The sequence below is a fragment of the Mobula hypostoma genome, chromosome 22, assembly GCF_963921235.1.
Source record: "Mobula hypostoma chromosome 22, sMobHyp1.1, whole genome shotgun sequence".
Lineage (NCBI taxonomy): Eukaryota > Metazoa > Chordata > Chondrichthyes > Myliobatiformes > Myliobatidae > Mobula > Mobula hypostoma.
This window is the reverse complement of record NC_086118.1, coordinates 38847106-38901998: the sequence shown is the minus strand read 5'-3', so window position 1 is coordinate 38901998 and position 54893 is coordinate 38847106. Positions and strand designations below refer to the sequence as shown.

At 42.1% G+C, this 54893-nt stretch overlaps 1 protein-coding gene across 3 annotated transcripts; it reads left to right on the top strand.

The window, feature by feature from the left end:
• The first annotated feature begins 18189 nt into the window (after positions 1 to 18189).
• On the top strand, positions 18190 to 48460 carry faap100 (FA core complex associated protein 100). Of its 3 annotated transcripts, none has more exons than XM_063030795.1 (9): positions 18190 to 18397; positions 19364 to 19479; positions 30114 to 31081; positions 32481 to 32637; positions 33785 to 34593; positions 39877 to 40019; positions 42395 to 42511; positions 44763 to 44849; positions 47433 to 48460. In XM_063030795.1, the coding sequence occupies exons 1-9, from the start codon at positions 18221 to 18223 to the stop codon at positions 47475 to 47477; spliced, it is 2619 nt and encodes an 872-aa protein (XP_062886865.1). In that variant the 5' UTR covers positions 18190 to 18220; the 3' UTR covers positions 47478 to 48460. The 3 variants fall into 3 exon arrangements, 2 of the variants coding, with proteins under 2 accessions (XP_062886865.1, XP_062886864.1); XM_063030794.1 differs by having other exon boundaries at positions 46776 to 48460; XR_010015814.1 differs by lacking the exons at positions 44763 to 44849; positions 47433 to 48460 and adding an exon at positions 41172 to 41452 and having other exon boundaries at positions 42395 to 42502.
• Positions 48461 to 54893: the final 6433 nt, after the last annotated feature.

Genomic DNA, 54893 nt, shown 5'->3' with positions numbered 1-54893 from the left:
ATGGCTGAAGAACTGGTAGGTATGATGTTGTGGGTATCACTGAGTCGTGGCTGAAAGAAGAACGTTGTTGAGAATTTAACATCAAAGGATACACATTGTACTGAAAGGATAGGCAGGAAGGCAGAGAGGGTGGGGTAGCTCTGTTGGTAGAAAGTGAAATCAAATCCTTAGAAAGTGGTGACAGAAGATTGGAAGATATAAAATCCTTCTGGGTAGAGTTAAGAAACTGAAAGGGTAAGAAGACCCTTATGGTAGTTATATGTAGGCCTCCGAACAGCAGCCTGGATCACAATGGGAGTTCAAATGGCATGTAAAAATGGCAATGTTGCAATAGTCATAGAGGATTTCAATATGCAAGTAGATTGGAAAAATTAAGTTAGTGCTGGATCCCAAGAGAGGGAATTCATACAATACCTACAAGATGTTTTTTCAGAGCTGCTTGTAGTTGAGCCCAATAGGGGGTTGGCAATTCTGGATTGTGTATTCTGGATGACCTAGATTTGAAGAGGGAGGTGAGGGTAAAGGAAACCTAAGAAGGCAGTGATTATAATATGATAGAATTCACCCTGCAGTTTGAGGAGAGTATCAGTATTACAGTGGAGTAAAGGGAATTATAGAGGCACGAGAGAGGGGCTGGCCAAAGTTGATTGGAAGGGACAGTATAGGGATGACAGCAGAGCAGTGATGGCTTGAGTTTTTGTGGGCAATTTAGAAGGCAAAGGAGAACTACATCATGACGATGAAGTATTCTGAAGGGAGCTTGAGATAACTGTGGCTGACAAGGGAAGTGAAAGACAATATAAAAGCAAAAGAAAGGGCATACAATTTAGCAAAAATAAGTGTGAAATTAGAGGATTGAGAAGCTTTTGTAAACCAACAGAAGGCATCTAATAAGCCACAAAGAAAGTAAAGATGAAATATAAAGGTAAGCTAGCCATAGTATAAAAGAGGATACAAAACTTTTTTTTCAGATATATTTCAGCAAATGAGAGATGAGAATGGATATTGGAGTACTGAAAATGATGCTGGAGAGATAGTAATGGGGGACAAAAGAAATGGTTGTTGAACTTAATAAGTATTTTGCGTCACTGTGGCAGAATGCCAGAATGTGAGAGTGTCGGGGGGAGAAGTGAGTGTCATTGCTATTGCCAAGGAGAAGATGCTTGGGAAGCTGAATGGGGAGAAAATTCAAAAATCAGAGTTGCAAATGGACCTGGGAGTCCTTGTGCAGGATTCTCTGAAAGTTAATGTGCAGGTTGAGTTGGTGGTAAGGAAAACGAATAGAATGTTCGCATTTATTTTGAGATAACTAGAATGCAAGAGCAGGGATGTAATACTGAGGCTTTATAAGGCATTGGTCAGACTGCACTTGGAGTATTGCGAGCAGTTTTGGGCCCCTTAGCTAAGAAAAGATGTGCTGACTTTGAAGAGGGTCCGAGAAGGTTCACAAGAATGATCCCAGGAATGAAAGGGTTAGCGTACAGTATGAAGAGTGTTTGGTGGCTCTGGGCCTGTGCTCACTGGGGTTTAAAAGAAGGTGCTATCTCATTGAAGCCAATGGAATATTGAAAGGCCTAGATAGCGCTGGAGAATGGGGTTGAGATGGTTAATAAATCAGCCATTATGGAATGGTGGAGCAAAGTGGGTAAAAAGGCCTAACTCTTCCCCATGTCTTATCATTTTATGGTCTTACAGGAGGAGAGTGTAGCGAAGGGAAAGAGATTGGGTGATTGGGGGCCTGTTGGATCAGGAGGAGAGCAAAATTATAAAAGCAAGAAAGGAAAAAAGAGACAGAGGGATCTGAAGATTGAGAATTCATTGTTCATAAAACCATAAGACAAAGGAGCAGAAGTCAGCCATTCGGCTCATTGAGTCTGCTCCGCCATTTTATCATGAGCTGATCCATTCTCCCATTTAGTCCCACTCCCCCACCTTTGATGCCCTGGCTACTCAGATACCTATCAATCTCTGCCTTAAATACACCAATGACTTGGCCTCCGCTGCCACCCGTGGCAACAAATTCCATAGATTCACTACCCTCTGGCTAAAAAAATCTCTTCGCATCTCTGTTCTGAATGGGCGCCCTTCAATCCTTATGTCATGCCCTCTCGTACTAGACTCCCCCACCGTGGGAAACAACTTTGCCACATCCACTCTGTCCATGCCTTTCAACATTCGTAATGTTTCTATGAGGTCCCCCCTCATTCTTCTAAACTCCAAGGAATACAGTCCAAGAGTGGACAAACGTTCCTCATATGTTAACCCTCTCATTCCCGGAATCATTCTAGTGAATCGTCTCTGAACCCTCTCCAACGTCAGCACATCCTTTCTTAAATAAGGACCCCAAAACTGCCCACAGTACTCCAAGTGAGGTCTCACCAGTGCCTTATAGAGCCTCAACATCACATCCCTGCTCCTGTAATGCTGCCAGGCTGGAGCCTGTGCCGTGGAATATGAGGCGTTGTTCCTCGATAAATAAAAGATGGGTGAGAACAGATGAACAGCACATGTTTGTGTCTTCCTTACTAGCAATAATCTTTCAAATCTACCTTCTGGTGAAAGTGTGACTGCACATGAAAAGGGGTCTTACTTCAGTGAACAGAAGAGCTGAAAGAAAGAGCAATGCATTTGTTAAATAACAATGAAAATTGATATAACATTCTGTATCCCACCATTAATGTATCAATAATATATCTAAGTTACAACATAATATACTAATGTGTGTTTAAGTAAGATACATTTTTATTATCATATTTTAAAGAATGTATATTCTAAAAGCGTTCTGAAGTTTATGTAATTTATTTTAGTGAAATTTGGGTCACATTTTACACTGTGTGATCTGTCAAGTGTTTGTCAATTTAACGACAAGTAGTATAGTATTATTTTTAAAAATTTCTGATGAAAGGTCATAGAGTAATCCAGCACAGAAATCTGCTCTTCGCCCAACTTGTCCATGCCAACCAAAGTGCCAACCTAAGATAGCGTTATCTATCTAGCTATCCAAATGTTATACCTGCATTGGGCTCATATTGGTCTAAGCCCTTCCTACAGGAAATGCTTAAAGGGATATTGGCCCAATATCTTTTAAATGTTGCTATTGTAACTGCCTCAACAACTTTCTTGGACATCACATTCCATTGTCAAGATGTTGCCCTCAGAAACATTTTAAATCTTTTCCCTTTCACTGTAAATCTAAATCCCCTAGTTTTAAATTCCTTTTCCCCGGAGAAAGATTGTGCATTAACCCTAAAGCTGCAGATGCTGGAAAACCAAGCTACACGCAAAAAAAATGCTGGAGGAAATCCAGCATTTTGTGTGTGCTGTGTGTATTAACCCAACGTATGGCTCTTATTATCTTATACACCTCTATAAGATCATCTCTCAGTTTCCTGTGCTCCAAGAAATAAAGTCCTAGCCTGTCTAAGCAGTCCCTAGAACTCGGGTACTTAATTCCATAAGACCATAAGACATAGGAACAGAGTTAGGTCATTTGACCCATTGAGTCTGGTCTGCCATTCGATCTTGAGTAATTCATTTTCCTTTTCACCCTCATTTTCCTGCCTTTCATGCCCTTACTAATTAAGTACTATCAACCTCTTCTTCTAATACATACAATGATTTAGCCTTCACAGCCAACTTTGAGATTTTTTTTACCGTGCCCATGGTCTGTTCTTCATGAAATCACGGTATTGCTTTGCATTGTTGTAACTATATGTTATAATTATGTGGTTTTTGTCAGTTTTTCAGTTGGTTTGTCTTGTGTTTCTGTGATATCATTCTGGAGGAACGTTGTATCATTTCTTAATGCATGCATTACTAAATGACAATAAAAGAGGACTGTGTGTCCTCATAATCTAAAAAAAAACGATGGCAATGAATACCATAGATTCATCACCCTCTTGCTAAAGAAATTCCTCCTCATATCTGTTTTAAAGGGACGTCCTTCTGTGCCCTCTGATCCTAGACCCTTCCATTATTGAAACATTTTCTTCATATCCACTCTGCCTAGGCCTTTCAATATTTGGTAGGTTTTAATGAGATCTCCCTCCCCACCACAGCAGTCTTCTAAACTCCAGTGAGGACGAGCCCAGAGCTATCAAATGTTTCTTATACATTCATTCCCAGGATCAGTCTCATAAGCTTCCTCAGAACCCTTTCCAATGCCCACAATAAAATCCAGACACTGGAAATCAGAAATGAAAGCAGAAAATTCTGGAGATACTCAGCAAAGTCAGATGGCGTTTTAGATCAGGGGTCCAAAGCAGCTCGTAATGCTCCGAATGTGCTCAGACAAATGCTTTATAAAACCTCAGCAATACATCCTTCATAGCTCATCATTTCTCTCCCTACTGCTTTTTTCATTTGCCTTCTGATGGGTTTTAAAAGCTTCCAATTAGTTTTTGCTATACTTAAGTGCAAAGATACTCTTTTGCATTTTAGCCCTCTTTGACTTCTGTTGTCAGCCACAGTTACCTATTTCTCCCTTTAAAATGCTTCTTCTTCCAGTTCTTCCAAATTAGTCCCAGAAATTACAGCCATTTCTGCTCTATCCCTGCTAGTGCCCCTTTCCAACCCACTTTGGACAGATGCTCTCTCATGCCTCTATTGTTATCTTTCCTCAACTTTAAAACCTATACATCCAGTTTTTAACTTCTCCCTCTCTGTCATGAATTCTGTCACATTATGGTCACTGTCTTCTAATAGTTCTTTCACCTTAAGCTCCCCAATCAAATCTGTTTTATTACACGACACCCAATCCAAAATTGTCTTTTTCCTAGTGGGCTGAACCACAATTGCTCTAACAAGTCCTCGTAATCTTCTTGCAAATCTTCTTTGCACTCTTTACTACCCAATTATTCTTATCAATCTGAATGGTTAGCCTGGCTTCTCTCTCCACAGATGTCACCTGACCTGTTGAGTGTCTCTAGCACTTTCTGCTTTTATTTCTGACTTGTAGCATCTGTACTTTATTACCTTCCCATATTTTTACAAGTATGTTGTGTAGCCAGGAGGCACAGCTCTTTTCAGCTCCACACATCGCTAGACTACAAGCCCAAGAATTCAGTATAAAACAGATGAATTATAGTCTCTAGAGCTATGAGAGGTCAAGTAAGTTTAATGAAGACTGAGGCTCTGTTCCGGGTGGATCGACTGCAACAGTGCGTGCTCTGCCCACGGACTTTCAGGCTTAACAACAGGCCCACGTGAATTCCTGTCATACAGTCTCAGTTTCTTGACGTCTGCCTTATCTGGCCTCCTTGATCCACATCAGGCAACTTGCTTACATAAAGCACTTTGCCCCAACACAAACCTATTGCTGATGAAACCTTCATTTATATTCTTGTCATTACAACTTCTGTCACAGAAAAAGCAGTATCCGTCATCAAGGACCCCCACAGGCCATGCTCTCTTGTCGCTGGCCCCTCACCACCAGGTTCAGAAACACGGTTATTACCCTGCAGCCATCAATCAGGCTCCTGAACCAGCATGGATACGTCACTCAACTCAACTGAACTGATTCCACAAACTATGGACTTACTTTCAAAGACTCTATACTGATGTTCTTGGCATTTATCTAGTTATTTATTTGGTACCTGCAGAGTTTGTCTTCTTTTTCACATTGGTTGTTTGTCGGTCTTTGAGGGTAGTTTTCCATTAATTATATTGTGAATGCCTGTAAGAAAATAAATCTCAAGGAGGAAGGCACGAGAGCCTCAGGACCTACACTACCAGATTCAGGAATAGTTACTACTCCTCAACCATCAGGCTCTTGAACAAAAGGGGATAACTTCATCATTGAAATGTTCCCACAACCAATAGACTCACTCTCAAGAACTCTTCATCTCATATTCTCGATATTTATTGCTATTTATTTATATTTTCATTTCCACTGTTACGAACCCACAGGTTTTGTTTACTGTTGACTGTCACTTTAAGAACGCTTAGATGAGGTGGGACTATGATGTTCACTGACTTACTTGCAGCTTGTTTAATTTTAAAACAAGGACACAGACAGAGACGGTCAGAAGTCAGTCGAGAGACAGAGAGAGAGAGAGAGAGAGAGAGAGAGAAAGGAGACTAGCTGCTGAAACTTTAGCTGGTCACCGTGATAGTTTGAAACTCTTTTAAGCCCAAAAGATTGGGTTAAATATCAGCACAACGAATGTGGGACTGTCACTTCGTATAATCCAAAGAAGTGGATTTTTCGGGATATCCTGTGGAGACCACTTATGTGTTAACCCTTGCCCGGGTATGTTGTGTGGTAATCACTTGAAGATGATATCCCTGTGACAGGTTACTTTCAGTGATAACTTGTATGTAGACTTTGAACAATACGACGGGCAAGATCTTCGACGACGATACTTTCGTTTACCTGTGGAATTCAATGTAACCACCTTTTCTCTACGTTTCACTCTGGATTACAAATATCTCTCTCCTATCATTCATTCGTGGATGAACTGAACTTTCCTACTTTATCATCTCAAGACTCTAAGCTTTGTTTCTCCAAGCTCAACATAGTTTGGGAGCTATATTTACACATATATACACATAACACTGTTAACATTTGTTTATCTTGGTTAAGTTACAATATTATAAGTAGATACTAATAAAGATAGTGGGTTCATCATTAAAACCCGACTCAGTGTGAAATCTCTTGCTGCTGGTTTATTTCTAAAACGTTACAGTTCATAACACTGCAGTTTGTTGTCTTCTGCACTCTGATTGAGCGTCCTAGTTGGGTGGTCTTTCATTGATTCTGTCATCGTTGCTTTTCTATAGATTTGTTGAATATGCCCACAGGAAAATGAATCTCGGGGTTGTACATGGTGACATATTTGTACTTTCATAATAAATCTACTTTGAACTTTTATATGATGATGTACAGTATATGTACTTTGGTGATAAGTTTACTTGGAAGTTTGAACTATATTCCAGCTAATAGTCTTGAAGATTCCAGCTATTTTGCATTCGTTGTTACCCTTCCTTCTGCACATAACCTTGATTCTCTTCCTGCTCTCTTCTCTTAAAAGGATAAAGCCAGTCCTTCATTCAACTCTTCCATTATTCTACGGAGATACCTCCTTCAATTGCTTCATTCTTTGCCTGTAAAAGGTTCCAACAAGCCAACTTCCCTTCTGTCCCTATTCCTCTGGACACTTCAACTGCATGGTGCACACTTTAAAAATTTTCCAAGGCAGAGTCTTTTTCACATGGGATATGCAAATGCAAATAAGTTGTAAAAAAAATTAGAAGTTTTAATAGGCACCGTGACATTCAGCAGCCTTTCCGCACCTTGTGAAAGGAATCACGTTAATGGATTTGACCATAAAACCATAAGACACAGGGGCAGAATCAGGCTATTCGATCCATCAAGTCTGCTCCGCCATTTCATCAGAATCAGAATCAGATTTAATATCACCGGCATATGTTGTGAAATATGTTAACTTTATGGCAGCAGTGCAATGAAATTGGTGGTAAATAAATATAGCGAAAAAGCTGAGTAACATTCAGTACATGTCTATTAAATAGTTAAAATAAGCAGTGCAAAATAACAGAAATAAAAAAGTAATGAGGTAGTGCTCATGGGTCCAATGTCCATTTAGAAATCGGATGACAGAGGGGAAGAAACTGTTCCTGAATTGCTGAGTGTGTGCTTTCAGGCTCCTGTACCTCCTTCCTGATGGTAATAGTGTGGAGAGGGCATGTCCTGGGTGGTGGGGAATTCTTAATGATAGACGTTGCCTTCCTAAGGCACCACTCCTTGAAGATGTCTTGGATACTATGGTGCAGGTACCCATGACTAATGATACAAGTTTTTGCAACTTACTTTGATCTTGTGCAGTAGCCTCTCTCCCATACCAGACAGTAATGCAGCCAGTCAGAATGCTCTCCACGGTACATTAGCAGAAGTTTTTGAGTGTTTTAGTTGACAAAGCTAATCTCCTCAGACTCCTAATGAAATATAGTTGCTGTCTTGCCTTCCTTATAGCTGCATCAATATGTTGCGTCCAGGTTAGTCTGATCTATTTTCCCCTCAACCCCAGTCTCCTGCCTTCTTCCCATATCCCTTCATGCCCTGTCTAATCAAAATCTATCAACCTCTGCCTTAACTATATTCAATGACTTGCCCTCCACGGCTGCCTGTGGCACTACCATCTGGCTAAAGAAATTCCTCCTCATCTCTGCTCAAAATAGACGTCTCTCTATTCTGAGGCTGTGTCCTCTGGTCTTAGACTCTCCCACCATAAGAAACATACTTTCCACATCCACTCTATCAAGGCTCTTCAAAATGTAATAGATTTCAATGAAATTCCCCCCCCCCCACCCTATACTTCTAAATTCCGGTGAGTACAAGTCTAGAGCCATCAAATGCTCCTCATACGATAAGCCTTTCAATTCTGGAATAACTTTTGTGAACCTCCTTTGAATCCTCTCCAACGCCAGCGCATCCTTTCTTAGTTAAGGGAACCAGAGCTGCTCATGATATTCCAAGTGTGGTCTGACTAATGCCTTATAAAGCCTCTGCATTACATCCTTGCTTTTATATTCTAGTCCTCTTGAAATGAATGCTAACATTGCACTTGCCTTCTTCACCACTGACTCTACCTGCAAGTTAACCTTTAGGGAATCCTTTACAAAGACTCCCAAGTCCCATTGCACCTTGGATTTTTGAATTTTCTACTCATTTAGTAAATAGCTTACGTTTTTATTTCTTTTACCAAACTACATGATATACACTTCCTGAAACTGTATTCCCTCTGGCACTTCTTTGTTCATTTTCCTAATCTGTCTAACTCCTTCTGCAGCTTCCCTTCTTCCTCAACACTACCTGCCCCTCCATCTATCTTCATATCGTCCGCAAACTTGGAGACAAAGCCATCAATTTCATGATCCAAATCATTGATGTAGAACATAAAAAGAAGCAGTCCTGAAACAGACCCCTGTAGAACACCACTTGTCACCAACAGCCAATCAGAACAGGGTCCCTATATTCCCATTCTTTGCCTCCAGTCAATCAGCCAATGCTCTATCTATGCCGGTATCTTCCCTGTAACACCATGGGCTCTTATCTAGCTAAGCAGCCTCATGTGCAACAGCTTGTCAAATGCCTTCTGAAAATCTAAGTACACAAACATCCACCAATTTCCCTTTGTCTGTCCTGCTTGTTATTTCCTCAAGTAATGCCAACCGATTAGTCAGGCATTATTTTCCCTTCAGGAAGCCAGAATGGCTTTGGCCTATTTTATCATGTGCCTCCAAGTTCCCTGTAACTTCATCCTTGCAATAAACTCCAACATCTTCCCAACCACTGAGGTCAAGCTAACTGGTCTAAAATTTCCTTTCTTCTGCCTGCCTTCATTCTACAAGAGTGGAGTCACATTTGCAATTTTCCAGTCCTCCAAAACCATGCCAGAATCAACTGGTTCTTGAAAGATCATTACTAATGCCTCCACAAGCTCTTCAGCTACCACTCGCAGAATCCTGGAGTTATATTCCATCTGGCCCATGTGACTTATCTACTTACAACTTCCCAAGCACCTTCTCCCTAGTAATAGCAACTGCACTCGCTCTGTCCCCTGACACTCTGGAACTTCCGGAATACTGCTGGTGTCTTCCACGGTGAAGACTGATGCAAAATACTCATTCAGTTTGTCCGTCATTTCCTTATCTCCCGTTATTACCTCTCCAGCATCATTTTCCAGCAGTCTGATAACTACTTTTGCCTCACTTTTACTCTTAATATAGCAGAAAAAAACTTTTGGTATCCTCTTTGGTATTATTGGCTAGCTTACCTTCATATTTCAACTTTTCCCTCCTTCTGACTTCTTTAGTTGCCTTCTGTTGGTTTTTAAAAGCTTCCCAATCCTTTAACTTCCCACTAATTTTTCTTCTATTATCTGCCCCCGCTTTTGCTTTTCATGTTGGCTTTGACTTCACTTGTCAGCCATGGTTGCGTCATCTTGCCTTTAGAATTAGGGCTGTTTCTTAAAGTACATATTCATCGTGATTAAGTTTTACAGCCTTTCTTTTGTTTTAGTGTAATATTAGTTGGATGAAGAAAAGGAATAGGAGGCCAATAGGACTGGAGTTAATTGGGGAATGTACAATTATTCCTACTGCAAAATTGACCTATTAATCATTGTGTGATAGGGTTGTTTTGGCACGGCACTGTTCCCACATTGCCATGCTGCTGTTTTCCTCCCACTCAATCCCTACTATTTGTTTGCTAAGCTCATCAAAACTTTATTATGAACTTTTGTTAAACATGTTGTTCTTTACCTTATTTTCCTTCTCACCCCTCCTCCACTTCCCCGTATCCCCATTACTGAAACCAGATCCCCTGTTTGCTTTGGACCGTCTTGATGATTCCATCATTGAGCAAAGTCCAAGGTACAAAGTTCAAAGTTAACTTATTATCAAGGTACACAGAGTATACGTCACCCTGAGATTCACTTTCTTGTGGACATACACAGTAAATCCAATAAACGTACTAGAATCAATGAAAGACCACACCCAACAGAGTGGACACACTACCAATGTGCAAAGGACAACAGGCTATGCAAATACAAAATAGAGAGAGAAAAAAATAAGCAATAAATATCGAGAATATGAGTTGAAGAGTCCTTGAAATTGTCCATCGGTTATGGGAACAGTTCAGAGTTGGGGTGAGAGAAGTTGAGTGCAGTTATCCCCTCTGTTTCAAGCGCCTGATGGTTGAGGGGTAATAACTGTTCCTGAACCTAGTGGGGTGGGTCCTGAGGCTCTGATACCTTCGTCCTGAAGGGAGCATGGCCTAGCTGGTGGTGGTCCTTGACGATGACTGCTTCTTTCCTCCGATAGTGCTCCATGTAGATGTGCTCAGTCTTGGGGAGGGCTTTACCCGTGATGGACTTGGCCTATCCATTTCTTTTTGGAGGATTTTCTGTTCACGGGCATCAGTATTCCCATACCAGTCCGTGATGCAGCCAGTCAATAAACGCTCAACCACACATCTATTGAAATTAGTCAAAGTTTTAGATGTCATGCCAAATCTTTGCAAACTTCTAAGGAAGCAGATGAAGTAGAGATGTTGTTGTGCTTTCTTTTGTAATTGCACTTGCAGTATAGGATAGATTGTTTGAAGAGATAACGCCAAGAAATTTAAAGTTGCTGATCTTCTCCACCTCTGATTCCCCAATGAGGACTGGCTCATTGACCTTCGGTTTCCTCCTCCTGAAGTCAATAATCAGCTCCTCGGTTCTGCTGACATTGACTGAGAGGTTGTTGTGGCACCACGCAGCTAGATTTCTATTTCCCTCCTATATACTGATTCATCACCACCTTTGAATCGGCCCGCGACAGCGGTGTCTTCAGCAAACTTGGATATGGACCGAACAGAACCTGTGTGATGTCCCCAGTCTAGTTGATCTAATCTCCACCCTTGGCATGAGCAGTAAAAACTAGTCCCGGATCAATTTGCTTTATTACGTCTGACCACGTTTTGCTTGTCCTTGATGATCCAGCCACTGAGCTCACTAATTCAATCAGTAAGTGGGCCCGTAAAGACTAATTTAGTAATATTGGGTGTGGACTTTAAAGATTTTTATGAACAGCAATGTCCAAAAGGAATTTCTTTAGCCAGAGAGTGGTGAATCTGTGGAATTCATTGCGACAGATAGTTGTGGAGGCCAAGTCACTGGGTGTATTTAAATCAGAGGTTGATAGGTTCTTGATTAGTCAGGGAATTAAAAGTTATGAGACGAAGTCAAGGGAATTGGGGGTGAGTGGGATAATAAATCAGCCATGCTAGAATGGAGGAGAAGACTCCAAATGGCCTGATTCTGTTCTTGTGGTCTTAAATGTACTCATCAAAGAAGTGTGGGGTGGATACCAATATTACAAATGCCTCTACTTGGCATTGTATACAATTGCTTCATCTGTATCAAACACATATTCCTATTACAGGGTTGTATTTTTTTACTTTATGAGCAGAAGAAGGTCACTTTTTCCATGTTCTGTTGATAAAGAATGCAACGTCTGAGAATCGTGACCTGTCCTTCTCTATAATAAATGGAACTATAATTTAGCACATACGATTTCTCAGATGTGTGGCAGCTTAGCGGTAAAGTGTTATGCACTCAATTAAAACAGTCATTTTTTATCTCGGGCTTTGTTGTCACTCAGATTGATAAATAAAAATGCAAGTGTTGAAAAGCTGAACTAAAGGAAAAGAATGCTGGAATGGTGCAGTGGGCCAGATTTATTCTTGACAGGCAAAATTACCTAATCTAAAACATTAAATTCTTTTCCCAGATGGTCCAGTTGTATTGTTATTGTTACCAGTTACTTATATTCAAACCTGCCAGCTCTGCTTTCAAATCTATACTGCATTTTCCTTCTGCAGAGGGGAAATATGGGATCATGGTAGAACCCCCTAATGAAAACCATTTATTTTACTCCCCCATTTTTAACTGACTCAAAGAAAATGTTGAGATTCTGCAGATCCTGATATGCCTCGTCCTCCTAATTTGCCATTATCTGAAAAATTCTAATTTACTTCGAGTTTTGGGAACATAATCATTGGTATAGATTAGAACCAGCACTAACCCAAACCTCGAGGTCTTTTTCATGATAAAACATTATTGTTTTTTAAATTTTTAATTAATTTCCTATCGACATTCAAGTTTATCCTGAATTCATTTTCTGGCATGGTTATATGATCTGTTATAGCATTAAGTTAACCCTTGGGGCCGGTTGCTATTGAAAAGCCTACCCAACAACTTGACTCCAGATGGCTCTGTACTTAAACTTTGTTCACCAGGAATCAAGTCAGGGATAACAAATATTTGTCCAGTCTGTATAAAGCAAAATGAACTCAATGTGTGTACAACAGACTAATTAGAAAGAAGCCTAAAATACACTCAGAGACCATTTTATTAAGTTCCTTCTCTCCCTAATAAAGTATTATGCTTGTGGTCTTTTGCTGTTGTAGCCACTTCAAGGCTCGGTATGTTGTGTGTTCATAGATGCCTTTCTGCCCACGACTATTGAAAAGTGTGGTTATCTGAGTTACTGTCACCTTCCTGTTAGCTTGAACCAGTCTGGCCACTCTCCTCTGACCTTTCTCATTAACAAGGTGCTCTCGTCCACAGAACCACTGCTCCCTGGATGTTTTTTTGTTTCCCCTGTAAACTTTAAAGACTGTGTGAAAAATCTCAGGTATCAGTAGTTTTCGATATACTCAAACCACCCCATCTGGCACCAACAATCGTTCCACGGTTACAGTCACTTAGATCACATTCGTCCTCATTCTGATGTTTGGTCTGAACAACAACTGAACCTCTTGACCATGTCTGCATGCTTTTATACATTGAGCTGCTGCCATTTGATTGGCTGATTAGATATTTGCATTAACGAGCAGATGTACAGGTGTACCTAATAAAGTGGCCACTGAGTGTATGTCTCAACAGCACAAACATCCTTCAACGTCATCACCCTGGCCAAAGCAGTTTGCTTTTAATCTGCATTGACCACTTAACTGTGTCATGAATACTGCTGCTATAGGAGCAAGACTCTATACAGATAGCCTCATTTGTATATCAAGGCTCAGCTTCTGCCCTTTTCTCTCCCCTCCTTGTCTCCTTGGGGCGACATGGTAGCATAGTGCAGCACTTTACTGTGCCAGCTGTAAGATCAGGGTTCAATTAGTGCAAGGGGTTTTGATGTTCTCCCTGTGACCACGTGGATTTCCTCCGGGTGCTCCCGTTTCCTCCGGCGTTCCAAAGGTCTATGGTTAGGATTAGGAAGTTGTGGGCACGCTGTGTTGGCGTTGGAAGCATGGCGACACTTTCAGGCCGCCCTGCACAAACCTCGCTGATTTGATTTGATGCCAGTGGCATAATTCACAGCATGTTTTGATGTACGTGTGACAAATATAACTAATCTCCTTAAATTCTTCAATCTGTTACTCAGTTACTTGACATCCACACCACTCCTTCAAATCCCTATCACTTAGTTTTTTCCTCGCCTTGACTTACTCTATCTGCCTATCAATCACCTGGGTTCCCTTGCCCCGTAATTCCCATCTACCCACCTCCCTTACTTGGTTCCATGCACCACCTTCCTTTCGTATCAAATTCCATCATCTGCAGCCCTTTGTGCCCCCACCTATCACCTCCCAGCATCCGTCACTATTTCCACTTCTCTGTCCTAATCTGCCAATCACCCTCTTCACCTGGATCTCTCTACCACTTGTCACTTCTTGCTCAGCTTTTTAGACTGGCTATCTTCTCCATTCTTTCTGTCCAGGTGTAGGGACTCAATCCAAAATGTTATTTGTCCACTTCCCTCCACAGTTGCTGCCTGACCCAGTGAGTTCCTCCAGCAGTTTATTTTTCGCTCTAGATCCAGCATCTGCAATCTTTTGTATCATCGACATTCTTGGCTTTTTGAGCTTTTTTCTTTGTTTTTATGATGGAATAGCTTATTTTCATAATGGGAACAGGAATCTGCTTTAAGTTTGCAGTGAAGATTTTGAGTCCAGTCAAAAACTTTAATCGGAATGTGAATATTAAATACTGCGATTAGCTTTCTGTGACACTGCTGGATTGAAATGATTTTCCTGTACTTTGCTCCAAACCAGACTGTAGCCACACAGATCTGCACATTTCTGGCATTTGTGTTCTGTTCAGACAAGATTTACGGAGAAACATAATTCATGCTAATGAGTTGTTTCCCATATCATTTCACCATGGCAGAACGTTAATGTTTCATAGGAATATGATTTGGCAAATCATCCCCATTAACTGACATCCAGAAATCAAGACAATTATACAGTTCAGAAAACCCTGCTTGTCTTTCAATAGTTTCATTGCCTTTCCTGACAGCAGCAAACATCCTTCATCTCTGGAAACTTTACATTAGAGTTAACAATTTCATTACTTCCAATCATTTTCCCATTGAACTATAGAGATCCTGCAATTAATTTTGCACAATTAATTGAAGTTATTTTACAATTTCCAAAATGTGGTAAAGTGTCAGAAACAGACAAGTAAAACCCTAATATTCAACCATAAGTGCCTCTTTTAATACAAGGTTTGAGATAGATACAAGGCTGTGATACTCAAGATCCTGGATAAACTTCTGAGAACTTCGACAAATTTGCTTTTTGTTTCTCCTTTAATGAAGAACATTCACTAACTATTAGGTGTTGAATTTTAGTCATTGAAAATCAACCTATTTCTGCAATGATATTTACCATTGATGCATGGGTTTGAGTCACATTAAGATCTGTAAATAAAACTACGATGGAAGATGTTTGTGGGTGACTGTGAGAAGTTTTAAATTCCAAATAGGCAACAGCTATACAATCTAACAGTGATGGTGTCATTAAATTACTGAATTAACATCCAGAAGCTGAGATTATTGATCTGGAAAGAAGAACTTAAATCCCATAACTGTGCCTTTTAAATAAACTGGGGTCAAAAGCTTGTCTCTCTAAAGGTGGCCAAGGAATTCCCAGGTTTTTAAAAATCCCCAGCAATTCTCTATTGTCCTATATGGAAGGAGAATCCTAATTCTTGTCCTTTCTGGTTAAACTTTAACTCCGTTCTTTCTCCACAGCTGCTGAATATTTTAGCATATTCTACTTTTATTTCAGATTTTCAGCATCTGCATCAGTGAAGTGGATTGAACTTGAGTTATTAAATATTTTTAGCTCTGACTGATTTATATATAACCATAAAGATCTCCATCGGGAACTGCTGGAGAAACACCTTTACCCCACTCCCCCCACAATACAATTCTGCCCCCAGCTGATAGGTGTACATGGATAGTTTTGATAACTTCCATAGAAAGGACAATTTAATGGCCCACATGAAATCACAATCTATCAGACTGTGGGAAAGGTCCCAGAATTTACTCCTCTAGGAGGCAGTTACCTGTACTACTATTTGACTCCCTAGCAGTGAGATGAACATATTTTAGATCTGACTCTTTTTAGAATACTTTAAACAAACACACATTATGGTGATGAAATGCTTCGAGAGGTTGGTCATGGCTAGAATCAATGCCTGTCACAGGAAGGACCAGGACCCACTGCCATTTGCCTATCGCCACAATAGATCTACAGCAGATGTGATCTCAATGCATCTCCATGCAGCCTTGGATCACCTGGACAATGCAAATACCTGTCAGGATGTTATTTCTTGAGTATGGCTCAGTAGTTAACACCATCATTCTTACAATCCTGATCGAAAAGCTACAGAATCTAGGCCTCTGTACCTCCCTCCGCAACCGGATCCTAGACTTTCCAACCAAAAGACCACAATCTGTGCGGATTGGAAATAACATCTCCACCTCACTGACAATTAACACTGGCACTCCACAAGGATGCTTAGCCTACTGTTCTACTTTCTCTACACCCATGACTGTGTGGCTAGGCATAGTTCAAACAGCATCCATAAATTTGCTGATGAGATAACTATTGTTGGCAGGATTTCAGATGGTAACAAAAGGGTGTACAGGAGTGAGATATTCCAACTAGTGGAGTGGTGTCACAGCAACAACCTTGCGCTCAATGTCAGCAAGACCAAAGAGCTGATTGTGGACTTCAGAAAGGGTAAGACGAGGGAGCACAAACCAGTCCTCATAGAGGGATCACAAGTGGAGAGAGTGAGCAATTTCAAATTCCTGGGTGAAAGTATCCCTGACAACCTAACCTAGATGCAATCTATTGATGCCGCTGTAAAGAAGGCAAGACAATGGCTATATTTCATTAAGAGTTTGAGGAGTTTTGCTTTGTCAACTAAAATACTCGAAAACGTCTACAATTGTACCGTGGAGAGCATTCCGACTGGCTGCATCACCATCTAGGAAGTGGGGGGGGGGCGGTTGCTGCTACTGTACAGGATCGAAGTAAGTTACAGAAACTTGTAAAATTAGTCAGCTCTAACATGGCTACTAGCTTCCATAGTATCCAAAACATCTTTGAAGGAGCAGTGCCTTAGGAAGGTGGCATCCATCCAGGACATGCCCTCTTCTCACTGGAAGGAGGTACAGAAGCCTGAAGGCACACACTCGGTGATTCAGGAATGGCTTCTTCCCCTTTGCTAAATGGACATTGAACCCATGAACACTACCTCACTATTTATTTTTATTGCTGTTACCTTTCACTACTAATTTTAACTGAACTATTTAATAGACATATATATACTTAATATAACTCAGTTTTTTCTCTATATTTATTTATCATTGTACTGCTGCCATAAAGTTAATAATTTTCATGACATATGCCAGTGATATTAACGATTCTGATACTAAATGGAATTGTGCACAGTTGAAGATTAATGGGTAGGTGGGGTACTTAATTCTCTGCCTTACCCTGTCCTGTTCTGTTGAATTTGATTTATAGAACTAGACTGTAGAATTTAAACCAGCATCTCCCGCACTCAAGACTTTAACCAAGTGGGCATGCTTAAAAGCTATTAATTTTAGCAGAGAAAGTTACATAAACATATATCTTTGACTCAATTTAATTATAATCTTTTGAGTTTTGCCTGTGAGCATCAAATTAGACGATAGTCATCTGGTGGATGTTCGTCATGTTCAACTCATATAAATATAACAATATTTTAAAAAAATGAACTGTGAAACATCTTTTTCTGAACCCATTACAAATAATATTTCTAGATGTTTAAATTTCTCCCTCTTTGACCACATCATAGAGACTCTGAATATTATTTAGATGTTTAAATTTCCCTCTTTGAGCACGTCATAGAGACTCTGCGAGATGAACAGCAGCCTCGGAAACACAATATTTCTATTTTTATGTATGTATGTGGTATGATGGGAACTTGACAGCTGTTTGGGAGTTGAAATAATTTATTCTGTTTGTAAATTCATCTAGGTGTCATTTGTTTTTTTTAATAGCGAGAAAAGCCTGAAAATATTTAAAATATACAATTGCAGTCTGCAATAGGTAAAATAAAGGGCACTTTCATTTTATAATGCTGAATAGTCTTTATTCCATAGTGTCTGTATTTCCAATATGTTTTATACCATAAATTCACAGTTGTTGTATTTGCTACGCTAGGCAGAACAAGACGTTCCTACAACACAGCGCGTATTTCGGATTATTTTCATTTCGAGTAAGCGTGACCTTTGCGACGACTCGTAGAGCTGCTGATTGGTGGAGGCGAGTGTGCGCCCCTGATTGGAAGAGGTCTCCGGGCGGCGGGAGATGGCGGGGTTGCGGGCCAAAACCGTTCGTTATTGGGACCAAATTAAAGCGGCGCAGCTCTGCCGAGGGAGAAGGGGCGCCCGTGGGTCCGTGCGGCTGCTGGCCTCCCAAACCCGCGTCTGCGTGTCTAACTGCTCTGAGTTTGTCTACATTTATCGCGTCAGCGGATCCTTGGAGGTGAGTGACAGCTGTCAATCTCTGGCACCTGGTTGATGTTGCATTTATGTAAAAATTGCAGGTAGCAAAGTATTTGTTGTGATTAGCCCGTAACTGTGGGTTCTGCTGGATACCAGCAGCTGGTTTATCATTTGCCACAAAGAAACCTAACTTTTAAATGTTTTATTCTTTTTCTGCATTTTCCAGAAAACTACTAACTTTTGCTAATTTGATGACAACTTTTTTTTACATAAAACATCCATTTTTTTTAGCTAAAAGAGTAAAGGGGACATTGAGATACTGAACAATGGTGACCAATTAAACCAGTTCCCCCCCCCTCCCCCGCACCATCCAATCCACAAATGAATTTGATCCTGTGGTAAATCTGTTGGGACTTGTATTTAGATGTTCCAGGTGTCTCTTAAAATCGTCATTGGCCACTTACAAATATACCTGAAGTGCTTAATGTCAACATTCAGTGTCCTTGCGGAACTTGTTTGATGTAGCTGAAATCAAGTTTTCACCCTTGTGATTTCACTGTGAGTCACAGACTCTACCATCACCACCAACTTGGGGCTGTGGCTTAGTGGATAGAAGTTTTTCCTCAACTATTTCATTGGCTGGGCTTAAGGCGTTTTGTCACACAAAGCCTTTGCCATTTTTGATCAGGACAGTTTTGACCTAAAGTCTGGAGAAATAAGTTTGAGCGTAGAATGGGTTCAGTAGTGGAATATGGGTTGCAGGACCCTCTCCCAGCAAGTTCTGGATCATTGCTAGCTGAGGGGAAAATGCCAGCAGTCTTCCAGTTACAACCCTGCTTCAGGTATTATATTGGTTGGAACGAACCTTGAGATGTCCCGAGATTGTGAAGTTCTGTGTTCTTCATTGCGTAGGTGATGGGTGGGTGAGCTCTTGTCCACTGGGAACAGCAGTTGGAGGATATTTCGGGAGAAGATTAAAAACCTTTCCTTTATGTTCTGTTGGTAGGTTGTATATAGGTTACCCAGTACGGTGTGGCAAGTGGAGTTGGACAGGAGAGGAGAGCGGCTGTTCGTGCTGTGTGATGGTGGCGGAATATATAGCATACTTTTAAACCAGAACAGGTAAAGAAAACCCTTCTACATAATACTATATTAGTAAAGTTGTATTAGATACTAATATACTCTCAGTGGCCACTTTATGAGATACACCTGTACACCTGCTCCTCATTGTTGCAAATATCAGCCAATCATGTGGCAGCAACTCAATGCATAAAAGCATGCAGACATGGTCAAGAGGTTCAGTTGTTGTTCAGACCAAATATCAGAATGGGGAAGAAATGCAGTCTAAGTGACTTTAACCTTGGAATGATGGTTGCTGCCAGATGGGGTGGTCTGAGTATCTCAGAAGCTGCTGATCTCCTGGGGTTTTCACACACAGCAGTCTCTAGAGTTTACCGAGAATGGTGCAAGAAACGAAAAAGTGATCTGCAAATGAAAATGCCTTAATGAGAGAGGTCAGAGGAGAATGGACAGACTGGTTCAAGCTGCGGGAAGATGACAGTAACTCAAATAACCATGCTTTACAACAGTGCTGTGCAGAAGAACACCTCTGAAAGCACAACATATTGAACCTTGAAGTGGATGGGCTACAGCAGCTGACTGGGTTCCGTTTGTATACCTAATAAAGTGGCTACTGAGTGTATATTGGCATCATGACCAGAATGAGTGTACACCCTATCCTCGTTATATGCGTCTTCACAGTTATGTGAGGAACCTATTTCTACCAAGTTCTCATATGTGTCCAAAACACACAGTTATGCGAGGAGCACTGCATTCCCGCCAATACAAGTCACATGTGCACGCCTCACCGTCTCACTGTTGGGACGAGAAGCACCACTTTCCCGCCAATATAAGTCAGGTGCGCGTGCCTCACAATTTCACTCTCGCATTGGTTTTGGCAAGGTGTGGAAGCGCGATTTTGCACTCTTAAACCTTTGTTGGTTTTATCTACGGTGCAGTGATTTTGTGCTTGAAATATTTAACTATGCCTCTGAAGCGTCCGATGTCATGTCCTGGGCTGTCAGCCGAGCGGCAGAGAACGGCTTTAACACTTGAAAAAAAAGTTGGAAATTATAAACAGTGCGGCATCAGCTGAAGGTAACACAACTCTGGGATGCTACTTCCAGGAACAGAATCTTGCCTTTAAAGTTCTTTTGTTGCTTGACAATGCGCCAGCCCATCCTAAACATTTGGACAGCATTCATCCTAACATAACAGTGCGTTTCCTGCTGCCTAACACAACATCGCTGATTCAACCACTCGACCAAGGTGTGATCCACATTCATGGCGTGCATATTTTTTTTTTACGGCGAACTATCTGTCAGATGCTGCAAGCAACTGACGATTTTGAAAATCCCGGGAGTTTATCAATAGTGAGGGAATGGTGGAAGTTGGAACACTTGGCACAAATGCTGATGGACGTGAACCCAAGTTTAGAATGGAGTCAGCATTTCAGTCATTCCCTGCCGTCACCCCTTCTTCCTTACAAGCACATTTATGCTGAAAGACAAAATCCTGCCAAGCAAACAACCCTCACTACTTTATTCAAACCAGTGTAATCTTCTGCTGCCAGCAGTTCTAAGAGTTCTGTGGGTCTTCCTTCACCCCTTGCTGTGCTTGATATGGTCCTGACGACCACAACCATCCACCTTATCTGTGTAAAGCTGCCCGACACCACAACAACCACTCATCCCCCGGAGCGAACATACCTGCCACTGTTGGTGAGTATTGTACACCCTCAGATGTTAACTTTCTATGATTTATTACATTGAATATTACCTTAAATTGATTAAATATAATACAAATGTTGTCTTGCAGTACTGCTTTCATGTCGTATTGGTATGAAAATGAATAAATTACAGATAAAACATATTTAGGAAGCCCTCTGGAATGCATCCCTATTTTCTCCATTTAAATAATTATTCGTATTATACGATTTCACATTATGCGTCAACTTCGAGGAATGTATCCCCCGCATATAACGAGGATAGGGTGTATTTGATATATTTATAGTTTTATATATCTCAGATAAAGTGTTCGCTGTAGTTTCAGACAATGAATTGGTAAGCAGCAGTTTCTAGTTAAAGATTCGGATATTGGAAGATGTCTTCCCTGCAGTTATTCAGCATGACACATCGACCAGTGAAACAAGTCAAAGGCCCGCGATCTGTAGAATACTGCAAACCTGCACCAAACATATGTATGTTTGTGTGCTACTGTTCAATGTGCAGTTACTCATATGCACCTTCTGTTCTCTGAATCATTTCCTATCACCCTGTGTTTAAAAAAAAAAATAGAGGGCAGTGTTGCATAGGTATCAGTATCAGATTACAAACCTGTTGTTGTGTAATGGTGGTACCAGACATTTAGTACTTCAAGACTAATACGAGGAGGAAATCTAAACTGTGCTGAATATATCGTGGGAAATCATATCTTAATTGTATGACTATTGAAATTGCTGAGCTTTGATTGGAAACGTATTACTTATCGTGAGTGTTTTCTAAGTTTAACTCTGGCTACTGTTGCCGTCAATGCACATTTGTTGGGGAATATTCATCCTGAGGGATAATTTAAAAAACCCTGAATGTTAGCTCTCTTACTGTTGAAATCTTCATGGATACTGCCCATTGACTTCAGGCCACCAACAATTGAGACCTTCCCAAACACGAGAAGATCTGCAGTTGCTGGAAATCCAAAGCAACACAACACAGACATACAGAAAATGCTGGAGGAACTCAGCAGGCCGGGCAGCATCTGTGGAAAAGAATAAACAGTCAACATTTGAGGCTGAGGCCCTCCTTTAGTCCTAATGAAGGGTCTCGGCCTGAAACATCGACTGTTTACTCTTTTCCATAGATACTGTCTGGCCTGCTGATTTGCTCCAGCAGTTTGTGTGTGTTAACTTGAGACCTTCTCTGTGACTGCTGGCAACCTTCCACAGGTTCACTGTTGTACCTGTCACCAGGGGCTATGTGGATTCAAGTACAATAATTTACCTGAGTGAATGAAGATGTTCTATCCCTCTCCTGCGTGACTTTTATCACGGTGACGTGACTGTCTGTGATAGGCAGTGAATTATTGGGATTTGGAATCCATCGGTAACATTTTCAGCAGCACTTTTTAAATGTGATTTGTGCAAGTCTTTGAAAATGACAATATAAGGGCGATTATAGGGAGAGTTATACAATATCTTTGACAGGTTTTAAGCATGGAGCTTGGCTTAGCCAAAGTGATCTACTATTTGTTGTAGTACTGATAGAATGCTGTAATTTTCAGATGTAATACAAGAAGTACTTATCAGATGAATCTTCTATAAAGTGCTTGGTAAAGACCAGGTACTGACATAATGTAGGCAGATGTGGCTGGAGACTTGTGCATAGGGGGCATAATTTTAAGGTGATTAGAAGACAATCAAGAGGAGATGTCAGAGAAGTTTTGTTTTTACACAGGGTGGTAAGTGTGTGGAACTTGCTGTTGCGGTGGTGGAGGCAGATACATTAGGCACATTTAATTGAATTGACTATTACTCGCATCCTTCATATACCTGAGGAGTAAAAATCTTCACGTTATGTCTCTGTCTAAATGTGCAATTTATAGTAATTTATAATAGTATGTACAACAGGATAGTCAATACAACATAGAAATACAGTTGTATCAGCATGAATTAATCAGTCTGATGGCCTGGTGGAAGAAGCTGTCCCAGAGCCTGCTGGTCCTGGCTTTTATGCTGCGGTAGTGTTTCCCGGATGGTAGCAGCTGGAACAGTTTGTGGTTGGGGTGACTCGGGCCCCCAGTGATCCTTCAGTCCTTTTTACACACCTGCCTTTGGAAATGGCCGGAATAGTGGGATGTTCACATCTACAGATGCGCTGGGCTGTCCGCACCACTCTCTGCAGAGTCCTGCGATTGAGGGAAGTACAGTTCCCATACCAGGCAGTGATGCAGCCAGTCAGGATGCTCTCAATTGTGCCCCAATAGAAAGTTCTTAGGATTTGAGGGCCCATACCAAATTTCTTCAACCGTCTGAGGTGAAAGAGGTGCTGTTGTGCCTTTTTCACCACACAGCCGGTATGTACAGATCACGAGATCCTCCATGATGTGTATGCCGAGGAACTTAAAGCTGTTCACCCTCTCAACCCCAGTTCTGTTGATGTCAATAGCCTGTCTCCATACCTCCTGTAGTCCACAACCAGCTCCTTTATTTTTGTGACATTGAGGGAAGAGACTCGTGGAAAGGCACAAGGATGATAGAAAAATGGAAGGCTATGTAGGAGGGAAGGGCTAGATTGATCTTGGTAGTGGGTTGAAAGGTCAGCACTGTATTGCTGCACGAAGAACCTGTACTGTTCTACGCTCTCTGTTCATGGGCAGGGCTTGTTCTGGCCCAGATTGTTATGGAATGCAAGGATGCAGTACCTTGAAATCGCTGGACTGCTTTAAAGAAGCCTGAACCCATGACCCCAAGACACAAATTCAAATCTCTAAACAGCAGCTAGGGAGCTTGATTTCAGGTGGTTTAGTAAATCTAGATAAGCTGCTTTTCGCAAGGGGACCATGAAACTACTGAACTATCGTAAAAGCCCATCTGGTATGCTCGTGTTCTTAGAGAACGAAATCTGCTGACTTCCAAGTCTGGCCTGGTGAATTGACTCTGGCTTCAAAGGAATGCAGTCATGGCTGAACAATAAACGCCGGCCTCTTTAGTGATGTTTACTCACCATGGACAGATTTTAATAAAATAAAATAAAATGTTGTCAAACAGTGCCTTCCTGCCACTTTTGAAAGAAGTTAGGCTTGGCTGCCAAATCAACACCTTTTTGTTTGTACATTTTGTACAGGCAGCAGGCAATGGCCCAGGTTGTAGCGTTGACTGGACGGGTAATGTGGCCAAGTGGTTAAGGCATTCGACTAGCGATCTGAAGGTCGTAGGTTCGAGTCCCAGCTGAAGCAGCGTGTGTGTCCTTGAGCAAGGCACTTAACCACATAGTGCTCTGCGATGACACTGGTGCCAAGCTCTATGGGTCCTAATGCCCTTCCCTTGGACAACATCGGTGTCGTGGAGAGGGGAGACTTGCAGCACGGGCAACTGCCGGTCTTCCATACAACCTTGCCCAGGCCTGCGCCCTGGAGAGTGAAGACTTTCCAGGCACAGATCCATGGTCTCGCAAGACTAACGGACGGGTAATGGAGACTTGATTGTGTCACATTCTTCCATCATTGCCGAGCTTTTCTGTGGCTCTAAGTTCTATTGGAAATATTTCTAACTGACCTGTGTAAACTAAGCTACCTACATCTGTCAACCAGTCCTAATTCCACAATAATTGATCTTGTAAATACTTAGTCCTGTGGACCTAAAGTGTGGTCATCCCAACATTCTGACTGTAGCTCTGTTGCTCAGTAATGTAATCACATTGAGACATTTTGAGGAGATAGTTTTCCACCCAGGTCAACGACAACCAAACCAGTACATCCAGAGACAATTATTAATCTGCTGAAGGCATGCCTTATTACAGTGGGTTAAATGTTTCACAAGGTGGTATTATGTTTAATTATATACAAGGTGAATCCTGTGAAGTGCATGACGGGGCTTTCATCTACCCAAATATAAGGTGTCCAAAGTTGTGCTTTAGTTGGGGATGACAACTGCAACAGCGATAATTCCAATTACAGGGCACCTTCATTCCAATTACATAGTACCTTCATTGTGACACTATGCCTCAGGCACTTTAGGAGCATTAGTAAAATCATGCTGGCATTAAGCCATTTCAAGATAGATGATGAATGCTTGATTGGAAAAAAGAGGCTTTAAAGAGATTCATAAAAAGAAAGTGATTTACATTACAAGATTTCCTTTTAAGTTTCTTTCCAGGACATCCCAAATTACTTCCTGCCATTGAAGTATTTCTGAGGTGTAAATTTGTGCCAAAAGTTTCCACCACAGTAATGTAATCATTACCAATTGGTCTGTTGAGAGATGAGAGGAAGGCAAATTAAACGGAAGGGGAGAATTAAGGAAGAATTCCAAAGTCTTGGCTGCTGGATGCACAGCTGTACGCAGTGGAGTCATTATATTTGGAGATGACTGGGAGGCTGAAATGGATTAATACGGAATGTAGTGCTTGAGGAGATTAAGGAGATGCAGGGAAGGGAGTCCATATATTATGTTTTGTATGGAGGTAAAATGAGTCGGAATATGAAATGAATCAGTTTCAAATGGAAAATCCTTGAGGCAAGTTTGCTGGTTATTCCACAAGCGGATGCTGGAAATGGATTGACGGATATGGTCTTGCTTTTACATTCGAGTTCTGTTTATCATTTTCAGCATATGTGGCCCTGAAAATTGTGTGAGAAGTGAAACAGCAATTAGTAAGACTTAAAAATTCTGTGAACACAGATGAAAATATGTGAAAGAAAAGTTAAATCCGAATTTTTCTTTAAAATATTAAAATCCACTGACCATTTTTTTAGAACAAAAGACTTGAGTAAAATCAGTGTTAATTTTCTGATGCGGATTGTAAATGAATTGGAGGGAAAATTAAAATGTCTTTTAGTGTCAAACCCTATTCTATTGATAAAACATTTTGGTACATTTTGGAGGAAAGTTTTCTGCCCTCAATAAACTCTGTGCCATAAAATATTTAATAGTTGTAACTGCAGTTGTCTGCAGATAGGAATCTTGCCTGGATTGACCTCTATGTCCAGACTGTCATGATGTCTGTCTCTCAGTATCAGCATGGATAAAATTGGGTAGGGGGTTGAGAGTTAATTCATCACAATTGACAAAGTCTTCCAACTGGTGAGAAGGGAATGGTGTCTGCTTTCAACCTGTTTAATAATATATGGAAGAAAATAAAAATAATTCCAAATATTTGGTAGCTGCTGAAATTCCAGTGCCTCTTATTTTCTCGTTGTCAGCAGCTATGCAGTCAGATTAGTTTTAAGATGGAACTGAACAGTAGTTGGGGCTATAAGTTCAGTGAGAGTGTTTTGCCAATCGTAAGCATATGCCACAGCTACGCAAGAAATTTGTCATTGCTTGGATGCCTGCAGTGGCTTTGCCCATGATAACTAAATTGGTGTCTGCTTTGTTTGCTTCTCTGGAGCCTGGTCCAGCACCTTTATAATTCAGCTTTCCTCCCGGTTTCTTCCCCAGTGTTACTGACCACTGTCACGTTTCATTTCTCATGTGGGGCACTATGTTGACTCTGATCCCTCTCCAGGCACATCCCTACTCCTCTGCTTTTCTGCTGCCTTGCTGCTGATGTGGACTATCTGAGCCTCCCTAGGCATTCTGTGAAGTGTCCATTGAGGAACGAGCCAGTGCTTCCTTATGAATATCAGAGCCACTTACCCCATTCCCCACTCTTGCTCACCTTGCTGTCCAGTGCGCCCATAGGGACTCAGCTTCCCAACCACTGCATCCTGCTCAGTGTTCTTACCACCATCCCTCGACGACGCTGATGGATCATTCACTCCCTCTCTGCATTCCCCTCAGTAAAACTCCAATAATCTGGCATCGGGTTGTTCTGGAATTCTGATCGTTCAGCAGTGAGCTTGCTTATGAGGCCCATGTGGGAGTGAGGAGTGTGCAGAGAGCGTTGCCTTTACACCCACCAGGTTCACTGGAACAGTTCTGTATTATTGTCTACCTTACAAACATCAAAGAGAGGAATAATGTCCAATCATCTAGGAAACCTGCTTGCAGAAAATTACTGAAGTTTGAAGGATGTGGAAATACTGGCATTTTACTGTACCATTTTGCTTCTTACTTGGGTCATTACTCTCTTCAGTAATGTAATTGATGCCCACATTTTTCTTTTGTCTAAGTGCCTATCTCAGAGTCTCTTAAATGTCCCTAATGTAAATTTCTGTCCGTGTAATCCTTTCTGTGATGTTCCTGTGTGTGTGTGTGTGTGTATGTGTGTGTGTGTGCGTGGTTGGAACTAGCACTGACAATCCCCTCCCCATACTTTTCACCAATCGTATTAAATTATTCCCCCCTCCACCTCAGATCAGGTGTTTCCACCTTGGGGAAAGGTCTCTGGCCTTTTTATGCCTCTTGTCATTTTGTACACCTCTATCCAGTCTCCTCTCATCCTCCTCTTCAAAGAGAATATTTGACCACTTCCTTCTCCTTTTTGCTATCTACATCTGTCTGCAACTGGGCCTGGAAAATTGTTCTGAGTTAATCACTGCTCCATGGTCATTATCAGGTTAATCTGGCACATAATTCATTTAACTAACTGTTGCCCAGTCTATTTCCGTTCCAGTAAGTGCTGGTGGGTTTGCACCACCGAATCCATCTGTTAATCTTCGCACTCCAACCGTCAGCAGCAGGTACAGGAGCCTGAGGTTCAGACCACACGGCCAGGTTCAGGAACACTTACTGCTCTGCAATCATCAGGCTCCTGAACCGACGTGGATAACTTCAGTCACCACAACACTGAACTGATTCCACATCCTACAGACTTACTTTCAAGGACTCTACAAATCATGTTCTCAGTATTACTTATTAACATTTTTTATTTGTACTATTTGTCTTTTGTTCACTGGTTGTTAGTCAGTCTTTGTTTATGTATAGTTTTCATAAATTCTATTGTACTTTATTTTCCTGCATGAAAATGAATCTCAAGGTAGGGTATTGTGGTTGTCCATCGTGTCTGATGACGTGCAACAGAGCTTTTCAAAGTGGAAAAGCTGTTGCAACTGGGGTAGTTCCACTCTCTCAGTCTCAGAAGTACTGGTCCAGTGGTCACAGACTGGGGTCTTCCTCGGTTGCCTCGGATGGCAATGATGTCTTCTGTACCTTGTCATGCCCTTTACTCTCCATGGAGTGTTGCAGAGCCGCCTTCCTGGCCGATGCATCTCACTGCAGATCTCATCCGCCCAGTCTGTCAGAGCTGGCTTTGCATGCTAGGACAGGCATGTCCCCATGCCCCTACCTCACTGGGGATATGAGACCTGCTGGCTACCCTTTCCTGGTTTAGCCCTCTTGTTGAAGTGGTGTACTGGGTTGCATGCAAACAGCTACTTGAAGACACCGGTGAGAGCTGAGTGTCGGGTGACTAAAGATGAGTGAGCTGCCTGAGAATGGACACGACGAGCCCCTTCACTGGAGGTGCTGCCCCTCTCTAGACACCCCATACACCACAAAGTACATATACGTACTTTGATAATAAATTTACTTTGACTTTGATCTTGACTTTAATCTAGCATCATTCTGGAGAACAAATGTAATCCCTGAATTCTCAACTTCCTCCTCTTCTGTTCATCTCAAAGGTCAAAGTAATATATCATCATAAACTATCTTGAGATTCATTTTCTGTTTCTTGTGGGCATTAACACCAAAACAAACATACTCAGTAGCCATTTTATTAGCTTGTGCTCTCTTGCTGTTGCAGCCCCCCCACTTCGATGTTTGATGTGTTGTGCATTCAGAGATGCTCTTCTGCACATCACTGTTGTAACACGTGGTCATTAGAGTTACTGTCACCTTCCTTGTCAGCTTGAACCATTTTAGCCATTCTCTGTCCTCTCTCACTAGCAAGGTGGGTTTTCCTGCACAGAACTGCTCCTCACTGGATTTTTTTTTTTTTTTTGCACCATTCTATGTAAACTCTAGAGACAGTTGTGTATGAAAATCCCAGGAGATCAGCAGTTTCTGGGATACTCATACCACGCAGTCTGACACCAAATAACATTCCATGGTCAAAGTCAGTTGGATCACATTCCTTCCCCATTCTGAGGTTTGGTTTGAACAACAACTGAACCTCTTGACCGTGTCTGCATGCTTTTGGGCATTGAATTGCTACCACATGATTGGCTGATTAGATATTTGCATTAACGAGCTGGTGTACAGGTGTACCTAATAAAATGGCAATGGCGTATAAATGTACTTTGGTAATAAATTTACTTTGACATTACTCTAGGGTCATCCTGGAGAACAAATTTAATCCCTGAATTCTCATTTCTAGCCTCAGCTTCCTTCTCTTCTCTTGATTTCCATTGTTCACGAATTTCCTAGTTACTGTGATTGACATTTCGCTGTTTCTTGTGCCCTTTTGAACCATCGGCATTTGGATTGACTGCCGTCGCTAACAATTATTGCAGCTGACTTTCTTGTATTGCTTGTTTTGGAGGTATTTTCTCCCATTACGGTTTCAGTGACGTCCAAAGGGCAGTGTGTCCAATTAACCTGGAAATCAGGGAGCAGGGCAATCGGGCATCTATCCAAAAATTGCTTTGTATGGCTCATGTCCCGTGTTAGCATAAAAACACAGGAAATATACAGCAGGTCAGGCAAGCATCTGTTTTAGGGGAAAAATAACAAACTACAGATTTTGAATAATATCACCTGGATCCTATTTTAGTGAAAGGCACAAAAAATGCCCATTCCTCTCGGGAGTGATGCACTTCCAGGCACACTCAGTGTTATTATAGACTCTCGTCTACATTCCACTGCTATCTGCACAGAACACATTCCTCAGTATCAGTGAATCTCTGAATTTTCCTGCAATTGCACTATTATCTTTATAACCTTTAAGTGGAGAGTGCATTTGCACCAGTAATTTAGACATATTTTATGGATTTGGCCTCTCCACATGATTTTTATTGGTTGAGAGCACATTGTAAATTTTGCTGCTAATGTTATCAGTATGCCTCTCATTTAAAAAATTCTGCACTTTATTTTTCCCCAGCCGCGTGCCGGAGACAGTCGAACAAAAATTGCCCCCGGATCCTTCCCCATCAGGGGGTGACTCTGACTGTAGCCCGCCTTCTGTCTGTACCGTGGGTGCTGAATATTGCCTTGTCAGAGACTGTGCAGTCTGCTCCTTCATTGGTTTGGACAAGGACATTGTGGTGGTGGCTGAGGAGGAGCAGAAATGGAAGATAAGGACCTTCAGACTGCCAACAGCTGGCTGCGAAGACCAGATGTGTCAAAAGATTGAGGAGATAGAGTTCACTTCTCACCTTAATTCACCACATTGTGAAAAATCTGAACCGAATTACCCGCCTGTGTTGCTTTGCATTCATCCTCACATTGAAAAGGAACAGAAGGATGGAGAAGATTACACTTGCCTTGACTCATCTGTCTTCGCCCTCCTCTTCAATGTGGACGCCAGCTTGCTGCTCTCGCCCATCGTACTTTGCGGATTGCCAGATGGCCAGGTTTATGTTTTGCCAATGAGGTACACCAGATCTGAGGCCAGAGGTCACCCACCTCGAATGACAGTGCTGCTACACCTCCAACAGCCAGTGGTCTTCATTGGACTTCTGACGTTAAAATGGGAAGTGAGTGACGATCACGATCCCCAGCCATCAAGGTCCAAGCCCCAGATTCCCAACAGCATTGTTGTAATCGGAAAAGAGGGCAAAGTGGTGATAATCAAGTCCAGCCTTCGGATGGAGACGTGGTCTCCCTGTTTCACCGAGTACCACCTCCAGGGCCCCATCGTCAGTGCTTGCTCTCACGCTAGTACACTTTACTACAGCACCCGCTCAGACTTTTATGGTGTTGAGATCCTACGTAGTGAGGATTTTTCTGGGAGGCTGCCAGATGAGGAGAGTGGCCAGTCTGGTGGAGCTTTGCCCTCCATTCTTCTCCCAGTCAGTCTGAACATCTGTGGGGTTGTAGCTGTTTCCAGGCCTTCACCAACTGCTGAAGGTATTCCTGTCACTTCTCACTTTAATTCTTTGTCCCATTTGCAGTCTGACCTCTGTCCTTGGGCTCTTGCACTACTCTAGGCAGGCCCACCCATTGCACAAGAAGCACCTTGCAGCCTTCAAGGCTCCAACTGAATTACACAATTACACATAGCCAGCTTTTCCCGTTTGTGTAAGATCTAGCCAATTCCATCCTAAGGCCATCCACCTTCACTTAGTTTTTCCTCTCTCAATGGATGCTGTTTGACCCGCTGGTTACTCGCTGAATTTACTCTGCTGTGTTCCGTCTTTCACAGTTCCAGCGTTTTGTTTTAGTTCTCTCTAGTTGTCTTCTGGTCCCCTTCATCCGCTCTGAAAGCATTATATCAGCTGGACAATCGAAGCCTCCCCCTATCGTAGACCATCGTCACCTCAACCTGCACACTTTTTCCCCCAGTTATGATTAAGGAGCATTTCTCCCTTCACAGAACGCTGCCACTTTCCTGTGTTCATTTCCCATGTCATGTTAAGGGCAGAGAAGTCTGACTGATAGCCAGTTTTGAAATAAAGGTGAAAGCCCTTCCTGCCAAAGCTGCACCTGATTCTGGGGAGGATTACGACCGCAGTGGGCTATTGAGGGTTGTTCAAATTTAATTATACATCTTGCCTCTGCAGAGTGAAGACGTCTTTTGTAAATGTGAGATTCTGTAGGTGCTGGACATCTAGTGCAGGGGTTCCAACTGGTGATCTATGGACCCCTCAGTTAATGGTAGGGGTCCATGGCATTTAAAACAAAAGGTAGGGAACCCCCAAATGTAGAGCAACACACACAAATTAATCAGCAAGTCAGGCAGCATCAATGGTGGGGAATAAACAGTCAGTGTTTCAGGAGAAGACCCCTCATCAGGTCATCTCTTGTGTTATTGGATTTGTACTTAGCTTCAGAGTGTGAGAGTGTGTGCGTGTGTGTGAGAGTGCACGCACGCGTCCGTGTCCTACACAAGGGAATCATCCTTGCCTTTCCCCTATTTGAGTGTTCTGGACACAGATTTAAGGTGATTGGCAAGAGACAAAAAGAGTCAATAGGGAAAACTGTGCTGAATAGTAACGATAATTAATTCATAGCCCGAGAGTTTGGAAGTAGATTCAATTGTATAGTTTTTTTTAAAAAAAAGAATTGAAGGTAAGAAATTAGATGGCTATGGGGAAAAGTTGGAAGGATGGGAATATATGGTTTGTTATAAAAACAACAAACATGGGCAGAATGGCCTTTTCCTTTGGTACAATGACAGTGCTCGTTATTTTGCTGACTCGGGTTGCCGGTTAACCTTTGCCTCAGATGTACGTACATTCAGTGACACAGTTGTAGATGTATCCTGAAACGAGGTGCCTGTTTGTCTCCACTTGTGTATTTTGACCAGGTGACATTGACTTGGTGGCCCTGACTGAGAAAGGGAAAGTGATGGCGTGCACCTTGCCCCACCCTCTGAGCGCTGCCCCCACCCTGAAGCTCCAGCCAGCCTGCGCAGGACAGCGTATAAAGGACCTTCTCTCTGGGATCAGCAGTGTCTCTGACAGGTAGGAGGTTGATCCTCAAGTCTGCGTTCCGGCTCCCTCAAGCACTGACCCTGAGGGGAGACCTGATGGAAGTTTATAGAGTTATGAGTGGCACAGATAGGGTAGACCATCAGAATCTTTCTCCCAGGGTGAAAATGTCAAATGCTAGAGGACTTGCAGTTTGAAGGAGTTGTATGGAGCAGGTTGTTTTATACAGAGTGGAGTGCGTGATTGCAGTTGATAATGGTGTTTCATAGACACTTGAGTGTGCTGGAAATGAAGGGATTTGGATGATACATAGTCGTAAGTGATTTAGTTTAATCCGGCATCGTGCTCAGTGCAGACATCATGAGCCAAAGGGCTTGTTCCTGTGCTGTACTGTTCTATATTCTACATGCACCATTATTTGTGAAGAGCCAGACAGTCCAGAAGCCCCAGTGTTTGGGTCCGTGCTCATGGAGTTTATTAGAATAAGGGGTGTTCTCACTGAATATTGAAAGACCTGGATAGAGGGGATATGGAGATGTTTTCAATTGTGGGAGGGTCTTAAGACCAGAGGACTATGCCTCAGAATAGAAGGATGTCCTTTTAGAACAGAGATGAGGAGGAATTTTTGTAGTCAGGGTGGTGAATCTGTGGAATTTATTGCTGTGAAGGCGACGTCATCGGATATATTTAAAGCAATGGTTGATGGGTTTCTGCTTAGTAAGGCTGTCAGTGGTTACAGGGAGAAGGCAGGGGAACGGGGTTCAGAGGGAAAATAAATCAGGCATGAATGAACGGTGTAGCAGACTGGATGGGCTGAATGGCCTAAAATGGCCTCCATTCTACTCCTGTGTCTTAAGGCTTAATTTTCACTCACCTTGTGAACTAAGCTAGTTCGTAGGTGAAGGTGATAGTGCTTCCAGCTTAAGAAGCTATTTCTGTGCAGACTGCCTGACCCATTGAGGTGTCCTGTGACAGTTCTCACAGTTGGGTAGCCTGCCACCGTTCACTACCAAGACTTGCAGGAGAGGAATCTCCATGGATTACACAGCATAAACCTCTGTGTAACCTCCTCCCAGCAGAAGTAGCACCTCTAGGAGGGGAGAGTGGGAAATTGAGATACAGTATAACAGCATAAATCAGGGCATAAATTCACTATATTCTGTTTTCTTTTCTTCTCTAGAATCTCTTCCTTGAAAGGTATAATGCAGCAGAAAGACAAAGCCTTAAAAGGACTGAATCAGGACTTCAACATATGCTGCGCACTGCTATCCGATCAGGATAAAGTAAAGGAGTCTTCTAAACAATCATTCAGCTGCTCCATCACTACAAAGTGGAATCGTGTTCTACTTCAGGATTCATTGGTCATTTCAGTTGTATTGAAGAACCTCAGTGATTGGTCTTTGCAGCACAGGTGGTCTCTCTGTGTCCAGCTTGTTGCCCAGAACTTGGTTTCGGCCAAGGTCTTGGACAGCACAGCGTTCTCTTATGCCTTTCCCATTAGCGAGCTTCCACCTCAAGATAAGATGGAGGTTGCTATCCCCTTGAACTCTGAGAACGATGGTTTTCTGCCACTTCCTGTGTCTGTTCACTGCTTTCTCTATTATAACTTGAACACGCTTAACATGACGGCTGCCAGCAGACTGCCCGTCTCTCCTAGGCCCTCACTGCCTCTTGCACCTTCAGAAAGTGATGGAGTCTGTCTGCCCCTAAATACTCATGTTATTGACTTGTTAGATTGCTTGCACATTCATGGTGGAGGAGCAACTGGAACAACGCCACACCTGAATCATAGGTGTACCACTTTGGATACATTGGAGATGTTCTTGCGTTCTGCTATGTGCTCTGAAGGCAAAGATATTAGGGACGATGGAACTGTGAATAACCCTTTCGGTGGCCTTTGCAACGATAGGGTGGGTGCTGGTCCATTTACAGCTTCTATCAAGGTGTCCTCTGATCTGATGGAGATTGCACTAAAAGATATTAGCACAGGTGAGGATCTTTTCTCAGAGTGATGGGCTGAGTTTTTATCCTCTAAGATTACAACAGGTCTGTGAGCTTCTGTACATCCCTCAGAAGATCAGGTGGCATCTATGGAGAGGAATAAAGAGTTGATGTTTCAGGCCCAGACTGTTCATCAGATTTGATGAAGTCTTGGCCCAAAACATCGATTCTTTATTCCTCTCCGTTGATGCCACCTGACCTGTTGATTTCTTCCAACATTTTGTGAGCATTACACTGGATTTCCAGCATCTGCAGAAACTCTTGTGTTTCTGTATTTCCCTTCAGCTTAAAACCCATCTACTGTAATCAGATTCCAATCTAAGAATTGACAGGATAGCATTTCATATTTACAAGCAAATTTCAAATGTTTTGCCCTCTATATGTGGTCTTCCTAACTTTACTACTGACATTTAAAGTTTGCTCTTCATCCTAGATTCCCCAAAGCACAGGAATAGCTTCCCTTTATTTGCCCTAACATTTCCCCTTATTATCTTCAAAGACTTCTCAACCACAGCACGATTCTGCTTTCTGTAACTTAACCCAAAGTCGAAGCCGCATTCTGCATCCCACTCACCCCTCAGGTCAATGTATCCTCCCTAAGGTGTCATACCAAAGAACTGCTCTAGACTGCTCTTCAGATGTAATCTCATGACAGCGTTGACTGACTGACTGCTCCCCCTCCAACCAGCACTCCAGTCACCTAGATATAAAGATTTTGATTTATTTATCTAATTTAATAATTTTTCTACCTGTTAGTTAGATTTTTTTTATCTTTGCAGTGGGCTCAAATTCTCTTTGGGCCAACACACACAGAAATTGTAACATAGCCCATCCATTTTAGATCTAAAGTGAATTATTATATAACATGGGTATGAATGTGTAACATATTGTTAAATTGTAAAGCTTGTGCTTTGGATTTTGCATTTCTGCTGTCTGTGAAATCTTTAGTAGTCAACTAATGGTCTATTTTACATTCCTGCATATGCTATACACCATGTATGGGGTGTCCAGGGAGGGTTAGCATCTCTGATGAAGGGGCTGGTCATGCCCTTTCTGGGGCAGCTCACTCACACTTGGTCCCCATCTCAGTTCTCAACTGTGGCTCCAAGTAGTTTTTTGCATGCGATAATGGCCGCACCCTGGTACACAACTTCAATAGGTGGGCTGACAGGTGAGGGTACTGGTGGTCTTATAACTCCAGTGATGTAGGAGCATGCCTTTTCTAGCATGCAAAGTCAATTCCGATGGACTGGGCGGATGAGATTAACAGTGAGATCCAACGCCCCAGAAGGCGATCCTGGAACTCTTCATGGAGAATGAAGGGCATGACAAGGGACTGAAGAAGTCGTGTTCATCCACTACAACCAAGGAAGACCCCAGCTGAGATGACTACTTGTACCACTGGACCCAGACTTATGAGGTCGTGCGAGTGGAACTGCCCATTGCAATGGCTTTTGCACTTTTAAAAACTCTACCACACAGGTTTCACTCTCATCATCAGATACAATGGATAACCACTCAATCACTTTATCTGTCCTGACTAGCACGGATAAAAAATTGGGAGAGTTGTAAAACTGACTGTTGAGTTGTTGATTCCTCTATGATAAAAATTTACATGGTCAGAATCTCCCTTTCATTCCTCACTTGGCTTTTCTCTCCATTAATTTTGGAAACATCTGAAAGTGTTGCGGCTGTTTCAAAGCTTGTTCACCAAGCTTTGCATAGGTATTCACGTGCTGATGTATGTGCTTCAGACACATGCATGCCTTGATGCATTTCACTGTATGTTTCAATGTACGTGTGATCAGTAAATGAATTTGAATTTGATGTAACAGACTGGTCATAGTTCCTCCAATGGAAGCAGATCAGAGGCTGGTGAAGTGTTCAGTGCATTGCTGCTGTGGAAGGAACCAGCATAGGCTCAATGGGCTGAATAGCTGTCTTCTGTGCAGTAACTTTGATTCTTCCAGTGGCAAATTCAGGTATCCAGTTATGCTCTTGCCCTGAAACCTAAAAAAAAAATACAAAATAGTTCTGCTGACCTCTTGGGACTGCTGGTTTTGGAAGAGCTTTCCTATGGAGCATTCGAGAACGTTCAGAACAGAGACACGAAGCCTGCAAGAGCCCATGAGCATTGTGACTGATGGTAGTCACTCACAATTGTTTCAGCTGCTATAGTCATTATGGGCTTTATTTTGTCATCAGGGCTTCAGTACAGTACAATGGTTGTTGTGTACGATTGGAAAACAGGCAGCAGCGCAATCATACGGCCTTTCCAAATGTTGTTTGTCCGGAGAGTTTAAAGCGTTTGCCAACTGTTTTCTAGAGGCTCAGTCAACAACACTACCCTGTCAGGCTGTCTGTTTTCTCCATCTCCCAGTACTTATGTAGCTTGTAAACAAGAGTTTAAAGATAATCTGGAAAAACAGCCTATTCTCTCCCAGTGGCCACACATTTTAATTCCACATCCCATTCCCATTCTGATATGTCTTTCCACGGCCTCCTCTACTGTAAAGATGAAGCCACACTCAGGTTGGAGGAACAACACCTTATATTCTGTCTGGGTAGCCTCCAACCTGATGGCATGAACATTGACTTCTCAAACTTCCGCTAATGCCCCACCTCCCCCTCGTACCCCATCTGTTATTTATTTATTTATATACACACATTCTTTTTCTCTCTCTCCTTTTTCTCCCTCTGTCCTTCTGACTATACCTCTTGCCCATCCTCTGGGTTCCCCCCCTCCCCCTTTTCCTTCTCCCTAGGCCTCCTCCTGTCCCATGATCCTCTCATATCCCTTTTGCCAATCACCTGTCCAGCTCTTGGCTCCATCCTTCCCCCTCCTGACTTCTCCTATCATTTTGGATCTTCCCCTCCCCCTCCCACTTTCAAATCTCTTATTAGCTTTTCCTTCAGTTAGTCCTGACGAAAGGTCTCGGCCCGAAACGTTGACTGTACCTCTTCCTAGAGATGCTGCCTGGCCTGCTGCGTTCACCAGCAACCTTCACGTGTGTTGCTTGAATTTCCAGCATCAGCAGAATTCCTCGTGTTTGCCTATTCTATAGTGCTGAGTTTGTATGCATTACAAAAGAAGTTTAGCTAAAATCCTGTTGCTAAACTATGTTTCATACTGTACATGTGTGTATCTGTCAGATCTCTAGCTTTTCAGTCCTGGCATGTGATGAACAGGCCATGTATGCCTCTGGACATGTGCAGTGATATCAATGGGTACACAATGGATGTTTAATATCATGTAGAAAATTTTCCTGTATATTCAAATCCTCCTTTGGCCCTCCCTTCAGAAGTCCAGCTCTGGGGCCACAGGAAGAGCTGCCAAAGTGTTTATCCCTTGTACTGGAGTTGGGGCTGACTTTATATTGATGCCTTTGACCCATATCTCTTGCAACTTGCAACCTTAACCAGTGGGTTATGGACATATTGGGGCACAGTTATACACTCACCCTACCTGGCTTCCTACATAAGTGTCCATCTTTTCAGGATAGATTTAATTTTACTTCCCATTGAAGGTCATTCCTGCTTCCCACCACATCCTTTTGACCCTTGGATCTCTGCCCACCAACACCCATCAAGGTGTAGAATGTCAGTCTCATGGTCATGCATCCCACTGACTTCTACCTTCCTCCCAGTTAAAGAAGCCTGCAGCTCATAAGTATCATTCCACCAACATCAGAGAGGCTAATCTGTTGCTTTGGAGACTCCAGGAAGATCAGTGTTAGTAAAAGTGGCATAAAGTGGACATGGAGAGGACGTTTTCTATAGTGGGGGAGTCTAGGACCAGAGGACACAGTCTCAGAATACAAGGACATCCCTTTAAAACAGATGAGGAGGAATTTCTTGAGCCAGAAGATGGTGAATCTGTGGAATTCATTGCCGTGGGTGGTTGTGAAGGCCAAGACATTGGGAAAATTAAAGAGGTTGATAGGTTCTTGATTAGTAAGGGTGTCAATGGTTACAGGAGAGTGGGGGTGAGAGCGATATGACGACAGAGTGGGGGTGAGAGCGATGTGATGACGGCATTGGGGGTGAGGGTGATGTGATGACGGAACGGGGGTCAGAGCGATGTGATGATGGAGTGGCAGAGCAGACTCGTTGGGCTGAATGGCCAAATTCTGCTCCCATGTCTTATCCTATGTAATCCACGAACTCCTTAACTCCTAGTCCGAATTTGGAAAGTGGATCTACCCAGACATGAAGCTACTTCATATGCAGGGGACTCACACCACTCTGTTCAAGGGCCAGGACTTGTGTGTGTACTTGTCTGGGATCTCAAGTTTTATATTTCTACTGGGGACAGGTTGTATACTGGCCTTGCAGTCTCTTGGTAAAGTGCCAAATCCAGTGAAAACTGAAACCGTCATCACAGTAAATTAATACCGGTGCTACTCCATGAGACTACGGCTAATGAAAGGAGAGTGGCTGAAGTATACCATCTCTGCAGGACTTGTCTGTGTCCAGGACAACGAAGTGGACAGGAAACATCATTGCCAACAGTGCTAAGGGCTGTTAAAACAAAAACTTCAAGCCATCTTGAAAACACAAGAGATTCTGCAAATGCTGGAAATCCAGAGCAACACACACAAAATCCTGACACAGCAGGTCAGCCAACATTTATGGACAGAACCAATGCTCTGAGAATGCTATAATTCCTTATTAACCAAATGAAGCCACTGGAGCTAAAGGGGTTAGATTGTACAGCTCCTCAAAGGGTGGTTTCCGGGAGTTACCACGAACTGTTCCACGTGGATCAGCTTGTTCTGACTTCCATCTTAAAAGTTTCTTCCCCAGGCAGTTAATCTGACCAACCATTCTAGTTAGCCCCCCTCACCCTGTCTGTCTATTGCTTCAGTCTCAGCATTGTACTGTAAATGCTGTTTACACTGTAAATACATGTAGGTATTTGTGCTTATGCACATTTTTCCATATCCATACTTTAACCTCTAACTTTATATCATTCCTTAATCTTTATAATTGTTGAATGTTTTTGTTGCATGTCATGCCAACACACCACAGCAAATTCCTAATATATGTAAATATATATGGCAAATAAAGTTGATCCTCTATGTTCTGTTCTCCATACACTTCTGGTTCCCCAATAAGGGTGTTTACAGATAGGTTTCGATTCAGAAACTCCTGATATTATTTCATGACCTCTGCCCCACCTTTTTTTGAATTTGATAGTTTTAATGTGATCTTTCCTTGACTTCTCCGGCATCTTGCACTGAGTTCTTTTTTTAATCCCTCTTGTCCCAGGAAACATGCCAGAGAATGGATCAAATGTCCTTCTGTGGTTGCTGTCCACAAACCCTGAGCTGGAGGCATTACAAAGGCAGCCTGCCCCGGCTGTACAGTGTACAGCGCCAGATGGGAGCCGCGTTTGGATACTCACGAAACAGGTAGGTGGTTGGTCTTTATGCAGTCACGGAGTGTTGGGGGGTGCACAACATGTTCACTGTTAAGTGTTTAACTGTGCAGGACAGGGAACCTCAGATTACTCAGGGATCATTGGATTGACTTTGCATGGTTTAATGGGGTTATTGCTCCTAAATGGAATAGGATAAAGGAAGTGGAGAGTACAGCTCAGTCCAACATGGGCAAAGCCCTCCCCACTTACTTGCTGCACTGCCACAAGGAAGCAGCATCCATTATCAAAGACCCCCACCATCCGGGCCATGCCCACTTCTCACTAGCACCACCGGGCAAGAGGTACAGAGGCCTTGGGTCCCACAGCATCAGGATCAGGAATAGTTATTACCCTGCAACTATCAGGCTCCTGAACCAGCATGATAACTTCATTCACCAATACCCTGAACTGATTCTATGACCTACAGATTCACTTTTAAGGACTCCTGTCAATGCATGTTCCAGTATTATTAGTTTTTATTTGCATGACTTGTCTTTTCGTGTGCATTGGTTGTTTGTCACTCTTTGTTTATGTATAGTTTTGTGTAAATTCTACTGCATTTCTTTTTTCCCTGTAAATGTTTGCAAGAAAATGAATCTCAAGGTAGGAAATGGATATGTTCTCAGGGTAGGAAATGGTAGGATATGTACTTTGATAATAAATTTACTTGAACTTCAATGTACAGAATGTGTAGCCTTTGATAGTTGTCTTACTGGGCTGGATGGCTGCCCGTGTGAGCTTCCTCACCCCACGCTGATCCACTAGACTGTTGTACTCCTTGGACCCCTGTGTTGGATTGTGCTGGAGACCTGGCTTCAGCAGGATCCAGGAGGTGGAATAGTCCTCCAGCAGTGACCTGCTTTCAGCCTGTGAATCTTGAGACCTCACCCCCAAACTACTCGGATCCTTCAGGCAAATCTGTTGGTACTGATGTTTTAGATGAGTCACAGGCATTTAAGAATTGCCAAAATGGATGATTTTACTTTTAAAAACCCTTTTCAGTGATAGAAATTATTTAAAAACTAATGCACACAATTATGTAAAACAATAATAAAAATACCTGCACTTACCTTTTTAATGAAGGTGAGCAGCCTCATTCAAATGAAGGTGCTTACTGCCGTGTGTACTTGCCTTTGCATTGCAGTGCACCTGGGCACAACTAAGACCCAACTGGTGAAGTGCGTCCGCAACAGGCCTGCAGCAAGTCTCGGATGTTAGTGCTGTTGTGGGCAGGGCTGGATGTCAGAACAAGCACACGTGGCTGGTTTGTAACTCTCCTGGGAACCTCCTCCTGAGGAGCTGCATGATCTGGCCCCTTTAGTTCCAGTGACTCCATTCAGTTATAAAGAAGTAAAGCACTCTCAGAGCATCGAGGCTGACCTGCTGAGTTTCTCCAGCATTTTGTGTGTTGCATTGAGCACAGAGGTTGGTATCTTAATGTTGAAATTGTATAATACCTTGGTGAGGCCGAATTTGGAGTACTGTGTGCAGTTCACATCAACTACCTACAGGAAAGATATCAATAAGCTTGAAAGGATGCAGAGAAAATTCCCAATGGTGTTGCTGGGAACTGAAGACCTGAGTTATAGAGAAAGGTTGAATACATTTGGACTTTATTCCCTAGAGCATAGGAGAATGAGAGGAGATCTTATAGAGGTATTGAAAATTATGAGGAGTATAGATAGGGTAAATATATGCAGGCTTTTTCCCCCTGAGGTTGAAGTAGAGATCACAAGTTTGGGATGAAAGTTGAAATGTTTAAGAGGAACATGAGGGGGAACCTTCTTCACTCAAAGGGTTGTGCAAGTGTCGGCAGAAGTGATGGATGCAATTTCAATTGCAACATTTAAGAGAAGTTTGGATAAGAATATGGATGAGAGAGATGTGGATTACTATGGTCCTGGTGAGGGTAGATGGGACGAGGCAAAAGAACAAGCTGGCACTGACTAGAGGGGCCAAAGGGCCTGTTTCTGTGCTGCAGTGCTCAATGACTATGACTCTCAGCATCAGTACTGAATACTACTCTACCCCTGTTCTTAAGAGTATCAGTGGGAGTTGAACATTACCTCCACCGGCCAGCTCCACCATACAATAAAATAATGACTAACTTGATCTTAGCTTCACCTCCATTTTCCCATCTGAGCCCCACAGCTCTTGATTGTCCTGTAGTCCAAAATTATTTTCCAATTTTGAATATATTTATTGACTCCACATTCTCAGGGATAGAGGATTAACTGGTTCTTAATTGTGTGATCATTTATCTTGGGAGACCGTGTCCCCTCATTCTACCAAGGGAAAGATCTTCACCCATCTGCTTACTCAAGCCTTCTCAAAGGTTTTCTTGTTCTACCATTCCTTTTCTTGCAGGTTGAAGTCTCCGGTTTTTCTGTTGATGGTCCAATCACTGTTGTGGAAATTGTGCTGGAGTGTTCCTCACTGACGGTGTTCTGTTTCTTGCATCAGGCTCTCGCTCGGCGTGTCCAGGTAAGAAGTCAACAGTCTGTCCTTGAGCAGAATTGTCCCCCGCTAGGGTGTGTCTCTTAACCAAGCTTCCACTGTGCCCTTATCTGAACCTTGCAATATTGTTGGTTGTCTCCTGCTGTACAGTAGAATACTGCACAATGTCAAAATCAATTGTTGTTTCATGAAATCATACAGAATAGGAGGCCATTTGTCCCATTGCATCTCTGCCAGTTTGTGAACAGGCATTATTTCTTTAATGGGTGAAGCTGTTGTAAATCGAATTTGGTTGTTTCTCATGGTCTCTGCAACCATATTAAATGGAGCTTCAGAATTGTTTTAGTTGATCATAGTGTTTGGTATAGAAATTGGTTGTCTGCGTGCACTATTAATCAATCATCTAAAACCAGGCAATTAAACTGAAAGGAAAATCTGTCAAAAATTCTTTACTATTCAGAGGATATCTCCCATTTTCTGCAGTCAGTTGTAGGTTTGATAGAATTTTGTTTGACATTTTAGAATAATGTCAGTTTCCTTGTGTGGAGAGCTTTGAATTAAGCTGTTGCTCTGTCCTCGCCAATGACCTCCAGGGAATAATAACGGAATTAAAACTGTAAAACAATATTTTTGGAGACATGTAACCTCTGAAGAAGTCACTTAATTTATTGAGGGACAAACGGCCTACTTCTTTTTCTATATCTTGTACAGAAACACTTACAGAATTTTGGAATTCTTTTGTTGGCATTATTTTTTTTTCCAATTCTGATTCTTGCATGGAACAGTATAGCACAGTACACAATGCGGTGTTGACCTTTTTAGCTACTTTAAAATCAACCTAAACCTAACCCTAACCCTCCCCTGCCCTCCCAATCTAACCCTTCCCTTTCACAAAGCCTTCCATTCCTCTTTCATTCATGTGCCTAAGTGTCTCTTCAATATCCCTAACTGGATTTGAAAACTGTTAAGAGCGAGCGTTGGGTGAACGATATTTGTACAAGTCATAAAAGGGGGACGTTTACCTCTCCACTAAATATTATTTTAATCTCTTAAAAGGCAGATAAAAATTGAATGGAAAGAACTCTTCCTAGATGTTTCCTTCCCTTTAACAAAGCAGGTGGTAAATTCTTTGAGTCAGCTTTGTCTGTGAAACTTCAAATTGGACCTTTAGTTGGTTTGCTCACAAAGAGTTACTTATTTTCTTTGCAAGAGAAGCAGTGGTGGTAGAAAAGGGGGAGAAAGTGGGACTAGGCAGATCGGCATGGAGTAGAGGGACGGTAGGACTTGTTTCTATGCTGTAGTGCTTTATGATTCTTATGACCAAGAATAAGCTTCACCCATTGTTCCCTAACTCTTTCATTGTAGCATCCTACTCGGTCAGCTTCAGAGCCAATTGTCACATACAGAGCAAGAAGTCTGAGTGAACATTGAACATTGAGAGTGGAAGGTGGACTGGCCTGGTTCAGCTGTTCAGACTGCACATCACTTACTGCCTTCTGCTGCTGACGGATGGGGTGTGGGAGGGTAAATGCAATATTCACACGGCATTGATGGAACAATAGGGGTAAACAGTGTGCAAGAAAGAGTTTGAACATTTCGGGTCAATTACATTTTATCTGTTCTAATAAAACAATAGTTTGGTGTCTCCATCTTTCTACTACTTAATCATCTGTGGTATTTTGCTTTTGCAATATGAGAATGTTGGCTGCAGTTTCCGTTTCTCCTTATATCAACCTGAATACCGGCCACTAACAACCGGTTGGTTGGGGACCTCCTTAGTTTAATAAAAATGTAGTTTATTGTTGAGAATCTGGAGAGGACAAAGAGAAAACAGAAGGAATAAATGAAAATTTAAAAAAAGGATCAGATGCTGGAAGTCTGATATCAAAACAGAAAATGTTGGAAGTACTCTGCAGGTCACATGAATGGTCTTTGACCTGAAACTCTAAATTTCTCTCCACAGCTACTGACTGACCTGCTGAGTATTTCTAACATTTTCTGTTTTTATTTCAGAATAAGTAACAGCGTGATATTCCTCTGACATCGAAAGAGACTTTTCAAAGTACTAATATGATAAAGCAGTAATACAAATAAAAGCAGTTTTTGTGAAGTAAGTTTTGAAATTTCTCATTCAAACAGTTATTGTATTTTAAAAAAAACTTGATCAGGTCATAGAATATTGGCACAGCTCATTAAAATACCTTTATGGCAAGCATTTCATTTTAGCATTCCCTCAAGTTGATTGATTATATGTGTGTTTTTTCTCTCCATTGAACAGATGCTTTTGGAACAGAGTTCTCCCTGTAGTGGCTCGCTGCCTGGCCTTCATATGCAGTCTCTCAGACAGCTGGCACACAGAACAGAGGTAAGGGAACCGAGAAGTAAACTGGGAATCCTTGCAGAGACTTGGGTGAGGTGCTGGGCAAGACAGTATCTACTTGAGTCCACATGGCATCATTTTACTGAAAACCCCTCCTTCCAAGATTGATAGTGTGGAGAGAGTGTGTGGGGTTTGGTCCCTTCCCCCATTCTGAAGATTCTTTAAACACAGAGATTGTGATGACACAAAGAGTTAACCAGCTAAGAAAAGCTGCCTTTGCAGGGATTGTTCCTGAACTTGATCAGTGGCCTGTCTGAAGTTGTTGAAAAGAACTTACGTATACAGCGGTGTTGCTGGCAGACAGTTAAAACCAAATTAATTTGTATCTGATTGATGCACCTCCTAACACAGGTGGGAATTATAGAGCAAACAATACTGGGACCAGCTCACATAAAGGGACTTGTTCCAAATAATTTCATAACTAACTACAGGAATAGGAAACACTCCTCAAGCAGCTGCTGTTGAGCCCAGTGTTTTCTGTTTCTCCTTACTGCTGAATAATAAGGCCTGTGTTTCAGGACATCAGTGAATACTCTGATGCTAATCACTGGTACTGTTCCTTGGCTGTGTTTCCTGAGCAGGTGCATAGTTTTTCCAGAGTTTGTATTCCCTATTGGCAGCTGGTCTGTGCTGTAACATTAACCTCCATTAACCTGTTTTAACCCATGTCAAGGTTCATGTAACTGAATGAACCATTCATCTTTCTGTTTTCCTTTGGTTGTGAGCAGTTGTACCTTGGCCTTTGGTAATGTTTGTTAAAGTTGACAGGAGGTACTCCACATAATGAGCAATGTCTAGGGATCAATTCACCATACCTACTATGTTACTTGATGTCTGCTAGATGACCAGTGAAGCCTTTACAATAAACAAAGTACTCCTCAGGCTGTTTGAAGAAACTGCTATCAGGTTTGTTGTCCATATGGTGACCTTCTTCAAAAATGGTGGTCTTCAGATGTGACTAGTTGAATTATGATGCCTCGTGTAGCCCTTCCACATGCAATATCTGGGCTCTCTTCTAAAGAATGACTACTTTCCAGTGAGGTTCTGAAGGGCTGTCAGCACCCATCAATTAACACTAGTGCCAAACTTACCCTGTCAGCACTTGGTGCCTATTGCAAAAGCTTTTCACTTAACACACTGTCACTAAAGCAGCAAAGGCAAGTTCAAAAAGTACTGTGAATCCTAAAGTGTTTTTAATTTGTAACGTTTACACTTCAACATATTGGATATGTGCATCCACACAGACAAATACAATTAATATTAAAAAAATACATTCATTCCATTTATATTCAAGTTTTAATATTTTCTCTCGGGGCTGAACAAACTTGGATAAGTAGGTTCAAAGGCTACATGAGTCAATTTTGAAAAGTTGACTTTTCCCTCATTCACCTGGCATGTTTGTGTTTCTTGACTAATGGTAAAAACATAATCGAGAAAGCATCCTGTTTTCTCTACTAAAACTCATATTGTCTTCTTTGAAAGATTGTGTCGCACTAAGAGAAATGGTTGATTTGGTAGTTATGGTAACAGTCCAGCTGTGGTTTTGTGCCCTTGGGATGGTGGGATATTGAACTGACCAGATATGGCCTATGTATGACTCCTTCCCGTTGTATGTTCATGATCATGGGTATCTTTGTGGTTAGCTACTAATGAGGAAGAAATAGTAGGGCCGCATTTCTGAAATAGATTCACTGTAGTTGCCTTTGTCAGTGGCTGAGAATCAGATTCATCTATAAACAAGATCCTCATCCCAACAAGAGTGTTGCAATTTTCAATAGAAATGGTAATAGAATTTTGTATTCTTGCTTGAAGTGGATTTAACTGCCAGATTGTGAATTATTTTTATGATGCAGAAGGACTTACAGCTGCTCAATCGTAACTTTGCCCTTCTGGGCTCTGCTTTACCTATAGACTCTTCTTAAAGGGGCGCAGTCGCTGCGGGACCAGTTGTGCCTTGGAGAGGAAATGAATCCCAGCGATGCTGCGGGCAAACTGCTGCAACTCTACAAGCAGCTGAGGAGCATTGATTTAGTTATTGTGTAACAGGTGGAATGGTTCAAACTGCTGCGGTCTCCAGGTTGTAACTGTCAGCCTGTCCTCCCCTTCATTCTTGAAGGCTGTTAAATAACAGGGGCCTGTGGTCGATGTTAAGCTGTGCAGTGTTCTGGTAGCAGTTGTTACTTCATCATTTGACAAACGGCATGAAGGAGAGACTTTCATTTATGTAGCTTTCCCTTCACTGCATAGGAAATCCCAAAGTGATTCCAAGCCATTACAACTAAAGTGTAAGTTATTGACTTGTTTTGTGGAAAAACATTACAAAATGTCACATACAGCAATGAGAAGTTGACCTGTTCAGTCGGCATTGCATTGGGAACATGTCTTCGCCAGAACAGCAGGAGAGTCCCGTGTTATTTGAATAGTACTATGCCATATTTTTATGGTAACTGAAATAGCAAAAGAGATTCTGGTCCATTAGAAGAACAATAACCTCGAAGATATGGCACTGTACTTAAGTCTTGTTATGTATCCTGGCTTGCACCCTGATCCCACCATCTTTTGCCTCAGGGGCCAGGATGCAGCTGTCTAACCAAGCGGATACTCCACATGTGAATACAGCAACCATGGAGGACCAGTGTGCATAACCAGCATAGACTCAGAAATTGATTCCTTACAGAAAGCACACCAAGTCATTTCAGTGATGAGATCTATTTAAACCTGAGGGATGCCAGTGAGGGACTGTGATCCAAAGAGTATCCTTGACTTTTTACCAGCCCGTTACTAAAGAAACAAGAACTGACGTTGGCCGGAATCTACAGTTGCCAGATGTTTGCCCCAGTGAAGTGTCAGAGGCTTCCGACTGTGGCAAGCTCTTGACAGTAATACTAAGTTTTCTTAAATGTAGAATTTAAAAATAGCTAATAAATTTCTGATGGGCATTTAAAGCAGTGTGTGATTATTTTTTTCATGGATAGAAACCTCTGTACTTCCTTCTGCAACTGGATCCGTGACTTCCCAACTGGAAGACCACAATCTGTGCAGATTCGTAATAACATCTCCACCTTACGATTTTTACTCCTCATGTATGTGAAGGATGTAAGTAATAAAGTCAATTCAATTAATTGACAGTCAATACTGGTGCACCTCAGGGATGCGTGCTTAGCCCACTGCTCTACTCTCTCTACACCCATGACTGCATGGCTAGGCACAGCTCAAATGCCATTCATAAATTTGCTGATGATACAACCATTGTTTGTAGGTTCTCAGATGGTGATGCAAGGCTGTACAGTAATGAGATTTACCAGCTGGTTGTGTGGTGTTGCAGCAAGAATCTTGCACTCAATGTCAGTAAGATCAAAGATTGTGGACTTCAGAAAGGGTAAGATGAGGAAATACAAACCAATCCTCACAGAGGGATCAGAAGTGGAGAGAGTGAGCAATTTCAAGTTCCTGGGAGTCAATATCTCTGAGGACCTAACCTAGTTCCAACATAATCGATGCAGCTATAAAGAAGGCAAAGCAGTGGCTATATTTCATTAGGAGTTTGAGGAATTTTCAGATGTCACCTAAAAAAAAATCAGATTTCTACAGATGTACTGTGGAGAGCATTTTGACTGGCTGCATCACCTTCTGGTATTGGGGGCGGGGGGGGGGGGTTACTGCACGGGATGGAAGTAAGCTGCAGAGTGTTGTAAGTTTTGTCAGCTCCATCATGGGTACTAGCCTCTGTAGTATTCAAGACATCTTCAAGGAGCGGTGCCTCAAAAAGGAGGTGTCCATCATTAAGGACTCCCACCCAGGACATGCCCTCTTATCATTGCTACCATCAGGAAGGAGATACAGAAGCCTGTAGGCACACACTCAACAATTCAGGAACAGATTCTTCCCTTCTGCTATCCAATTCCTGAATGGACGGATACTGAAACCGTAAACACTACTTCACTACTTTTGTTCTGCTTTTGCACTATTATTTAATTTAACTATTTAATATATGCATATACTTACTGTAATTAATTTTCCTATTATTTTATTATGTATTGCATTGTACTGCTGCCACTAAGTTAACAAATTTCACGACCTGTGCCAGTGATATTAAACCTGATGCTGAAAAACAATTAGTCTCCAACTACAGAAAGCCTTGTCACCTTGGCTTTATATTTAATGGGGGGAAAGAAATCCATTAGTATCAATATCTTGGGGCCCAGCATTGTTTAATGTCTGAAATTCTGTATGCAGAAAGGGGCCTGTATTTTGTAGGTCTAAACAGAGGTTAAGAGACAAGTTTATGAAAGGACACATTAAAATATGATGTAAAAATAGCCTTGTGTATAAGCACTTGGTCACTTATTAGGGAGAGAGAGAACCTGTGGTTTGTCGAATGCCGGATGAAATGCGATAGTCTTTGGGGTGACTGCAAGGTCTGTGTCTTTGCTATCGCCTAGCTCATGCTTGCGCTCGGTAGCGGGTGCACTTTTTTTTGCTGGGGGGAGGGGGAATCGTTGCTTGCTACCGCTAGCGTGGGAGGGGAGAGCTGGGGGGTACTTTGGGGTTCTCACGTTTAACTGTCGTTAATTCTGTGGGGCACTTCTCTGTTTTCGTGGATGTTTGCGAAGAAAAAGCATTTCAGGATGTATATTGTATATGTTTCTCTGACATTAAATTGGACCTTTGAACAAAAAATATTTGTCCTAATTATACATGCAGGAGATTTTTCAGATACTGGAAATCCAGCGTAATACACACACACAATGCTGGAGGAACTCTGCAGATCAGGCAGCATCTTTGGAGAGGAATAAACAGTCGTTGCAGGCTGAGACCCTTTATCAGGACTCGTTACTGTGTTCTAATTATACTGAATACAAGCTGACTGTTATTTTCTAGCATTCCCTTGACAGAATTAAAAACGTGGGGGATTCCTCCAGACTGGAAGAGATCCTGTCGTGGAACTGAGTCTCACTGATGCTTCCTGGGTTTCTGTGACTTGCCTGATAGAGAGACAGCTACTGCTCAGCAGCGCCCTCTCCAGGCAGTGGGTTGAATGCCGAGGAAAAAAGTACATCTGGTGTGTAGTGCGTTTCCCTCTATACAAGAACAATCACTTCAAATAATACATTTCTCATTTGGTTCTTTCTGAAAAAGATGTTGCATTAGCCTGGTTGCATCAAGAGCTCTTGACTTCGATTTATCAAATAGTAATCGCTAGACTTATTTTTGAAAAAGCATTGAAGTATTATCCGACTGTCAGAACCTATTTTAAAAGGTAGTACTTTTAATCTTGGAATAAGGTTATGGGGAATTCAGGTCTGCACAGTAAATGCAGGACTGAGGAAAACAGAAAAGGAATATATTTTACAACAAATATTACAATTGAAAGGTTGTGAAGCATTTTATATAATTGGAATTGAGATAGCCTGGAATAGGATATCCGATGCACATGGATGGAAATCTAATCAGAGAAAGCTTTCAGGTGCCAAGATCCTTCCCTATAGACTTTTGTCTGAACATTGCTCTGCTTTGCAAATTCTTTAGCTTTTAATCTTTTCCTAAATGTAGGCTATATGACAGCTATTTTGTGCACAGCAAGCACTCACAAAAAGCAACCTTGTGTTCTGCTGAGGGAGAAGTAAATACTGATCGCAGCGTGGGGACAAACTCTGTTTCTCTTCAACAAGGTGCCATGAGATTGACGATCCAGCTGAGTATGTAGACGCAGTTAGTTGTTTAACAAGGAAATCTTTGTCAATTGGGAAAGGCAGTATCTAGCTCCCAAACACGGGCAACAGGTCTCAGACCTCATTTCCAAGCTTATTGCTCTCTGTCACATTGACAACAAGGACACGAGATTGGGCACATTAATGGTGCTGAGATAAGGAAAGAGAAAATCAGTAGAAACTCCTGCTCCAGGTGGCAAGCCATTAATTGATTGTCAAAAGATTGGTCTGTTTGTGTGGACGTCTAATGAAACCAGGACTAGCCTCGGCTACAGCAGCAGTAACTTGCTCATGTATAGGGATCTTGGACAAGTCACTCCTTAAAACACACTGTCTACTTTTGGACAGGAAAAAGGACATATCAAGCAATGGCATTCACAGCGAAAGTTAACTTTAGAATGGTGGCAATGAAAGAGCATGAGCCACATCAAATCTGATAGGGCGGTCCCAGAGAAATTGAAATGTCATGATTCTAGTTAGGATATTTGATGATATTAATTAGAATAGTGTTAGTGATTTAGCCAGGCAGGAGGCTGTCAACATGTTGTGGAAGATGAGAGCAATGGACAGTGACAATGTGAGGTTAGAAAGTGGGTATCTTTACTGTACCATGGACAGCGGGGCTGCCAGCACTGGCTGTCAATACTCAAACTTCACTGATATTTTGTTCAGCATTCCCAGGGAATGAGAGCACTGATGGAATCAAAGTTAATGGGTCTCTCTTGCTTTGTATATAGGGAAGTACATTAGTGATGATGCTCCTGTTCTGGGTGAAAATTTCCTTCTCTTTCCCCAGCTGCATGTTGTTGTACTGGGAGCCAGGCGCATGGCTTGTCCTATGCTCAGTGCAGAGAGTACGCTGGGCTGGGAAGAGTGGAGCAGCCAGTCAGCACTCAGTTGTAAGTGTTAGGGCTTCACTTGATCTGGCACGGTGAGTGTGGGCCCTCACTGCGAGCTGGTGGTACCGGCTCCATATGCAGACAGGACCGCCAGATCTTACCATCTCTCATCACCTCCCTTTTGACGGGCTGTCTCCTCCTCTCTTTGTTCAGTGCACAGCTCTCTATACTGACTAGTTCAGTTCTGGTCCCTGACCTTTGAGTGTGTCCCCACTGGGAAGTTTTCACTGTTGTGGGAATGCCAGCAGAGTTTAAGGATTCACAATGTGCAGTCCAAAGCCAGAGGATAGTTTTTAATGTACAGCGGAGTACATGTTCTTACTGGAGAGCTTTATTTTTTATTTGGAGATATAGTACCGTAACAGGGTTTTCTGGCCCAATGTGCCCACACCACCTAATTACACCCGTATGACCAATTAACCTACTAATCTTTGGAATATGGAGGAAAACCAGAGCATCCGGAGGATATGCATAAGGCCATGAGGAGAATGTACAAACACCTTACAGACAGCAGCAGAATTAAGCTAAGGTCACTGGCGCTATAATAGTGTTATGCTGATGCTACACTCCTTAATATGCCAGCCATCTGAGAGATACCACTGAACAGGTCATTTAAGTGAGGCAGCAGAAGGCATCCAAAGTTTTTTTAAAAAATAAACTGGTTTGCTGGGAATGTTCCTCAGGTCAGGCAGCATCTGTGGAGAGAGAAACAGTTTGCTTCGAGTTGATGACTTTGCCAGGATCTGCAGAAGGCTTCGCCATGTTAAAAGTGTGCTCTCACCAGCTTTGCGAGAGGAAAGAACAAAAAAAAGTTGGGAGTCTGCCCCAGTGAACCGGATGTGCTACTGAAAGACTTGTGTGAACCCCAGCCTGTACTTGCTTAAATTTGCAGGAAGTTTAGAAAAAGTTTCTGATAATATAAAAATAATTCTAACTTCATACAAATAATATGATTTTATTTAAATATATTTAAACACATTATTTGAACGTGCAATAGGAAGGGATTAACATTCAGGCTATTGCACCACTTACATGTTTTGTGGCCTTGTACTGAACAGGTTCATCCAGATAACACTGATTATACCATATTAACGTGTTATTACAGGATATCACACTGAGCAAATGAAGATGATGGCTGGCCCTCTCCAGAAACCTTGTGGATCCATTGTCCTTTCTTGCTGCTGTAGCATCAAGCATGTCAGCAGATGGTGCTGTGACTTTGCAGAACGAGACTTCAACTTTCTCTAGATTAACCTGCTCGTTAATCAAAGAAATGGCCCATTGCAAAAAAGCCATCTGCTTACAATTTTCACAGAGAATACTTGGAACTGCGGGATGAGATCCTAATGGAACAGCATGTATCCCAGGTTTCCTTGTGGAAGTCAAAATGTAGAGCAATGGTTGTCCCTATCAGGTTAGAACAGGACATGTAGTGAAGGACAGCATCTTATTTCTCCCATTTGCCTCTGATTCTAGTTAATCATACTTCTCTTTTCTCATAAGCAATACATGCAGGAGTCTACTATCTAGTCTGTCGAGACTGCTTCGCCATTCAATAAGATCATGGCTGATATTGTTGTGGATTCAGTTCTATCTATCTGCCTTTTCCCCATAATCCCCACTTCCCCAGCCATGCAAAAATCTAGCTAACTGTTTCTTAAGTATATTTAATGAGATATCCTCTATTGTTTCCCTGGGCAGAGAATTCCAAAGATTCAGTACTTTCTGGGAAAAGCATTTTCTCCTCATGTCCGTCCTGATTCTATTTCCCTAAATGTCGAGGTTATGTCCCCTAGTTCTAGACTCACTTGCCAGTGGAAAAATACTGCCTCTATCTTTTCTATCCCTTTCAATATTTTATATGTTTCTGTAAGATTCCCCCTCGTTCTGAATTCCAGTGAGTATAGTTCCAGATGCCTCGATCTCTCCTCATGTGTTAACCCCCTCATCACGTCATGCTCTTTGGAGCTCTTTCAGATTTAATTCATTTTCCATATACTAATTACTTTTAAAATATATTTTCTCCTGTTTCACTCCTACCCCTAACTTCCTGATTCATTGGTTCTGACACGATTTTCCATCTAGTTTGTCCCATGTCCTCTTTCCTTTTGCTATCAGTATGTATTGCCCAATTAACTATTCTGAAAGCAAATGATCCAGTCATTATCCCATGACTGTTTCTTAGAGCATGCTGTGTATAAATTGGCAGCAGTGTTTCCTTCTTTACAGCAGTGTTTGCAATCCCTTGGCAGTGAAGTGCTTTAGAATGGGCACCACAGAGGTATGTCTGTCTGTTGCACTAAGGACATTGACTTCTGCTTGGATGGGTACAGTTTTGACAGGTGAGCAGATCCTTCAGTACTTTGCTCTGTCCTTCAGGTGGGGTGTTCAACTATTTGAAATGCATGGGATAAAGCTCACAATCTCCAAAATAGGCCTGAGGTTAGAAAATCTGCAGCAAATGCCTGTATCCCTCCCAGCCTGATCAGGGACACTGATCTGGCTATTGTCATCATAGACCCACTGAGAAGTTCTGACCTGCATCAAAGTTCAAAGTTAAAAGTAAAGTTATTATCAAGATACCTTGAGATTCATTTTCTTGCACGCATTTACAAGAAAACAAAGAATACAATAGATTTTATTTAAAAAACTATACATAACTAAGACTGACAAATATCCAATGTGCAAAAGAGGATAAATCCTGAAAATAAATAAGTAAATAAGTAATACTGAGAACATGAGTTGTAGAGTCCTTGAAAGTGAGTCTGTAGATAAATTTGAATCTAACTGTGGCATTAAATGGGCAGGATCAACTTGGAGCAAGGTTCCAGGAGTAAGGAGTTAAGGAATATTCATGATGACAATTGGTCAACAGGTGGACCAAATAAAACAGAGCAATTAAGTATTCTGGGTTCGGAAGGTGCCTTTTATCCTTCCTTTATCATGGGGAGCCTGGCCTACGAACTCATAATGGCAGATTGACCAGCAGACCTGAGACTCCGGTATGAGAGGCAAGTGGTACCAGTTTACTCAGGGCAGGTGTGATTCTCTTGTATAACTCTCTTCAGGGCATTATAGTGCTGGTTAACCTCATTCACTGCCCTGGTCTCTCTCTCTCCTTGCTTGCGACCAGTGTGGAGAAGGTTCCTATAGAGCAGAGGTGCCCAACCTTCTTTATGCCAGGCAGCCTTACCATTAATTGAGGGGCCCGTGGACCACAGATTGGGAACCCCTGCTACAGAGGTTGGAAATATAAAGCCCAGTACCGATCAAGTCTAAGTAATTAACTGCTGTGATAATTTGTGTCTCTTTAAATGTTAATGTAGAAAATAGGACTACAGGGTCTTTAGCCCAAGATGTTACGGTAACCTTCTAAATCTTCCCTCCCACTTACCCTTCCAATAGTTTTTCATCCATGT

Bases quoted from the DNA above. Each gene is read 5' to 3' on its own strand.
- faap100 (XM_063030794.1), top strand. From the start codon at position 18,221: ATGGCGGGGTTGCGGGCCAAAACCGTTCGTTATTGGGACCAAATTAAA. The intron at 31,082-32,480 runs GTATTCCTGTCA...TATTTTGACCAG, and splicing joins GCCTTCACCAACTGCTGAAG to GTGACATTGACTTGGTGGCC. The intron at 42,512-44,762 runs GTAAGAAGTCAA...TCCATTGAACAG, and splicing joins CTCTCGCTCGGCGTGTCCAG to ATGCTTTTGGAACAGAGTTC.